The sequence below is a fragment of the Balaenoptera physalus genome (genome assembly GCF_965194825.1).
Source record: "Balaenoptera physalus genome assembly, chromosome: 4".
NCBI lineage: Eukaryota > Metazoa > Chordata > Mammalia > Artiodactyla > Balaenopteridae > Balaenoptera > Balaenoptera physalus.
Genome location: NC_138891.1, coordinates 69,169,491 through 69,241,579, shown reverse-complemented (window position 1 = coordinate 69,241,579; position 72,089 = coordinate 69,169,491). Strand labels below are relative to the sequence as shown.

General features: G+C 35.4%; 1 protein-coding gene across 1 annotated transcript; it reads left to right on the top strand.

Annotated features, from left to right (window-relative positions):
- The first annotated feature begins 49,875 nt into the window (after window positions 1-49,875).
- On the top strand, window positions 49,876-70,305 carry GMNC (geminin coiled-coil domain containing). Its single transcript, XM_082460937.1, has 5 exons — window positions 49,876-62,268; window positions 63,821-63,995; window positions 65,726-65,814; window positions 67,061-67,177; window positions 68,685-70,305. The coding sequence occupies exons 1-5, from the start codon at window positions 62,266-62,268 to the stop codon at window positions 69,300-69,302; spliced, it is 1,002 nt and encodes a 333-aa protein (XP_082317063.1). The 5' UTR covers window positions 49,876-62,265; the 3' UTR covers window positions 69,303-70,305.
- Window positions 70,306-72,089: the final 1,784 nt, after the last annotated feature.

Below are 72,089 nucleotides of genomic sequence, written 5' to 3'. Positions count from 1 at the left end.
CATGCACAGCAATGAAGACCCAATGCAGCCAAAAATAAAATAATTAATTAATTAATAAAATGAGTGACTTAAAAAAAAAATGTTCAAAATGTAAAATTTTCTGGAGGAGAGCTCCTTTTGCTTATATTACACTTCTTCACAACCACCTTATGTGTTAAGCTATTCTGATGAGGAAAATACCAGCAAGGACTCAGAATCAAATATTTTAAGTCAGGCTGACCCTTATGCTTTACCATCAGCCTGTCAAGAAGTTGAAGTCAATAGCACAAACTGTTTCTAGATAGTACAATTACCAATGAGAGAATGGCTTTAGATGCATCATGGTACTAAAAATCCCATGTCACAGATTTGAACCCTATAAAGGTGTCTGCTGGCTTCTCCCAAATGTTATAATACAAAACATAGGCTAGTTAAGAGAGTGGTGTTTTTGTGGCAAAGAACTATGACAATAATTGAAAATGCAAGCATTTCTGATAGTAGATTAGAAATATTGTCTTTATCAAAGGACAGTAAATTTAATTAATTTTATTATTCTAAATGATTTTTTTTTAATAACCTGGTGTGCTAAATGATAAATACATGTAGAAGATACCCTAGGTATCTATGAACAATACATTTAAAAGAAAATGGAAAATTTGAATAGGATTGAGATACTGTTTTATATGTTTCACTTTCTCTCACTTTAGAATTATGGGATGGGGGAAGAGAAGCAAATGCTGGCTACTGGATTAAAATGTATTGACAATTGAAGCTTGATATACTTATCTGTTATTGTTGCCATCAGTAATAATAACTACAATCTACTGAGTACAAATATAGAACAAGTGTTAAGCAAGCATTATATCATTTCATTCTTATGTTCTTGAGAAACAAGTAAGGAAAGTAAGAATGAAACATGCAGACCAGTAAATAAGACATGTGCACAAATACAGGGTAAAGTGCAAACACCAATAGAGAGGAACAGAGAATGTGCCACTGTGTCCTGAGGTGGAATCAGTCCTGTCTAGATAGGGTAAAGGAAAGTTTTTCAAGGTGCTAATATTTAAGTCAAATATGAATATTTGAAAATGAGAGAGAATCAGGAAAGTCTGTGCCAATTAAAGGAAAATACTGAAGGAAAGTTTCTATTTAATACATTTAGTGCTGTATTTTGTGTTGTGAGAGACATAAAGAAGTTTCAAATATAGACCTTGATCTCAGGATGGGGACTTGTTCTTTGAGGAAGTGACTTATATTCATGAAATAATTGGAGGACAGCACAGATGCTAGTTGGGTGCTTTGATGTTGACCTCTTATTTAGAAGAGGTCACCATCAAGTTCTAAAAAGAAATTTATTTTCTTCTGGAATCTAAGGGCAAAGTTTTTTGACCCCTCCACCAAAATTGAGTAGAATCAATTTACAAATCATTCCATATTCTGAGGTTAGACATTTTCTTTTGCATCAACTGGACCTTATTTTGAACTCTGTGTATAATTTCCTGTAACTGTTGTGTCAGGAGTGTAAACAGAATAGTTAAGCTCTACAGAGAAATATTTAACCTTGCCAAAAAAAAAAAAAACTTAAAAATATTCTAAACCAAGAAGAGTTCTGGAAGGAAACTTTCTTAGTGAGAATGGAAAGAAGTAAAAGTTATCTCCAACGTTATCTTCCAGAAGTTTTCCTTTCCATTGTGATTCTCAAACCTTGATTCTTGCTGCTTGTCTATACTCTATCTAAATATGCGCCTCACTATATGTTCTCATATGTCTCTTTAATTTTATTTCATAGTATAGTGTAACTATTCATTAATAATTTACTTTGTGTCAGACACAATGCTTGTTACTTTATAAAAAATTAACTCATTAAATGCTCACAAAACACTGTAAGATATTATGTACAGTTCTGTACTATTATAATTCCCAGCTACATCTGAGGAAAATTTAGATTTAAAGAGGTTAAGCAAACTGCTCTAAATTACACAGTATGTGGTCTTGCTAGGATTCAGGTCAAGACATCCTCTTGCCTGCTATTTCACACTCATTTCCTTATGGTTGTATGTGTTTAATATCCATCTCTCAGGCTGTCAGTTCCCCAAGGAAACATGTTTATTTCATTCACTGTTGTATTTCCAGGGTCTAGCTTGGTGTTATATACATATTATACATATAAAACTACAGAGTCTTGTTGCATCAAAATGAGGAACATTACATAATAGTATAAGTATTAGAGATAACTTTAATGAGAAAATAAGCTATATAAAGGTCATAAAAATGAACAGGACTTTAACACCACACTTACACCAATGGAAAATTAATAAGGAAACACAAGCTTTAAGTGACACAATAGACCAGATAGACTTAATTGATATTTATAAGACATTCCATCTGAAAGCAGCAGAATACACCTTCTTTGCAAATGCACAAGGAACATTCTCCAGGATGGATCACAACTTGGATCACAAAACAAACCTCAGTAAATTTAAGAAAATTAAAACTGTATCAAGCATCTTTTCCAACCACAATGCTATAAGATTAGAAATCAATTACAGAAAAAAAAAACTGTAAAAAACACAAACACATGGAGGTTAAACAATACACTACTAAATAACTAAGAGATCACTGAAGAAACCAAAGAGGAAATAAAAAACTGCATAGAAACAAATGACAATGAAACATGATGATCCAAAACCTATGGGATGCAGCAAAACCAGTTCTAAGAGGGAAGTTTATAGCAATACAATTCTACCTCAAGAAACAAGAAAAATCTCAAGTAAACAACCTAACCTTACTCCTAAAACAACTAGAGAAAGAAGAACAAACAAAACCCCCAAGTTAGGAAAAGGAAAGAAATCATACAGGTCAAAGCAGAAATAAATGAAATAGAAATGAAGAAAACAATAGCAAAAATCAATGAAACTAAAAGCTGGTTCTTTGAGAAGATAAACAAAATTGATAAAGCTTTAGCCATACTCATCAAGAAAAAAACGGACAGGATTCAAATCAATAAGATGAGAAATGAAAAAGGAGAAATTACAACTGACTCCCCAGAAATACAAAGGATCATAAGAGACTATTAGAAACAACTATATGCCAATAAAATGGACTACCTGGAAAAAGTAGACAAATTCTTAGAAAGGTACAACATTTCAAGACTGAACCAGGAAGAAATAGAAAATATAAACAGACCAATCACAAGTAATGAAATTGAAACTGTGATAAAAATCTTCCAGCAAACAAAAGAACAGGACCACGTGGCTTCAAAGGTGAATTCTATCAAATATTTAGAGAAGAGCTAACACCAATCCTTCTCAAACTCTTCCAAAAAATTACAGCGGAAGGAACACTCTCAAGCTCATTCTATGAGGCCACCATCACCCTGATACCAAAACCAGACAAAGGTATCACATAAAAGAAAATTACAGACCAATATCACTGATGAACATAGATGCAAAATATCCTCAACAAAATACTAACAAATAGAATCCAACAGAACATTAAAAGTATCAAACATCATAATCAAGTGGGATTTATCCCAGGGATGCAAGGATTCTTCAATATATGCAAATCAATCAATGTGATGCACCATATTAACAAATTGAAGAATAAAAACCATATGATCATCTCAATAGATGCAGAAAAATCTTTTGGCAAAATTCAACACCGATTCATGATAAAAAGCTCTCCAGAAAGTGGGCATAGAGGGAACCTACCTCGACATAATAAAAGCCATATATGACAAACCCACAGCAATCACTCTCAATGCTGAAAAACTGAAAGCATTTCCTCTAAGATCAGGAACAAAACAAGGATGTACACTCTCACCACTATTATTCAACATAGTATTGGAAGTCCTAGCCACAGCAATCAGAGAAGAAAAAGAAATAAAAGGAATACAAATTGGAAAAGAAGAAGTAAAGCTGTCACTGTTTGCAGATGACATGATACTGTACATAGAAAATCCTAAAGATACAACCAGAAAACTTCTAGAGCTAATCAATGAATTTGGTAAAGTTGCAGGATAAAAAATTAATGCACAGAAATCTCTTGCATTCTTATACATTAACAACAAAAGATCAGAAAGAGAAATAAAGTTAACAATCCCATTTACCATTGCAACAAAAAGAATAAAATACCTAGGAATACACTTACCTAAGGAAGACCTAAATAGACATTTCTCCAAAGAAGACATACAGATGGCCTACAAATACATGAAAAGATGCTCAACATCACTGATCATTAGAGAAATGCAAATCAAAACTACAATGAGGTATCACCTCACACCAGTCAGAATGACTATCATCAAAAAATCTACAAACAATAAATGCTGGAGGGGGTGTGGAGAAAAGAGGACGTTCTTGCACTCTTGGTGGGAATGTAAATTGATACAACCATTATGGAGAACAGTATGGAGGTTCCTTAAAAAACTAAAAATAGAACTACCATATGACCCAGCAAGCCCACTATATACCCTGAGGAAACCATAATTCAAAAAGACACATGCACCCCAACGTTCATTGCAGCACTATTAACAATAGCCAGGACATGGAACCAACCTAAATGTCCATTGAAAGATGAATAGATAAAAAGATGTGGTACATATATACAATGGAATATTACTCAGCCATAAAAAGGAACAAAACTGGGCCATTTGTAGAGACATGGATGGAGCTAGAGACTGTCATACAGAGTGAAGTAGGCCAGAAAGAGAAAAACAAATATCGTATATTAATGCATATATGCTAAATCTAGAAAAATGGTACAGATGACCATTCTGTTCTCTATTTCTGCAGAACAGAAATAGAGACATAGATGTAGAGAACAAACGTGTAATCAGCAGGGAGGGAAAGGGAGGGTGGGATGAATTGGGACATTGGGATTGACATATATACACCACTAGTTATAAAATAGATAACTAATGAGTACCTGCTGTATAGCATGGGGAACTCAGTGCTTTGTGGTGACCTAAATGGGAAGGAAATCCAAAAAGGAGGGGATATATGTATACATATGGCTGGTTCACTTTGCTGCACGGCAGGAGCCAGCACAACACTGTAAAGCAACTATACCTCAATTAAAAAAAAAAATTAACCTGGACATTGTGAAGGATTATTGCTGTGACCAAGAGGCAGTGAAAAAGACCAGATAGACCCGCATAACTGAAACAACTAAAATACTAGATAAAATTATGAAAATATTCTAAAGATATTTGCACATCAGTCAATGAAGGACAGCAATCCCTGATATGAGAAATAAGAGGTTAAGCCTTACAATTGCTCTAGTCTAATGTCTGAAGAGTTCCAGGCAATGAGGCAGAAAAGAGGGATTCAGGAGGAGCCAGGTAGTCTCCTTGCATTTAGAAAATAGATCTTAGGGTCCAGAGAGCTCAATGTGGTTAGAGTTCACAGGGCAGTGTCCAAGAGAAAAGAACTGCACAGAGTTAGCTCTGGAGATCAGGACATGTCCCCACTTGAGGATTCAGCTGAGTGCCAAGCACTGATTAAGCTGCAGTTATTTGAGAAAACTATCCAAAGCCATGGAAAGAACCACCTGAAAGAATTAGGAGAAATAATCTCTAAAACTCACACAGGGCACAGAATAGTTCTTGCTCCTGTTCCCACAGGTAAGAGTAGAAAACATAATTCATATGTCATTGAGGAGAGTACTTAGAGAGTTTTTCTTCAGTAGTTGTGAAAAATTAGCCATATGCTAAACTTACTCCTGTCATGTTTGTCAAAGTTTAAAGTTACGAACAAAAGGATCAAACAATTTCCAAGTAACTTAACTGCATCCTCAAAAAAGGTCATGGACATTTATAGAAATAAAATATATATTTTTTAAACATTCTTTTTGGTGTGCTTTTTATTTTTATTTATTTATTTCTTTTAACATCTTTATTGGAGTATAATTGCTTTACAATGTTGTGTTAGTTTCTGCTGTATAACAAGGTGAATCAGCTATATGCATACGTATATCCCTATATCCCCTCCCTCTTGTGTCTCCCTCCCACCCTCCTTATCCCACCCCTCTAGGTGGTCGTAAAGCACTGAGCTGATCTCCCTGTGCTATGCAGCTGTTTCCCACTAGTTATCTATTTTACATTTGGTAATGTATATATGTCAATGTTACTCTCTCACTTCATCCCAGCTTACCCTTCCCTCTCCCCATGTCCTCAAGTCCATTCTCTACATCTGTGTCTTTATTCCTGTCCTGCCCCTAGGTTCATCAGAACCTTTTTTTTTTTTTTTTTTAGATTCCATATATATGTGTTAGCACATGGTATTTGTTTTACTCTTTCTGACTTACTTCACTCTGTATGACAGATTCTAGGTCCATCCACCTCACTACAAATTACTCAATTTCATATAAATAAAATATTTTAAATGCAGTCCTCAACAAGGTAAAATTGATAATCTCTGACATCTAATCAAAGATTCCCAGGCATGCAGAGAAGCAGGAAACATAATCCATATGAAGGAGAAAAGTCACTCAAATGAAACAGACCTAGAAATGATACAGAATTATTAGATAAGGGTGTAAAAATAGTTATTATAAGTGTATTCCATATGCACAATAATCTAGAGAAAAATGAGCATGTTAAACAGAATATGGAAGATATAAAGAAACATAAATTGAATTTATAAAAATAGAAACTATGATGTCTGAGAAAAATATTCACTGGATTGAATGGATGATAGATAGACACTGTAGAAGTGTATATTAGTGAATTTGAAGATATAACAACTGAAATTATCTGAAGTGAAACAAAGAGAGAAAAAAATATATATTAAAAAAAACAGAATTGATGACCTGTGGGACAATTTCAAATGGTCTAATATACATAAAACTGGAGTCCCTGGGGCAGAAAAAAAATGGTAGATAATTTTCTAAATTTGAATTTGATGAAAGCTATGAACCTATAAATCCAAGATGCTTCATAAACCCTAATCACAAGAAGTATAAAAAAACAAACAAACAAACAAACAAAACTACACCAAGGCATTTCATAACCAACTTACTTAAAACCAGTGATAAAGACATTTTAAAATCAACCAGATGAGAGGAAATCACATTATGAATGGAGGAAGCAGGTGAGATGAGATGAGATGAGAAAGAATGATGAGATGACAGCAAACCTAATGTTGGAAACAATTCAAGCCAAAAGTTAGTGGAGCAATATCTTTAAGGAGCTTAAAGAAACATACTATAAATCTAGAATTTTCTACCAAAACAAAAATATGTTTTAAAAATGAAAGTGAGAGAAAGACTTACTTCAGACATAGAAAAGCTGTAGAAATGTATCACCAGCAGACATAAAGACAAAAATGTAAGGGGAGTGCTTCACACCAAAAAGAAAAGTGTCCCAGGTGGGACTCTAGATCTATAAGTAGAATGACACACAGCCCAGATGGCAACTACTTAGCTAAATATAATATTTTAATTAAAATCTGTTTTTAAAATAATTGGCAAAAATAATTGAAAAATAGCACTAAAAACCACAACAGGAGAAAAGGAAGTATACTGTTGTAAGGGTCTCGTACTATATGTGAAGTTGTATGCTACTACATGGAAGTCATACAAGTCATACAAAAAACAGCAATGACTCAAATTTCCAAAATCAGGAATCAGTGATGGACAGTATTACTGACTAAGAGAAGTTAAAAGAATATAAGAAAATAACATGAAAATTTTTAAAAAATTAGACAACTTTGACAAAATGCACAAATTCTGGGAAAGTCAAAGATTAGCAAAACTAACTCAAGAATAAACAGAAAGTTTGAATAGATCTATAAAAAATTAAAAAATTAAGATTTTAAATAAATTTTAATAAATTAAAATTTTAATAAATTAAATTTTAATAAATTAAAAATCTTATAAAGAAAAGCTGAGGCCTATGTGACTTCAAAGGTGAATTAAATCAAATATTAAAGAAAAATGGTAAGCCTTTACAAACTGTTTCAGAAAACAGAGAAAGAACATTTCCCACCTCATTCTAGGAGGCCAGTATTACTCTGGTATCAAAACTAAACATTGACATCATAAGAAAAAAACCAAACAAAACAAATGAATAACATTCATGAACACAGATACACAAATCTTTAACAAAATACTAACAAAACTAATTTAGCAGTATAAAAGTATATTATACACCATGAAATTGTGGGATTTATCCCACAAATGTAAGGTTGGTTTACTATTCAAAAATCAATTCATATAACAACATATTATCAGAATAAAGGACAAAAAGATACATTAACATTTCAAGAAACACTGAAAAAGCATTTGACAAAACTCAACACATAGTCTTGAATAAAATTCTAAACAAACTAGATGTAGAAGGGAAATTCTTCAACCTGATAAATGAAAGCTATGGCAAACTAACAGCTTATATCATAGTTTATGGTAAAAGACTTACTATTTTCTCCTAAGATCAGGAACAAGTCAAGGATGACTGCTCTTACCATTCATTTTCAAGATTGTACTAGAGGTTGTAGTCAGGACAATAAAGAGAAAAGAAAAAATAAACTAAAGGAAAGATGGGAAAGGAAGAAAGAAAACTGTCTTCATTTGCAGATGACATAATCCTGCACATGCAAAATCCTAAGGCATCACAGTAGAGATCAATAATGAAACAAGTTATAAGATCAATTTATTTCCAAATATTAGCAACAAATGTTTGAAATTTTACAAAATAATGAGAAAATAAAACAATTTAGAAGTGAACAAAATCCATGAAAGACACAAAATTGTAAAGTTCACTGAAGAAATAGATAGGCAATTAAAGCTATCCATTAATTGATTTAGCAATTACAAAAAGAAGCCCAAAAAAGAAAATTCCAGGCCCAGGTGGCTTCATTGGTGAATTCTACCTAACATTTCAGAAAAAAAGAAAAAATGATATGAATTCTATACAATTTCTTTTTGAATATTAAAGAGGAGAAAATACTTTCCAAATCATTCTACAGGGCCAGCATTACTCTAATATGAGAAGGTAACTACAGACATATAGTTCAAGAACATAGATGCAAAAATTCATAAAATATTAGCAAACAAATAACAGCAATATAGTAAAAAGAGTGGTATGGATGACCAAGTAGTATTTATCCCAGTAATGCAAAGGTCATTTAACATTTGAAACTCAATCAAGGTAATTTATCACCTTAACAGGCACCAAAACAAAAACAAAAACAAAAAAAAACCCCAAAACCCATTACAACAACAACAAAAACCTACATGATCATCTAAGCAGATGCAGAAAAGACATTTGATCAAATCCAATACCCATTCTTGTTAAGACACTCAGCAATCTAGGAATAGAGGGACCTCCCTCAATCCTGCTAAAGGGAATCTATGAAAAACCTGTAGCTAATATCTTACTTAATGGTAAAATGCAAAAATTATCACAAAATAGGTCATAAACTAAAAGTAAAAGTTAAAATTATAAAATTTTTAGAAGAAAAATTATGAGAAAATCTTTGTGACCCAGCATGTTTTCTTAGTTACAGTACCAAAGACATAATCCATAAAAGGAAAAAATATTGTAATAAGTTGGATTTCTTAAAGCTGAGAACTTACATTCTTCAAAAGATACTGTTAAGAAAATGAAAAGACAATCCACCTACAGTGAGAAAGTGTTCGGAAGTCACATATTTGATAAAGGATTTGTATGCTGAATAAATAAAGAATTCTCTAAACTCAAAAATGAGGAAACAAACACCCAATTAAAAAGTGGGCAATACATTTGAACAAGCAGGTCATCATAAGATATATGACTGGCAAATATGTACATGAAAAGATATTCATCATAATTAGTCATTAATGAAATACAAATTAAAACCACAATGAAATACATTGCACAATGATTAAAATATCTACCATACAGTCTGATAGCAAAGGTATATAGCAACTAGAACTCTAATACATTCTGGTGGGAAGATAAAATGATGTAATCATTTGGTAGAACAGTGTGGCAGTTTCTTGAAACATTAGACATACACTTAACATTTGACCTAGGCATTCCACTTGTACTATATTTCCAAACAAAATCTAGTGCGCAAGACAATTCAAATGTCCATCAACAGATGCGTTTATAAACAGATTGTAGTATATAAATTTGGAATATTACTTACTGGAATATTATTTATAATAAAAAATGACATACAATAACATGGAAGAAAGAAACCAGATGAAAAAAGAATATATGCTCTTCCATTAATACAAAATTTCTGAAAATGCAAATTAATCTATTGAGGCAGATGAGTAGTTGCTTGAGGAATGAATGGGCAGCAGTGACAGGAGTGAGAGATTACAATGGGGAGATTACAAATGAAGAAATTTCTGAGGGTGATGCATATGTCAACAAGGTTAGTTATATGATAATTTTATGCTTATTTGAAGACAAAAAGAAGGCAATTGCTGGAGAGAGATATCAAGGGCTGAAGAGTATGTAGAAAAGTTTCCTATTCTTTGATAAAAGGCTTCCTTGTAGACAGATGACTATTTTTTTATTGCTGCAAGACAAACCACCTGCAAAAATATATTGTATTATACTTATGGATTCTATGGATAAGAAATTAAGGCTCAGAAAACATGGCTTGTCTTTGGGTTCTGTAGTGTCTGGTGCCTCAGCTAGGAAGATTTGAATCGCTGAGATGTGGTATCATCTGGAGTCTTCTTCACTCACATGTCCAGTGCTGGGCAGAAATGATTCAAGTGGCTTTCTCCCTCCACAGTCTCAGAGTCTCTCCATGGGGCCTCTCTATAGGACCTCTCCCGCTTGGTGGCCTCAATGTAGTTGGATTTCTTACATTGCAGCTCCGGTCCAAGAGGGAGTGTTTCAGTGAACAAGGTGCAAGCTTCATGACTTTTAAAAATTCAGTCTCCATATAGCACCACTTCCACCTATTTGTCAAAGCAGTCACAAGCCATCCAGATTTAAGGGTAGGAAATACAGATCCCTGTCTATCTATAGGAGGAGAGTCAGAGCATTTAAGGCCATGTTTTAAAACCACAAAAATAGATTAATTTTAGAGAGAAGAAAATCTCAGGTTTATGGAAGTGATCGATAATTAAATCTCCCTAATTTTCTCAGCAAAACACATGACACATCCAACTGTTGAAATGTGTATGGTGTTGGGGGTAGAATGAAGCTGAGAGAAAGAAAAACTGGTGATTTAATATGAGGCAAAAAGGTCTAGAAAAGCCACCTAGGCTGAGAAATCACTTAGCAGAGTGGAGATTTTGTGATTCTTCTGGGAATGAGAAAAATAGTGAAATGACAAAAAAGTTAAAAATACAATTTATTAATCAAACTCATGGTAAAAATACTGTGAGTAAAGTAAAAATGTAAACAACAAATTGAGGAAAATATATAATGATAGACTAACATTTTTTAGTATTAAAAGATCACACAAATCAATAAGACCAATGGCCCAAGGTAGAAGAACACAGTGTTCTAATAATGAAATAATATCAGGTATGAGCCTGCAGCATTATGTGAAAACCTGGCGTATCCTTTTATGTGAATACTGGGATTAGGAATCAGAAGGATTTTTTTCAGTTTTAAGAATGTGTTCTTGTTACATAGTTTTTAAATATCTAATGACTATGAAATACATAGCACACATCTGACATCCTTCTGTAAAATTTGCTGTTGGCGTCAGGAACATATTTGAGTTTCAATACAAGCATTGAAAAGCATATGCTTTGTTATAGAAGATTTTGTGTGGAAAAGTAGGATATTTATATTTTGAACAGAATAAAAGAAAAACTTCATAAACTTTATACAAAAATGTGTTTTGAATAATTTCAATTTATTTTACTCACAATAAACATGAATATACACACTGGTCATTGCTGCACTTATAAGATCATAAACTCATGTTTCCCTTTGAATCGCAGAATAGAGAGAAACCATCCATTCCCAAATGCTGCTCTCTCTTTTTTTTTTTTTTTTTTTTTTTTTTGCTGCTCTCTCTTTATCCCAACAGGTGGGCTTCAAGCTTTTCTATACATGTAGTTATTGCTGGACAAATCTTTGTCACTTTCTCTAAGCCATTCGCCCCTCCATTGAGCTCCAGTTCTCTATGGTGAGATGACTCATTAAGCTTTCTTCCTGGCAGTGAGCTGACACCCAATTAATGGGCTGACACTGTTCTGTGTCTGCTCTCACTAGTGCAATAAGGCTCTGTTTACAAACACAGACTGTTGTGCCTGTTAGGGAGGGCAGGTTAAAATCTCCCTGCTGGGCCAGTTTGTTCAAAATCATAAGGGTTCTTTAAACAATGCCTTTGTGCCTTGAGCATCAGACATTCTGCTTTCAGCAGGATACAAGTCACCCTAATGGCAACATCCTGTTTGGAGGGAAAGGGACAAATGGGACAAGATTTTAGATTTATATATAAATAATATAAATGGCAATATTTTATTGTAAAGTTATTCTCAATACTATCTAAGGGTAGATAATTGTTTACTTTTAAGATAAAACTTCAAGTTTGCAGACTTTTTTTTCAACTAAATGTGTTGTTAAATCTAGACTCCATCTGTGTTTTTCTCCCTCCACCAGAATTCCATCTGCCCTTCCCCATTTAGCAAACTCCTTTCTAACCTCAGGCCCCCGATAAAATAGCAGCTCTTCTGTGAAATCTTTCTTGAATTTTTCAGGAAGAGGTAACTATGCAGTTTCCTTTAGGAATTTTTAAATGCTACTATAGTAGCATTCATCACATTAGTTTCCTTTTAATTCTCCTTCACTAAAGAAATGACCAAAATAGAGCATGGTGCATGACACATAATACATGATTGCTTAGGCTTCCAATTCTACAAATACGGGTTTCTACAGTTGTTCTCCAAACCTATAGGTACCACTGTTACTTCATCTTATACCTAAGGAACTCATTGGTTGCCAAAATCATATCTCTTTCTGTTTTGTTTGTACTCTGTGTTTTTTTCCTACCTGGCTAATTAGCTCTCCAGATCAGCCATATCAGTACTTATGTAAAACTAGCAGACAGGTATAGTGCCAGCCATGCGGCTCTCCTCCAACTAAGTTTGGCATAAATAATCAAACATGCTTCAATGAATTCTAGACTGTGAATGATATTTGGAAATTACCTCTAGCTAGCTGTGTCACTATGGTCATGTCTTAATCTCTGAGGTTAGTGTAACTGGAATTAGAATTAAGAGAGAGAGACAGAGAGAAAAAGGGACAAAGAGAGACCGAGAGAACAGGAGCAAGAGTCCAAAAGGGCTAGAGAGGAGTAAAGCACAGGACATGCTGAGCCTAATAAATTGTCTTCAGGGTTTCGATCTTTATCAGACAATGTGAAAACATTAGATGGCTTTAAATAAGAGTTGACAAAGAGATAAAATTTAGGCTCCTAAAATATTACTTAGCTTGCATTGTGGATTATGAGTTGGAGGAAGGTCTAAAAGGATACTGGGAAGACCAATTTTAAATCTACCAGGTGATAAGAGATCACAGTAATTTGAGAAAGCTTGGTGGTGGTGGTGAGTGTGATGCTTGTGATAGAGGTGGAAAGATGTGATAGATTTGAGAGAGATTTAGGAGATAAAGGTACAAGGAGTTGGCGGTCAATGTTATATGGGAAACAAGATTGGGATGAGAGAGGGGTCAAGATTTTTAGCTTTTATACCTTGCTGGATGATGGACTCATTGACTGAGTGAGAACACGCTGGTGCTGTGCGAGTTCTTGAGTTTACTTTTATAGATGTTGGGTTTGAAATGTCTTTAAAATAACTAAGTGAAGATGCAAGGAGGCAGTAGATTTTTGTGTCTATAAGTAAGGAAAATTTCTATACAGATATATACATATATTTATAGTCATCTGCATATAGTTAGTAGTTGAAGCCATGGACATTAATGAGAAGACTTAGGAAAAGAGTACAAAGTAAAGGTAAGAAGATCTAGGATTGAGTTTTGAGAAACCTCATCATATAATGCTCAAATACAGGAAAAAAAGAGATGGTAAGGGAGAGAAGGAGTGGCTGAGATGGAGAAGAATAACTCTAGCAGTATGAAGTCCAGAAACCAAGGGATGAGGACATTTCGACAAGAAGAAAAGAGCTAACAAATGCTGCTGAGAAGTTAATTAAGGTGAAGATTGAAAATAGTTCACTGAATGTATCAACATGGAACTTGTCCATTACATTAGCAGGAGCTGTTTCAGTAGAGTGATAGAAGCAAAAGCCAGATTGGAATGGGTTTAAGAGTTAGTGTAAGATGAAGATATAGAAACATTGAACATAAGTTACCTAATTTTTTTTTAAATTGTGGTAAATCTACATAACATAAAATTTAACATTCTAATAATTTTAAAGTGCACATTTCAGTGTCATTAAGTACATTTACATTTTTATACAACTATTAACATTATCCATCTCCAGAACTTTTTTTGTCTTCCCAAACTGAAACTCCATATACATTGAGCACTAACTCTCCATTCCCTTCTCTCCCCAACAATTTAAAACAATGGGAGGAAATAGAGAAGAGGTAGAGAAGAATGTGGATTTGAGAGCCCTCCCCAATTTTTTTTTTTTTTCCTGAATGAAAGAGACAGCATTTTTAAAAGTTCATATGAAGAATCCATCTGAGACAATTAATAATAAAAGCTTCCTAAGAAGAAATAATGCAATGAGATCTAACAGTGGGAGTAAGAGTCTTAAATAGGGAAAGACACAGTTTCTTTAAGGAAGCAAGAAAAAGGAAATAGGGAAGCTATAGATATAAGTAAATTAAGGTTTGGCATTAAGAAAACTGGGAATTTCCTCTGTGATTATTTATACTCTTTTTTTAGGAACTTCAAGCAGAGCTCATTAGCCAACTGTGTAGGGGTGGGGGCTGTTGGAGGTATGAAGAAAGTGGAGATGGTTTGATAAAGTTACTATAGAGAGTAGCAGAATGGTTTGATCAGACTAAGGAAAATGCTGAGTTGAAAATAGGTATTCCAGAACAGAGGCCCTCTTACGTGTTAGATACACATTCAAACACAAGTTTAGGCAAGTTCTTTTATACAACATGTATTAAATGAGAAACATAACACCAGGCACTGCACTAATCATAAGCGATCACAAGGTGAACAAGAAAGAACCCCTTCCCTCAAGGATCCCATAATCTCATATAAGAATACTTGTTTTTATTTTTTTAACCAACTCTGTACTGCCTCTGAATATTAGGACCTGGGTCCCTAAGATACTTTTTCAGAATGGAGACAAATCAGCTAGGAAGAGAAACAACTAGTCATGGTGTTTCTATTGGTTAAAAAAGAAAAACCTAAAGAGGATTTAGATGTTAAAACAATATTACTACAACCAAAGTAAAGACAAAGGAATTGCTTTCCTTTAAAAAAAAACTGATATTGATCCAAGTCCAGAGGTTCCCATGTATTCAACAGTTTCCCAGTGAATGCTGACTCAGTACCCAAATTCCCATTTAGAGGCTCATCCTGATTCAACAAAGCCTGAATATAAAGAAGGCATAGGAATAGTGAAAGAACTCAAAGCTAAAAAGTTAGAAACCTGCACTTACTTGTTAATCATTGGTTAGAGAAAAATGGATACCGAGCTCCCAATGCAGAAGACAACATATTCATTATTTTGGAAATGTATGTGGAAATACTGGAAATCAATATTTTGAAAAAAAATATGTATACCATTTTAAAATGGCATTTTTAGTCCACTTTCTTCTCTAGAAACTCAGAGAAAATAAGAATTAAAAAATTGATATAAAAATTCCTTATTCAACAAAATAACCATGAATTCAAACTAAAACCATAGTGTGTACTGAGTTTATACTGTAAACGAGGAGTTAACCTAAGCATCTTATGTGAATGAATTAATTAATTCTCAGAAAAAATCTATGATTCAGATGCTCTCCTTCTCATTTCACAAATGAGAGAATTGATACAAAAAAAGCTAAGAAATATATCCAGCAATTTGTAGCTAGTGAATGGTAGAGACAGATTTTCATATGGGGGGTCTGACTCTAGAGTTTGAGCACTTTACACTCTCTCTCAGCCATGACTCCATACGGGATAAATACTGAGACTCTGAGAGTCAACATACACTTCTTCAAACTGAGAACAGATACGTAAATGAAGTGTTCGAGCTCATTCATCCAATATAGATTCATCCAATGATCCTTTGCTCAAGGTGACAAGAAGCCTCGTTTACACTCAGAAGAAGTACTAGGATGGAAGACAAGTGAGAACAAGAGAGCTTTTTATTGTCTTAGACCTAATCTCTTTATTGAAGAAGTGTGTTGGAAGTAAATGGGGAGAAGTAGAAAGAGAAATCAGGAAGCCCTAGATCTTAATTAAAAGAATCTATAGCCATATGGGTTATTAGAGGCAGAGTCTTAACTCTTAGTTTGCCTGTGAAGCACAGCTATCACATTGCTGCCACACTTCACCTTCATTCTTACCTGAATATCTGACTAATTTCAAAAGCACTCTGTTTACAAAGCAATCAGGAAATCTGAATTTTGACACTAATTTGATATAGTCATCTGAGTCACTTGAATCTCTAATGTTCCTTCCACCACTGAATTTCTATAATTTATTAATTTTATTTTTCAGTTTCCAGAATGGCAGACAATTTGTTGCTAGACTTGTGCTTTTCAATTTGATTCTGCAAGAATCCATTCTGATCATATTGAATAGCTTATTTGTGGATAGTGGAAACAGGAATACATAGCATTTATTTTTTCATGTAGTATTTCTTCAAACATTTATTAAGCATGTCCTAGGATTCAGATACAATATTAATGATTGAAATACAAAGATATATCAATCATTATTGTCATCGTATTATAAAATTCAGCATGCTTATAAATGTATAGCGTTCTGTAAATCATTTTGCAAGAACCCTGTAAGGTTATTAATATCCTTATTTTATGCAGAAGGAGACTGAGACTTTAAAAAGTTAAGTAACTTGACCAAGGTCCCATAGCTATACGATGATAGAGACAGAATTTGAATCCAGTTATATCTAAGTTTAAGGCTCATGTTCTTAAAACTATAGAATTTTTAGACCCCTACCTGAGTGATGGAAGGCACATATGGAGGTACTTGCAGCTAGAACAAAGCATTGCTTTATATACACTGATAGAGATCAAAGAGGAAGAAATGATTGCTTTCTTGCCAAGAAGAGAGAAATGGATCTAGGTTTTAAGGAATGAGTGGAAGATTTCCAGGCAAGAAAGCAAAAAATAAAAACAAAAACAAAACCAAATAAAACACTTGTATTTGCAAAGGCAAAGAAAAGGAGAACATGGTTAGACTTAAGGGAGTGTGGATAGAGAATTGCTGAGGCCTCTGAATGATGGAAACGAAAGCTGAGCCTTGAAAAGGAAATTAAAGTTAGATCATAAAGAGTCATGAACACATTACAAAGGAATCAGAGTTTCACTCTTTCCTGAGCATAATTATCAAAGTTGTTTAGTGGAAACTTTAGTAAATATCAAAAGCAGTTTATTTGGTTCTTTTTGCTTACAATTTTCCACCACCATTGCAGCATACCAACTAACTTAGTTAAATTTGCCAAGCACTGGTATCTCCTCAAGACACAATTTCTACTTTTTAATTAGTCTATAATGTAGTTAGAAAGTGACATATTAAATATATATATAATATATATTATATATATAATACTTAAAATTATATATATATATGTCTATGTGTATATATATATATTTATAAAATGTTTAAAATAAACTATATATAATTTTATTTGGGAAAAAAGTAACACATGAGTGACAATAAATGAAATATAGTCCTGTGTGCTAGGGCCTACAAAAGTCACAGAAAATATATGAGCTACATTAATTCAGATGCAGGAGCAGACACTTTGAATGATATAGGTCATAGAAATATGCATAGTGGTTAAGAGCATGGACACAAGACCAAGATCTAGGTTCTAACCCCAATAAGTCCAAAATTTGTGTGACCTTGAAGAAATCACTTATCTTACTTTCTTTGTATGTAAATTGGCAATTAGAATGAATATAGTGCTTAAAATATAATACATGATCAATAAGTATTGGTTAGGAAAATTCTTGAAACATGGAAAATTGTTGATAGTCATTGCAAATGGTGGAAGGAAGAACAGGAGATCAGACATAGGAGACAGATATGTCCAAGGCTATGAGTACCTGGAGTAAGTAGAGAAGTTGAGAAACCCAGATAGAGTTGGATATGCCAGGATCATATTGGAGGTATCATGGCACAATGGAAAGAACAGTGGATTCCCCACTGGGCCACTTTGATGGGTTTTCTACCTTGAGCAATTAACCACACTTCTGAAACTTAGTTTGTTGATCTGTAAAATAGGTTTTATTATTCAGAAACATTTAGGAGAGTACGTAGTATAGAAAAAGATACTCATGTATTATTAAAACATCCATCTTACAATGAGCAGCTGTATGACAGCTCCATTTATGTCTATCACTTGCATATAAAACAATCCATTACTATATTGGAAGACTGATCTGGATCAAACATTTAACAACTGGTGATAATGTCTTGCCACTTAATTAGTGATAAAGAGCTCTTTCCTAGTAAACACATCTACAACTTTTAGACTTGAATAGAAAAGCATACTACCAAGATGTGGGGTCTAATGAAAACAGTCAAGTTCCTGTTAGCTCCTCTTAGATCTAGAATCACCCAGAGCCACGGTGTGTATGTTATATTAAAGACTTCTTGCAATTCTGCAGGAAACAAACCTTCCTAACTCTGTTTATTCTGACTTCCCCATAATTATTTGACCTCTGAGACATTTTTGTCATGAAGTACTCACTAATATTCAATAGAACTATGGTACCTAGGATCCTACTTTGGTTAAAACCATAGGGCAGGGCTGCAGTCATCTTAAGACTTGACTGGAGCTGGCAGATCTGCTTCCATATGGCTGATGACATTGACCTCAGTACTTCATCACAGGGGTGTCTCCACAAGGTTGCCTGAGTGCCCTCAGGACATGGCAGCTGGCTTCCTCCACCAGTGATCTCAAAGATAGCAAGGCAGAAGGCACATTGTTTTTCTTGATGATGTAATCTTAAAGTGACCCACGTGGCCTTTTGAGTGTTAGTGGAGAAGCTCAGAACCCTGCCACCTCAGTCACCTCCTTGTTCCTCACTACCTCTTTGAGGTTTCATTATAAAAACCCCAGCCTCCCTCAAAAAGGAGTTTAAAACCATTGCTAGCCTAGATAATTCTTAATGTGGAAAATGTTGCAATTTCAAGTAAATGTGATGTTCATTGTCAACTTTAACATAGATAATAATTGTTGTGAATGCTGGTAAAGTTTTACTGAGAAAGACTTTATTCATATAAATATCCTATGAAACATAAATTGAGAGTTCTAGTTCTGTTTAGCCTTCAGTGTAATAAAAAATTCTACTAACCATGGAGAAAGCCAGATGTCAGAGTAGAAGGACGTGCTCTCAATCCCTCTTGCGAGAACACCAGAATCACAACTAGCTGCTGGACAATCATCGACAGGAAGACACTGGACTCATCAAAAAAGATACCCCACATCCAAAGACAAAGGAGAAGCCACAATGAGACAGTAAGAGGGGCACAATCACAGTAAAATCAAATCCCATAACTGCTGGGTGGGTGACTCACAGACTGGAGACCACTTATACAGCAGAAGTCCACCCACTGGAGTGAAGGTTCTGAGCCCCACGTCAGGCTTCCCAACCTGGGGGTCCAGCAATGGGAGGGGGAATTCCTAGAGAATCAGACTTTGAAGCATAGTGGGAAATGATTACAGGACTTCGACAGGACTTGGGGAAACAGAGACTCAATTCTTGGAGGGCACACACAAACTAGTGTGCACATCGGGACCCAGGGGAAGGAGCAGTGACCCCAGGGGAGACTGAACCAGACCTACCTGCTAGTGTTGCAGGGTCTCCTGCAGAGGCAGGGGGTGGCTGTGGCTCACCGTGGGGACAAAGACACTGGTAGCAGAAGTTCTGGGAAGTATTCCTTGGCGTGAGCCCTCCCAGAGTTGGTTATTAGCCCCACCAAAGAGCCCAAGTAGGCTCCAGTGTTGGGTTTCCTCAGGCCAAACAACCAACAGGGAGGGAACCCAGTCGCACCCATCAACAGTCAAGTAGATTAAAGTTTTACTGAGCTCTGCCCACCAGAGCAACAGTCAGCTCTACTGACCACCAGTCTCTCCCATCAGGAAACTTACAGAAGCCTCTTAGATAGCCTCATCCACCAGAGGGCTGACAACAGAAGCAAGAAGAACTACAATCCTGCAGCCTGTGGAGTGAAAACCACATTCACAGAAAGATAGACAAGATGAAAAGGCAGAGGGCTATGTACCAGATGAAGGAACAAGATAAACCCCCAGAAAAACAACTAAATGAAGTGGAGATAGGCAACCTTCCAGAAAAAATATTCAGAATAATGATAGTGAAGATGATCCAGGACCTCGGAAAAAGAACAGAGGCAAAGATTGAGAAGATGCAAGAAATGTTTAGCAAAAACCTAGAAGAATTAAAGAACAAACAAACAGAGATGAACAATACAATAACTACACTAGAAATGAAAACTACACTAGAAGGAATCAATAGCACAATAACTGAGGAAGAAGAATGGATAAGTGACCTGGAAGACAGAATGGTGGAATTCACTGCTGTGCAACAGAATAAAGAAAAAAGAATGAAAAGAAATGAAGACAGCCTAAGAGAACTCTGGGACAAAATTACATGCAATAACATTCACATTATAGGGGTCCCAGAAGGAGAAGAGAGAGAGAAAGGACCAGAGAAAATATTTGAAGAGATTAAGGTTGAAAGCTTCCCTAACATGGGAAAGGAAATAGCCACCCAAGTCCAGGAAGTGCAGAGAGTCCCATACAGGATAAACCCAAGGAGAAACACGTCGAGACACATAGTAATCAAATTGGCAAAAATTAAAGACAAAGAAAAAGTATTGAATGCAGCAAGGGGAAACTGACAAATAACATATAAGGGAACTCCCATAAGGTTAACAGTTGATTTCTCAGCAGAAACCCTACAAGCCAGAAGGGAGTGACATGATATACTTAAAGTGATGAAAGGGAAGAACCTCTAACCAAGATTACTCTACCCAGCAAGGATCTCATTCAGATTCGATGGAGGAATCAAAAGCTTTACAGACAAGCAAAAGCTAAGAGAATTCAGCACTACCAAACCAGCTCTACAACAAATGCTAAAGGAACTTCTCTAAGTGGGAAAAACAAGAGAAGGAAAAGACCTACAAAAACAAACCCAAAACAATTAAGAAAATGGTCATAGGAACATACCTATTGATAATTACCTTAAACGTGAATGGATTAAACGCCCCAACCAAAAGACACAGGCTTGCTGAATGGATACAAAAACAAGACCCATATATATGCTGTCTACAAAAGACCCACTTCAGACCTAGGGACACATAAAGACTGAAAGTGAGGGGATAGAAAAAGATATTCCATTCAAAAGGAAATCAAAAGAAAGCTGGAGTCTATTTTAAAATAGACTTTAAAATAAAGAATGTTACAAGAGACAAGGAAGGACACTACATAATGATCAAGGGATCAATCCAAGAAGAAGATATAACAATTATAAATATATATGCACCCAACATAGGAGCACCTCAATACATAAGGCAACTGCTAACAGCTATAAAAGAGGAAATCGACAGTAACACAATAAAAGTGGAGGACTTTAACACCTCATTTACACCAATGGGCAGATCACCCAAAATGAAAATAAATAAAGAAACAGAAGCTTTAAATGACACAATAGACCAGATAGATTTAATTGATATTTATAAGACATTCCATCCAAAAACAGCAGATTACACTTTCTTCTCAAGTGCGCACAGAACATTCTCCAGGATAGATCACATCTTGGGTCACAAACCAAGCCTCAGTAAATTTAAGAAAATTAAAAGCATATCAAGCATCTTTTCTGACCACAACGCTATGAGATTAGAAATGAATTACAGGGAAAAAAAGTAAAAAGCACAAACACATGGAGGTAAACAATACGTTACTAAATAACCAAGAGATCACTGAAGAAATCAAAGAGGAAATCAAAAAATACCTAGAGACAAATGACAAAGAAAACACAATGATCCAAAACCTATGGGATGAGGAAAGCAGTTCTAAGAGGGAAGTTTATAGCTATACAAGCCTACATCAAGAAACAAGAAAAATCTCAAATAAACAATCTAAGCTTACACCTAAAGGAACTAGGAAAAGAAGAATAAACAAAACCCAAAGTTAGCAGAAGGAAAGAAATCTTAAAATCAGAGCAGAAATAAATGAAATAGACACAAAGAAAACAATAGCAAAGATCAATAAAACTAAAAGCTGGTTCTTTGAGAAGATAAACACAATTGATAAACCATTAGCCAGACTCATCAAGAAAAAGAGGGAGAGGACTCAAATCAATAAAATTAGAAATGAAAAAGGAGAAGTTACAACAGACACTGAAGAAATACAAAGCATCCTAAGAGACTACTACAAGCAACTCTATGCCAATAAAATGGACAACCTGGAAGAAATGGAAAAATTCTTAGAAAAGTATAACCTTCCAAGACTGAACCAGGAAGAAATAGAAAATATGAACAGATCAATCACAAGTAATGAATTTGTAACTGTGATTAAAAATATTCCAAGAAACAAAAGTCCAGGACCAAATGGCTTCACAGGTGAATTCTGTCACACTTTTAGAGAACAGCTAACACCCAACCTTCTCAAACTCTTCCAAAAAATTTCAGAGGAAGGAACACTCCCAAACTCATTCTATGAGTCCACCATCACCCTGATACCAAAACCAGACAAATATACTACAAAAAAATAAATTTAGGGACCAATATCATTGATGAATATAGATGCAAAAATCCTCAACAAAATACTAGCAAACAGAATCCAACAGCACATTAAAAGGATCATACACAATGATCAAGTGGGATTTATCCCAGCGATGCAAGGATTCCTCAATATACACAAATCAATCAATGTGATACACCATATTAACAAATTGAAGAATAAAAACCATATGATCATCTCAATAGATGCAGAAAAACCTTTTGACAAAATTCAACACCGGTTTATGATAAAAACTCTCCAGAAAGTGGGCATAGAGGGAACCTACCTCAACTTAATAAAGGCTATATATGACAAACCCACAGCAAACATCATTCTCAATGGTGAAAAACTGAAAGCATTTCCTCTAAGATCAGGAACAAGACAAGGATGTCCACTCTCACCACTATTATTGAACATAGTTTTGGAAGTCCTAGTCTCGGCAATCAGAGAAGAAAAAGAAATAAAAGGAATACAAATTGGAAAAGAAGAAGTAAAACTGTCACTGTTTGCAGATGACATGATACTATACATAGAGAATCCTAAAGATGCCACCAGAAAAGAGATAATCAATGAATTATCTAGAGATAATAGAGATAATAGATATCTAGAGATAATCAATGAATTTGGTAAAGTTGCAGCATTCAAAATTAATGCACAGAAATCTCTTGCATTCCTATACAGTAATGATGAAAAATCTGAAAGAGAAATTAAGGAAACACTCCCATTTACCTTTGCAACAAAAAGAATAAAATACCTAGGAATAAACCTACCTAAGAAGGCAAAAGACCTGTATGCAGAAAACTATAAGACACTGATGAAAGAAATTAAAGATGATACAAACAGATGGAGAGATATACCTTGTTCTTGGATTGGAAGAATCAATATTGTGAAAATGACTATACTACCCAAAGCAATCTACAGATTCAATGCAATCCCTATCAAATTACCAATGGCATTTTTTATGGAATTAGAACAAAAAATCTTAAAATTTGTGTGGAGACACAAAAGACCCTGAATAGCCAAAGTGGTCTTGAGGAAAAAGCAGAGCTGGAGGAATCAGACTCCCTGACTTCAGACTATACTACAAAGCTATAGCAATCAAGACAATATGGTACTGGCACAAAAACAGAAACATAGATCAATGGAACAAGATAGAAAGCCCAGAGATAAACCCACAGACCTATAGTCAACTAGTCTATGACAAAGGAGGCAAGGATATACAATGGAGAAAAGACAGTCTCTTCCATAAGTGGTGCTGCAAAAACTGGACAGCTACATGTAAAAGAATGAAATTAGAACAGTCCCTAACACCATATACAAAACTGAACTCAAAATGGATTTGAGACCTATATGTAAGACCGGACACTATAAAACTCTTAGAGGAAAACATAGGAAGAACAGTCTGACATAAATCACAGCAAGATCTTTTTTGATCCACCTCCTAGAGTAATGGAAATAAAAACAAAAATAAACAAATGGGACCTAATGAAACTTCAAAGCTTTTTCACAGCAAAGAAACCATAAACAAGACGAAAAGACAACCCTCAGAATGGGAGAAAATATTTGCAAACGAATCAATGGACAAAGGATTAATCTCCAAAATATATAAACAGCTCTTGCAGCTCAATATTAAAAAAGCAAACAACCCAATCCAAAAATGGGCAGAAGACCTAAATAGACATTTCTCCAAAGAAGACATACAGATGGCCAAGAAGCACATGAAAAGCTGCTCAACATCACTAATTATTAGAGAAATGCAAATCAGAATTACAATGAGGTATCACCTCACATCAGTTAGAATGGGCATCATCAGAAAATCTACAAACAACAAATGCTGGAGAGGGTGTGGAGAAAAGGGAACGCTCTTGCACTGTTGGTGGGAATGTAGATTGATACAGCCACTATGGAGAACAGTATGGAGGTTCCTTATAAAACTAAAAATAGAATTACCATATGATCCAGCAATCCCACCACTGGGCATATACCCAGAGAAAACCAGAATTCAAAAATACATATGCACCCCAATGTTCACTGCAGCACTATTTACAATAGCCAGGACATGGAAGCAACCTAAATGCCCATCGACAGATGAATGCATAAAGAAGATGTGGTACATATATACAATGGAATATTACTCAGCCATAAAAAGGAACGAAATTGAGTCATTTGTTGAGACCTGTATGGATGTAGAGACTGTCATATAGAGTGAAGTGATTCAGAAAGAGAAAAACAAATATCGTATATTAATGCATGTATGTGGAACCTAGAAAGATGGTACAGAGGAATTGGTTTGCAGGGCAGAAGGTGAGACACAGATGTAGAGAAAAACATATGGACACCAAGGGGGGAAAGCCACGGGGGGTGGGGATGGTGGTAGGATGAATTGGGCGATTGGGATTGACATGTATACACTGATGTGTATAAAACTGATGACTAATAAGAACCTGCTGTATAAAAAAAATAATAAAATTCAAAAATTAAAAAAAAAGAAAAATAATTCTACTAACCATGAATTCTTGTAATTCTGAAAGAATTGATAAAGGTAGGAAGTTTGATTTAAGAAAGCCTCCATGAGCTAAGCATTAAAACAACACCGTATTCCTTAAGCAAGGTTAGGTGCTTATATTTGTAGATAAAATTGCAAGTAATAACTTGATTGTTTTATTTTCATAACTGAATCACTTTGCTGTACACCTGAAACAAACACAATATTTCAATTAAAATTTTTTTTTTAAATTGTATATTTCTATGCAATTCTTCTAAAACACGAAAACGCAAATCGAACTTTTCATATAAGAATCATGAGACAGACATTTTGGGTTTTGGTCTCAATTGTATGAGCTTGAGCAAGTCACACCACTCTTATCAGCCTGATTCTTCATTGTAATCAGGAAATAATTAATATATGTTGCTGAATTACACAGTCTAAATGCCCTCTGGTGCAGTCTTTGGCCCTAAAATTCCCACTTCTAGTTTAAAGTAAATCTTGGTAACATCTTAAAGCTTACAAGCTGTTCCTATCTCTAAGGTGCCAAATAAAAGACAGATGTTTAAATGAATAAAAAATACATGAGACAATACTCAGGGAAGGGTATTTTTTAACTTGTATGTTAAATGCAAAATATACAATCCAAGTGTTACACATGATTCCATGGAAAACACACCGGTATTCTTAACACTGATAGAAAGTTTTATCTTTATACAAAGTTCAAGTTGATATTTTTCCCTTTGCAATAAATTATCTTAATGACTGAAATGCTTTAATCTAAAATATTAAAATATGAAACAAACTACCGGGATGTAGATGAGTGATGGATGCTTATGTAAATAAGAGAAAGTGAACCAAATTATGTATCCAGAGCTTAAAATACTACATTGCAGGCATTCTTGGCTCACAATTCATAACAAAATAAACAAACAAAAATATGTCGATTTAGTGGTAGTTCAATACTAAGGAATTAGGACTCTTCTAGGTCTGATCTTATTCTTGATCTGCTCAAAAAACTTCCATCAGCTGAAATGAATGCCCTAGAAAATAGGATTATTTTCATGAGCAAATACATAACATCCACTGTGCAGGGCACCATGAGTGAGTGTCATCAGTCAGCTAATCAGACCTGGAACACAGGTAGCCTCTGATGAAAAGCCATCCTCTTTTGGCCACATTGCAGAAGTTTTCAAAAACTAGAAGCTCTAAAGAGAGAAAGCATTGATATGTGAACTCCCGAGGTCACCTCTCAGTGTGCGGCAGGCAGGTTTTGTGGTTGAAGCAACCCTCTCTTCACTGAAGAGACCCTATGGAACTCTTTTGCTCTGTGTGGTTTCTTTAACTAATGACTTAAATAATTTCTATTTTTAGACTTGATAGAGCCTCACCATCTTGGTTTGGATTCACTGTTTCTATGAAATTTACCCTGAAGTGCCAGGCCACCCAATGACAATTAGAACTATATAAGAATAACATAGGTCTCTCTCTGTCTCATTTTTAGCGAACCTATATCTAGCACATAAATTTTGCCAGGCCTGATGCTAAAAACCTTATGTACGTTACCTCGATTTATCTTTACACTAACTCCCTGTGGTAGATCTGGTAGGTCAGGTGCTATTTATGGATAAAGAAACTGTAAATTAAAGAAGTTAGCAATTTTCCCAAAGTCACATTGCTGCTAAGTGTCAGAGCCTTGCCCAAAACTAACTACAGATTCCATGTTCTACACGGTCCCACTTCTTGTCTTTCTTATTCCAAGATTCCTCTGGGTGTAATTTTCAGCAATTTGTAGTTTGGGGTGTTTAAGAATATGTTGTAGCTAACTTAAAAAAGAAAATCTGTACAGACTATTCTCAGAAAAATGAACAAAAAAATAACTATATTCACACATGCACGTATTCATTCACACACAGCATTGTTCATGTGTATTCTTTGTAATAGCAGCACACAGAGGTGAGTCTACTTTGTCATATCTATAACATTTCTTCCACCTGAGTTCATTAATAAACAGTGTGAAGTTGTTGGTGGTCATCTAGTAAGAGAGACTATGTAATCACTTTTATATAATTAGTAATGCCAATTTAAATGATATATAAAATATCTATAATGTCTATACCATCCTGAGTAATTAACACAAGAAAATCAGTAAATGAAGGACAGGATTTGAAACTATTTAGCACATTTTTCAAGAGGAAATATTTGCTGGTTGGTAAACTCATCCTCCATAGACATCACAGAGGTTTTTTTTTCTTTTTGGTATTCAGAAAATTGGAGTTTTAGATTAAGTTGATATAACTTAGACATAGATCTTAGAGTCAATGAACAAATCTCTATTGATTGTGTCTGATTTTGAGTGGAAGATTTTATGGTACAGGGACTACAGCATCCTAAACATTTGGGTACAAGTAATGGGTACCAAGTACAAGCTCGTATACAAACTTACAGATGATGGAAAAATATTTATTTGGTATAGCTATGCAGTTGAATACCAGGAGTGTGTGTGATTTTCCAATTTATCTGACAGAAATAACATTCAAAGAATATTTCAAACTATCCACTATTAATTTCCCAAGAAACCTTCCTTTCTATAAAATAGAATATCACTTTATTCTTTGTCAGACCCTGTGACGGCCCAGTCTAATATTTCTCCTCCTTTTTATACATCTGCCTTTTTCTCAAGGTAATTCAAGTACAAATAATTTACTTGTATGGCTCTCACTAAAGGCTTTCCTGCAGTCTTTTCTCAAGGCTTCTCTTATTCCTCTGATGGCAATCACACCAATAAAAGATGACATCTGTGCCTCAGATCACTGTGAACCACTTCAGGTAGGCCATGTGTTGTACCTTGACCTAACATCTCATTTCTGTTCCCATCATTGTGGCCAATTAAATAGGGACCTTGTAAGGAGCCAGTTGACTGGTCGTGTGTCGGCTATCACCACAAGAGCTTAAGGGCCACAAATCTCTGTTATTACCAAGCTGTTGCTGCCAGAAGCATGCTGATTCCTGACAAAAAGAATAGATTAGGATCAATCAAATCTCCCCCAGGCTTGTCAGTGGGACTTTTAACCACACCTTCTACCTCAAACTTTCCCCTTCACCTCCTTCCAAACACCTACGCAGCAGCAAGCTAACAAGGTGTCTGCCAAACCATATGTTCATAATTAGTTGACTTCTTGCCTGTCGCTAGAGGCACCACTGATTCAGCAACAGCCTCAAGGGTGTTGGGCATCCAATAAGACACCACCAACCAGCATCTGCCCCTCCCCTCAGCAGTAGGAGAAGAGGCATACTTAATTCCAGCTGTGGCATTGTTGAGTGAATTAACTTTATCCTCAATTTAAAAAGCCAGCATGAAATCAAAGGAGATCCCAGAAAAGAAAAATAGAGAAAATGAAAAAAAAAAAATGCTTGTAGGTTAACTCAACAAGTCTGATGAATGAAACTCAAGTGGTTGGCCTCATTTAGCCAATCACTGCAAAGCAGGTTTCTGGCACCGTTGTTACTTCTGGCATAATTCTTCCTTTTATTTCCCAGTTCTGTGGTTAAGGTCTCTTGTTACACACAGAGGGGATTGATGATATAATTGTTTATGAGCCAGTGGAACACATTTTAGGTAGTAGTGAGGTTACTGAGCAATGAGAAATTAATGTCAGAAACAGCAGTGTACAATGCTGGCTAAGAAATCTCATCTCAAGGTAAGAGTGCTACATATAAAATTAAATTTGCAATCTCCTCTTTGAACCTATGTCTGAGTGTGTGGTTTTCTTTATGGGAAAGGGTTGGCAAACATTTTTTAAAAAGTTCTAGGGCAAAGAGAATTCTGAAATCTTTTTGTTTTCATTGACTAAGGAAAAAATGTCTAATATTCTGAAAAAAATGTACATTTTCATTAAATTTATTTACATGAGTATCACTGATGGATTACACTATTTTCAATGAAATAATTTATACAGTGTTCCAATAAATTTATCAATATTACTTTACTTAAAGGATTACAAATTAATACTAAAGGCATATATGATCCTGAATTTTAGTAGGCAAAACCGGGCAATGTCATTTCTTGGTTTGAAACTTTCAAGACTATGATGAATACATTTCTAAACTTGAAAAACCTTAAGGATGCATTTTCTATAAAATAAATATTATAAACTTAATTTAAATTTTATATAAATTAATGAAATTATTTAAATTAGAATGGAAAATATTAGTTAAGCAAAAATATGTATTCTTAATATATAGTCTTAAAATAAAAATTGCTATAAAAATTGAGTGCCTAAAAGCAATTGTGTAAAAAAACAATATTTATATTTTTATAAATGATGCTATGAGACCAAAAATGTGGATATAAACATGCAAAAAGATAGAAAATTTAAATTTAAAATAATAAAATTAAATAAGCTGTGTTAAAATAATTATAAATGAGAAACCAGTTTATTGTTTTAAACAGCACTAGTCTTAGAATATTGTGATTTTGATGTTGTAGTTGATGTTATTGTAAAATCCTCTTATGATGCAATCTAAGAACTTTGGGCAATGTAAAGAACAGGAGCAGAACAAACCCAAGATCTAGATATCTACCAAGGATGGGTCACTGTTTTAAGCATCAGCTTGAGATCTAATTTCATTGTCAATCACGTAATCTCTGCTATTATATTAAAAATCCATTGAGATTGGCAAGGGACTCAGGGGTTTTGAGTAACAGACATTGTCATGATGATACTTGGTTTAAAATGAATTAAGAAATAACTGATGTGGTTTGGGACCAGGGAATTAGAAAACATAAGCCAAAGGGAAACTGCAGAAACCACAGATTGGTACAAGTTACAGGCAGTTTTCTTAATAAGCCCCTTTACGATAATGTCAGACAAGACACGTTAAGCATCTCTTCCCTTACCCTCTATGGAACAAACCAATTTACAATCAGAGCCAAATGTTTGCTTTCAAAGAAAAGTTGCCATCCTAAAAAAATTTCTTAAAAATATTTTTTTACAACTTAATTGTCATTAAGCAACACCTTTTTCTTTTTCTTTTTTTTTAAAAACAAGAACAATAAAATAACCAGCTTAAAAATGCCCACAGATTAATAAACACTCTTTTCAGTTTAGTCTCTCCAAATTTTCAACTTTGTTATATTTTAAATAAAATAAAGCATGTATCAACTAAAAGTATAATATTTTTTCCCTAGCCAAGGATATTTACAATTCCATAGTAGGGGGTCTTTATTTTAGCTTTTGGTGTGATTAACTTATAATGAGTATTATATTATGAAACATGAAGATATGCATACTAGAAATATGAAATAATTTTGATCAGATTTTAAGAATTGATTTTGAGGAATCTTAAAAATCTTGCAATAAGAAATAGTGAACCATTGCAGAACAGTAAATAGTGATCTAATATGATGAACAGGATGCTTTAACAAAAAACTGTTGGTAGTGAGCAGAGTAGACTGGAGGAAAACAAGAGGCTTATTGAAGATGCTGTGTTCCATATTAGTGATAAGCACTTGGCCAAGGACAGTGACAATGGGACTGGATAGAAAGAGACAAATATGAGACATAGTAAAGACTGAATCAGATGGCTATAGCTAATGAACAAAGGAGAGATTCAAGATGATAAGGTCAAATTGGCAAGCTTGGGTAGCAAAAAATATGACAGTGGCAAACATGATGTGAAGGAAGACAAGGAGATAGGAAGTCAGTTTTTTGACAGAAAAAATACTGAGTTTAGTCAAATTAAACTTGAGGCGTGATATGCATAATAGGAATAAGTATCTGACAGACCTAGGGTTCTGATGAGCAGATTGGGAACATTTCAGTTTGGGAGTTACCAAGATGGTAAGGATTACTAGACACACATGAATGGTGTGCTCTTCAAGGGAGGCGATATAAATCAAGAGGAGAAATAGGTCAGGTCCTAAATGTTAACTCCCAGAGTAAAGGGACAGAAAGGAGTTAGGAATGAGAACATAGGAAGAGTGTCAAGAAAAGAGTCAGTAACAGAATCTACTAGACTTAATGAAATTCTGAAAAGCAAGGAAAAGTAAAAACATCTTGGGGAACATATAGGTCAAATATAAAGAAAATGGCTAAAAATTCAGTTAAGCCCAATTAAACATCACTGGCATTTTTCAAATTCCATTTGTAAAATATGGGAGCCAAAGTGGCCAAACAATATGAAGGCAGTAATAAGTAAACAGAGGCAATATATATATATATTTTTAAATTTATTTATTTATTTATTTATTTTTGGCTGTGTTGGATCTTCATTTCTGTGCGAGGGCTCTCTCTAGTTGCGGCGAGCGGGGGCCACTTCTCATCGCGGTGCGCGGGCCTCTCACCATCCCGGCCTCTCCTGTTGCGGAGCACAGGCTCCAGGCGCGCAGGCTCAGCAGTTGTGGCTCACGGGCCCAGTCGCTCCGCGGCATGTGGGATCCTCCCAGACCAGGGCTCGAACCCGCGTCCCCTGCATTGGCAGGCGGACTCTCAACCACTGCGCCACCAGGGAAGCCAGAGGCAATATTTTATGATGTATTATTTAGTAGTTTACAACTATGCTTATAAGGGAAACTGGTCAATAATTCTCCTTTCTTATGCCATTTTTGTTCAGATTTTGATATGGAGGTTATACTAGCTTCATAAAATGATTTGGGGTATGTTTTCTCTTTTTCTCATCTCTGCAACTATTTGCAATAAATTGAGATTATCAGTCCTTTAAAAGTTTGATTAAAAACTCACTTACAAAACCATCTGAGCCCAGTGTATAAGCTGGAGGGAGATTTTTGACTATGCGTTTAGTTTCTTTAAAAGTCATCACGATATTTTGAGTTATTCTCTTGAGTCATTTTGTTTTATTGATATATTTCTGAGGGGTCATTTCTTCTGTTTCCAAAAATATTTGGATTAACAAATTCACTTTTTTATTATTAAAAAAACACTCAACCAAAGCTAAAGTTATAGCTTCCTTTTTATTTCTAATGTTTAATTTTTTTCATAATCAAGGATGTATGTATGTCTATTGGACTAGTGTATTTCAAATAATTACTATTGGGTTTGTTGATTAACTCAACATTTTTTCAGTTCTTTGTTGCAATTCCTCCTATTTTTTAAAATCATTTCCTCTCTTCTACTTTTAAAAATTGTTTTATCTTAGTTTAGATTAATCTTAGATTAAAAAGTTAGTTAATATTTGATTTTTCTTGTTTCCCAGTATTTTAATTTGAGCTTGTGAATCATCTTCTACATCTTTATTTCTAAAAAAATTTCTTACAAAATTATTTTATGTAGTTCTAAAAATTTTATAATATGCATTGTGATTTTTTCCTTAGCTGAGTTATTATTTAGTCATGTAGACATGGGGTTTTAATTTTTTCAGCTGTATTGGCTTTGGTTTATAGTATTGATTTGTAATTTTATTTAAAGGGCTGGTAACTTACTAGAAATTACTCACTAATCTCTGAGTTCAGCAAGGCTAAAGAGTGATTTTACTGTCATTATAGTGCAAAACAAAAAATGACAGAAGCTTGGACCATGATGGTGGGCTGGGAATAGAAATAACTGGAGTATTAGAAAAGGCATTTAGGATTGAGAGTCCATGACTGATGGGTTTTAGAAGGTGAGGGTGAGGGAGGAGTCAATTATGACTTCCATGATCATGGCCTGAGTGACAGGATGGATGGTGCCACCATTCCTGAGATGGAGAAGGTTGAGAATGATAGCAAAGATTGTGTTCAGTTTTGGACAAGTTGTGCCTGTGTTGCCTGTGAGATAGCAAGCAGGACATAACAAGAATGTAATAAATATACAAACCCTGAAATCACAAGAAAATTTCAGGCTAAATATATAAATTTTGAAGTCATCTAGGTGTAGAAAGTCATTGAACAAATGGCAGTACAATAGTTTGCTCAGGAAAAATTCATAGAATAATTTTTGGAAAAGGGCAAGTCTGAAAGCTTGAGCAATTCCAGTGTTCTGACAGAGGAGGATGAGTTGGCAATGGAGACTCTGAAGTCACAGAGAGTGAAGAGGAAGAGGACTGGTATCACAGTGGACAAGAGAATGGAGTGTTTTGAGAAAAAGGGAATAATGAGCAAAGAGATGCCATTAACAATAAAGTTAAGAAGAATGAACACTATATTGATACTTAATATATATTACAGAAACTGGATTATAAACTGATGATTTCCAAACTGAAGTCTTCATTAGTATTATGATTAATAGGGATTTCAATAGTTCAGGAAGTCCTATGAATTGTGCATATTTTATTGATAGGATTGAATGGAGCTGTCAGATCATTAAATCTAGTAAAAATTCTCCTAACAAACTACCATGTAGTAAGAGCCTGCCACTTTCCAACAAGAGTGATAAGCACCTTATCCGAAGCAACTTTGAAAAAAATGTATAGTTTCCATCTGGAGCACAAAATGGTTTAAATAAATAAATGCCTTCCTTAGTAAAGATAGTAAAACTTTCAATTTTGTTTTGTGATTTATAGTTTGCCAAGTACCTTTCACGTGGTTTCATTTAATTATCACTGTCGTGGAAGGAAAAGAAAAATCTCTACTCTTCTCTTCATATATCTGCCTTAACCCATAGAAAAGGACGCTGTCTACAGCTCTAACTTCTTTCTTACTCCCTTTCTGGTTTCCATGCATAGGAAGAGGGGTTGGTCATGGACTCCTCTGAACATCAGTAATTGGCTTGTATTTTGCTGATAGGCAAGGCTTCATTTCTGTAAGAAGCAGGCAGATATCCTGCTTTCTCTTTTACTTGAACTCCCATGCTTTCTACTCCCATGTGTAAAGCACACCTAGTCACATAGCTGTTAGGTCTACTCTTGCAATGCAGACCCTACATTCACTCTCTCTGTTCTGTCCGTGCTGTAAGGTGACACAGAATGGCTACAAATGTTTATGTAACCAGCTGAGTGAATGAAGCTTGTACCACAAAACTGGCCATTCTAGATTCAAAGGAAGCTGACAGATAGTCAAGCCTAAATGCATTCCTCCATCATATTTTACCAGAGCAACCCTGTATTGGGGATTATCAGGTGAACACCCAAATTAGAGCACACACCACACACACACACACACACACACACACACACACACACACACATGCACTTTTCCCTCATTGGCATATTCTTTTTGTTTGTGTGTACAATGTTTTAACAAGAAAACTCAGAAGAGAAGAAATGAATTATTACTCACATATTATACACTTAAAAACTGAAGTTCTAAGGTCTTGGAACTTAACCAATTTCAAACTATTAATAAAAAGCAGATTGAGGATTTAAATCCATATCTTTTCAGTTTAGTTTTAGTATTCTTATACCTAATTTGTATTTTTTCACACAGATATTATGTAATAAGTCAACTTTGATTAAGCAAACTGTTCATAGCACTTTTCCTTTTATAAAATATTTGTCATATTTGTATTCATCAATAATTCCATTAAATATATATTATCTATTTTATTAACACCCAGTAATATATGGGCTTTAGGGACTTCAGAATAGAAAAATAGTGCTCCAAGCTAGAGGAACAACATTTTGAGAGTGGGAGAGAGAATGAGAGGGAGGGAGAGAGAAAACATTAAATGATAACATAATTTCCATACCTGAATAAGAAATGAAATACTATCAAATAAATCAGTTGACTTGTCATCATTATACAATCATTATTAAAATGTGGGGCTCTGTCTTATGTTCCCTCATCAAAACTTTTATAGATCAGAGAAAGAAGAGAACAAATGCAGAGTCACACTTAATGGATGGAAAACAATCATAGCTATCCCAACCTTGAATTATTATAGTCACAAAAGGCAGCTGAGAGTCTCATGTGAATAATAATGAGTTCACAATAAAAATCCTTGCACCTTCTGAGGAGTGTAAATATTCTGGGGGATAATAAATGAAATACCTGATACTAGAGACCATAGAGCAGATGGAACAGAGAAAACAATTATTTAAAACATGGATATAAATATTCTTAGAAATATAAGGGAGGATGTTGGAAAACAAGAAGCAAGAATCAGTTGGAGATATTGGTTGTCAAAAATACATTAGATGAAATTTAAAAAAAAAAACTAAAAGGATTAGTAAGAGAATGGATACAGCCTAATAAAGAAATGGAAATTAGAGACTTGTTAATATTCCCATAGTAGGAATACCTACTTTGAAGGAAAAGAATGTAGAGGAATACCAGAAATGAAGCCATAAGATCTCAGATTGTAAAGATTCAAATCTTAAGAAGAAAAAAAATCCCAACACCTAAAAACATACTGAAGTATAAGAATATCAAAGATAAAACCTAACAGATTCCAAGAGAATAAGAAAATATTCTACAAGAGAAGCAAAGAATCAGATTAATGTCAGCTCTCCTTTATCTAAAGATATGTTAGACAGTTTCTTTTTTTTTTTTTTTTTTTCCACACACACACACTGTATTTTATTTTTACAAGAGATAAATAGACTGTCACCAAGCATTGTACATGGATGACCACAACAAAAGCAACAATGATTGCAATTACCAAACATGAAACACACTCATACTATGTCATAATATTGACATTCAGTCCAGTAATCCTCCACTGTAACAGCTCCTTTACTTTGCAGTGAAAATTGATTTGTATATTCTTTGCCTCTGAGTCCTTGTGGGATTTTTTTTTTTTTAATTCAGACAGAAAGTCACAAAAATTATACTCGTCCTCATCAGTTCACTCAGTCCCATGTAATTAATTGTTGTTTTTCATCTTGATCTTTTGTTAGCACTTTTATGAGTTCATCAGTTTTTCATCAGAGTTCTGAAAATGCTTATTCATTCAGTTCAGCAGTATAGTCAGTTACCAGAAACCTGTACTTGTCAGAGTCTTTTCCATGAATTTTTTGTAGATGAAACCCTTTTATAGGAACATATTTGCAAAATCATCAGAGTACACCCAGAACTGTCTGTAAATGACAAAAGACTTAAAAAATGACCACGGTAAAAGATTTGATGAAAGTTCATAATAATGCAGTTGACAAGAAAATTAGTTATTTCTGAGATATACATTTTAAAGTAATAACTAGGATTGTTACTTATAACATTATACCAGAACATGTAAGATTTTTAGAAATTTCATGTAATGTCTGAAACATTTATATTAACATATTTCCATACATATTTCCATACAAATACAAGATTTTTAGAAATTTCATGTAACGTCTGAAACATTTATATTAACATATTTCCATACAAATAACCCAATGAAAGTTTAGTATTAGTTGTTTTGTTTGCTTTTTTATACTGCAGGTTCTTATTAGGCATCGATTTTATACACATCAGTGTATACATGCCAATCCCAATCGCCCAATTCAGCTCACCACCATCCCCACCTCACCGCAGTTTTCCCCCCTTGGTGTCCATATGTCCATTCTCTACATCTGTGTCTCAACTTCTGCCCTGAAAACTGGCTCATCTGTACCATTTTTCTAGGTTCCACATACATGCATTAATATACGATATTTGTTTTTCTCTTTCTGACTTACTTCACTCTGTATGACAGTCTCTAGATCCATCCACGTCTCAACAAATGACTCAATTTCGTTCCTTTTTATGGCTGAGTAATATTCCATTGTATATATGTACCACATCTTCTTTATCCATTCATCTGTTGATGGGCATTTAGGTTGCTTCCATGACCTGGCTATTGTAAATAGTGCTGCAATGAACATTCGGGTGCATGTGTCTTTTTGAATTACGGTTTTCTCTGGGTATATGCCCAGTAGTGGGATTGCTGGGTCATATGGTAATTCTATTTTTAGTTTTTTAAGGAACCTCCATATTGTTCTCCATAGTGGCTGTATCAATTTACATTCCCACCAACAGTGCAAGAGGGTTCCCTTTTCTCCACACCCTCTCCAGCATTTGTTGTTTGTAGATTTTCTGATGATGCCCATTCTAACAGGAGTGAGGTGATACCTCATTGTAGTTTTGATTTGCATTTCTCTAATAATTAGTGATGTTGAGCATCTTTTCATGTGCTTCGTGGCTGTCTGTATGTCTTCTTTGGAGAAATGTCTATTTAGGTCTTCTGCCCATTTTTGGATTGGGGTGTTTGTTTCTTTGATGTTGAGCTGAATGAGCTGTTTATATATTTTGGAGATTAATCCTTTGTCCGTTGATTCATTTGCAAATACTTTCTCCCATTCTGAGGGTTGTCTTTTCGTCTTGTTTATGGTTTCCTTTGCTGTGCAAAAGCTTTGAAGTTTCATTAGGTCCCACTTGTTTATTTTTGTTTTTATTTCCATTACTCTAGGAGGTGGATCAAAAAAGATCTTGCTGTGATTTATGTCAAAGAGTGTTCTTCCTATGTTTTCCTCTAAGAGTTTTATAGTGTCCAGTCTTATATTTAGGTGTCTAATCCATTTTGAGTTTATTTTTGTGTATGGTGTTAGGGAGTATTCTAATTTCATTCTTTTACATGTAGCTGTCCAGTTTTCCCAGCACCACTTATTGAAGAGACTGTCTTTTCTCCATTGTATATCTTTGCCTCCTTTGTCATAGATTAGTTGACCATAGGTGCGTGGGTTAATCTCAGGGCTTTCTATCTTGTTCCATTGATCTATGTTTCTGTTTTTGTGCCAGTACCATATTGTCTTGATTACTGTAGCTTTGTAGTATAGTCTGAAGTCAGGGAGTCTGATTCCTCCAGCTCCATTTTTTTGCCTCAAGACTGCTTTGGCTATTCGGGGTCTTTTGTGTCTCCATACAAATTTTAAGATGATTTGTTCTAGCTCTGTAAAAAATGCCATTGGTAATTTGATAGGGATTGCATTGAATCTGTAGATTGCTTTGGGTAGTATACTCATTTTCACAATGTTGATTCTTCCAATCTAAGAACATGGTATATCTCTCCATCTGTTGGTATCATCTTTAATTTCTTTCATCAGTGTCTTATAGTTTTCTGCATACAGGTCTTTTGTCTCCCTAGGTAGGTTTATTCCTAGGTATTTTATTCTTTTTGTTGCAATGGTAAATGGGAGTGTTTCCATAATTTCTCTTTCAGATTTTTCATCATTAGTGTATAGGAATGCAAGAGATTTCTGTGCATTAATTTTGTATCCTGCAACTTTACCATATTCATTAATTAGCTCTAGCAGTTTCCTGGTGGCAGTTTTAGGATTCTCTATGTATAGTATCATGTCATCCGCAAACAGTGACAGTTTTACTTCCTCTTTTCCAATTTGTATTCCTTTTATTTCTTTTTCTTCTCTGATTGCCGTGGCTAGGACTTCCAGAACTATGTTGAATAATAGTGGTGAGAGTGGACATCCTTGTCTCGTTCCTGATCTTAGAGGAAATGCTTTCAGTTTTTCACCATTGAGAATGATGTCTGCTGTGGGTTTGTCATATATGGCCTTTATTATGTTGAGGTAGGTTCCCTCTATGCCCACTTTCTGGAGAGTTTTTATCAGAAATGGGTGTTGAATTTTGTCAAAAGCTTTTTCTGCATCTATTGAGATGATCATATGGTTTTTATTCTTCAATTTGTTAATATGGTGTATCACATTGATTGATTTGCGTATATTGAAGAATCCTTGCATCCCTGGGATAAATCCCACTTGATCGTGGTGTATGATCCTTTTAATGTGTTGTTGGATTCTGTTTGCTAGTATTTTGTTGAGGATTTTTGCATCTATATTCATCAGTGATATTGGTCTGTAATTTTCTTTTTTTGTAGTGTCTTTGTCTGGTTTTGGTATCAGGGTGATGGTGGCCTCATAGAATGAGTTTGGGAGTGTTCCTTCCTCTGCAATTTTTTGGAAGAGTTTGAGAAGGATGGGTGTTAGCTCTTCTCTAAATGTTTGATAGAATTCACCTGTGAAGCCATCTGGTCCTGGACTTTTGTTTGTTGGAAGATTTTTAATCACAGTTTCAATTTCATTACTTGTGATTGGTCTGTTCATATTTTCTGTTTCTTCCTGATTCAGTCTTGGAAGGTTATACCTTTCTAAGAATTTGTCCATTTCTTCCAGGTTGTCCATTTTATTGGCATAAAGTTGCTTATAGTAGTCTCTTAGGATGTTTTGTATTTCTGCGGTGTCTGTTGTAACTTCTCCTTTTTCATTTCTGATTTTATTGATTTGAGTCCTCTCCCTCTTTTTCTTGATGAGTCTGGCTAATGGCTTATCAATTTTGTTTATCTTCTCAAAGAACCAACTTTTAGTTTTATTGATCTTTGCTATTGTTTTCTTTGTTTCTATTTCATTTATTTCTGCTCTGATCTTTATGATTTCTTTCCTTCTGCTAACTTTGGGTTTTGTTTGTTCTTCTTTCTCTAGTTTCTTTAGGTGTAAGGTTAGATTGTTTACTTGAGATTTTTCTTGTTTCTTTAGGTAGGCTTGTATAGCTATAAACTTCCCTCTTAGAACCGCTTTTGCTGCTTCCCATAGGTTTTGGGTCGTTGTGTTTTCATTGTCATTTGTCTCTAGGTATTTTTTTATTTCCTCTTTGATTTCTTCAGTGATCTCCTGGTTATTTAGTAACGTATTGTTTAGCCTCCATGTGTTTGTCTTTTTTACGTTTTTTTCCCTGTAATTCATTTCTAATCTCATAGCGTTGTGGTCAGAAAAGATACTTTGTATGATTTCAATTTTCTTAAATTTACTGAGGCTTGATTTGTGACCCAAGATGTGATCTATCCTGGAGAATGTCCCATGCGCACTTGAGAAGAACGTGTAGTCTGCTGTTTTTGGATGGAATGTCCTATAAATATCAATTAAATCTATCCGGTCTATTGTGTCATTTAAAGCTTCTGTTTCCTTATTTATTTTCATTTTGGATGATCTGTCCATTGGTGTAAGTGAAGTGTTAAAGTCCCCCACTATTATTGTGTTACTGTCGATTTCCTCTTTTATAGCTGTTAGCAGTTGCCTTATGTATTGAGGTGCTCCTATGTTGGGTGCATATATATTTATAATTGTTATATCTTCTTCTTGGATTGATCCCTGGATCATTATGTAGTGTCCTTCCTTGTCTCTTGTAACATTCTTTATTTTAAAGTCTATTTTATCTGATATGAGTATAGCTACTCCAGCTTTCTTTTGATTTCCATTTGCATGGAATATCTTTTTCCATCCCCTCACTTTCAGTCTGTATGTGTCCCTAGGTCTAAAGTGGGTCTCTTGTAGACAGCATATATATGGGTCTTGTTTTTGTATCCATTCAGCCAGTCTATGTCTTTTGGTTGGGGCGTTTAATCCATTCACGTTTAAGGTAATTATCGATATGTATGTTCCTATGACCATTTTCTTAATTGTTTTGGGTTTGTTTTTGTAGGTCCTTTTCTTCTCTTGTGTTTCCCACTTAGAGAAGTTCCTTTAGCATTTGTTGTAGAGCTGGTTTGGTGGTGCTGAATTCTCTTAGCTTTTGCTTGTCTGTAAAGCTTTTGATTTCTCCATCAAATCTAAATGTGATCCTTGCCGGGTAGAGTAATCTTGGTTGTAGGTTCTTCCCTTTCATCACTTTAAGTATATCATGCCACTCCCTTCTGGCTTGCAGAGTTTCTGCTGAGAAATCAGCTGTTAACCTTATGGGAGTTCCCTTGTATGTTATTTGTCGTTTTTCCCTTGCTGCTTTCAATAATTTTTCTTTGTCTTTAATTTTTGCCACTTTGATTACTATGTGTCTCGGCGTGTTTCTCCTTGGGTTTATTCTGTATGGGACTCTCTGTGCTTCCTGGACTTGGGTGGCTATTTCCTTTCCCATGTTAGGGAAGTTTTCGACTATAATCTCTTCAAATATTTTCTCTGGTCCTTTCTCTCTCTCTTCTCCTTCTGGGACCCCTATAATGCGAATGTTGTTGCGTTTAATGTTGTCCCAGAGGTCTCTTAGGCTGTCTTCATTTCTTTTCATTCTTTTTTCTTTAGTCTGTTCCGCAGCAGTGAATTCCACCATTCTGTCTTCCAGGTCACTTATCCGTTCTTCTGCCTCAGTTATTCTGCTATTGATTCCTTCTAGTGTAGTTTTCATTTCAGTTATTGTATTGGTCATCTCTGTTTGTTTGTTCTTTAATTCTTCTAGGTCTTTGTTAATCATTTCTTGCATCTTCTCAATCTTTGCCTCCATTCTTATTCCGAGGTCCTGGATCATCTTCACTATCATTATTCTGAATTCTTTTTCTGGAAGGTTGCCTATCTCCACTTCATTTAGTTGTTTTTCTGGGGTTTTTTCTTGTTCCTTCATCTGGTACATAGCCCTCTGCCTTTTCATCTTCTCTATCTTTCTGTAACTGTGGTTTTTGGTCCACCGGCTGCAGGATTGTAGTTTTTCTTGCTTCTGTTGTCTGCCCTCTGGTGGTTGAGGCTATCTAAGAGGCTTGATGGGAGGCTCTGGTGGTGGGTAGAGCTGACTGTTGCTGTGGCGGTCAGAGCTCGGTAAAACCTTAATCCACTTGACTGTTGATGGGTGGGGCTGGGTTCCCTCCCTGTTGCTGTGGCGATCAGATCTCAGTAAAACCTTAATCCACTTGACTGTTGATGGGTGGGGCTGGGTTCCCTCCCTTTTGGTTGTTTTGCCTGAGGCAACCCAACACTGGAGCCTACCCGTGCTCTTTGGTGGGGTTAATGGCAGACTCTGGGAGGGCTCACGCCAAGGAGAACTTCCCAGAACCTCGGCTGCCAGTGTCCTTATCCCCACGGTGAAACAGAGCCACCACTCGCCTCTGCAGGAGACCCCCCGACACCAGCAGGTAGGTCTGGTTCAGTCTCCCCCAGGGTCACTGCTCCTTCCCCTGGGTCCCGATGCACACATTACTTTGTGTGTGCCCTCCAAGAGTGGGGTCTCTGTTTTCCCCAGTCCTGTCAAAGTCCTGCAATCAATTCCCACTAGGCTTCAAAGTCTGATTCTCTAGGAATTCCTCCTCCCGTAGCCGGACCCCCAGGTTGGGAAGCCTGACGTGGGGCTCAGAACCTTCACTCCAGTGGGTGGACTTCTGTGGTATAAGTGTTCGCCAGTCTGTGAGTCACCCACCCAGCAGTTATGGGATTTGATTTTACTCTGATTGCGCCCCTCCTACCGTCTCACTGTGGCTTCTCCTCTGTCCTTGGACGTGGGGTATCCTCCTTGGTGAAGTCCAGGGTCTTCCTGTCAATGATTGTCCAGCAGCCAGTTTTGATTCTGGTGCTCTCGCAAGAGGGAGTGAGAGCACGTCCTTCTACTCCGCCATCTTGGTTAATCCCCCTGTCCTAGACAGTTTCTTAATTTAAAAAAAAATAAAACAAATGCAAATTAACATCTCATCTCAATCTATATTATCCTTAAGATGATGGATAGATCTTTATTTGTTTATCATAAATTTCACAAGCCTACTTTCTTTGGAATTTAAGAAAAGAGTTCATAATATTTTTATTTTTAAATGAATCTTTATCAAATTGCATTTCTTTATTTTCTACAACATGCTCTTAAAAATACACAGGACAATCATAACTCTTTTTACAATATCTTCAAACAAAAATTTATCTTAGTTATGAACAGTGGCTTTCAGAATCCTACACATGATTGCACTCTCTTTCATTGGTTTAAATATTTTCATAAATTTAAAGATAGAGGATAGAAAAGTCTAGACCTGGTTGGTATTTAAAATAAATTTAGTCTCATGCTAGAAAGCCATATTAATACAAAATGTTATAATTGCTGCCACATGTATTTCTTTCACATTTACTTTATTTAAAAAGTGAAATCACATTTCTCTTTTGTATTGCCATTTAGAGGCAGTCATCCCTTCCTTGAATCTGGATATATTGGAAAAGTCTTCAGGAAGCCCCCTCTAGTGTCTGAAGGATGCAACAGCTCACTGGCAAAGGATTTGGGAGAGACAAAGATGTGGAAATTTTAGTGTATCCTCTAAAGTGGCTCAAAGGGACCATGGAGATAGTCAACTCCAATATCCATTCTATTTACAAATAGGAAAACTAAAGGTCCATAGAGAAAATGTTTTGTTTAAGGTCACACTGAAAGTCACTGGCATATCAAGTGTATCAGCTCAAATTTCCTGATTCCCAGTTCACAGAGCAATCTACTCTACACTATGGACTTGGATTTGAGCCAAGCAGGCCAGAGTAGAATAAAAGCAAGGAATTTGGGGGATGTGGGATTTTTTAAATGAAAGAGGTATAGAGATGAGAGACGGGTCATTGGGATAAAGGAGAAAATAAGAAGGTTAGCATTAAGGGTTAGGGAACTGTAGTAAAGAAATATCACTTAGCAATTATTCTTATTCTTGTCACCTGCCTCAATAGAGTTTACTGACAATGCAGAACATGAAAATGTCATAACAAGACAATAAACATTTATTTCCTGCCCCACTCCAGTCATGATAATGGACTGGCAATGGGATTGTTAGTTAAAGCAGTCATGATGTATTATTCTTAAATAGGATGTGCAACTTTTGGCCTCCTCATCCTTCCTTCAGAATGTATAAAGTGCTGTAACCAGCTGATCTCTAAGACACGTTATTAAAGCTCTAATTACACCAAGTACAGTTGATAGTTTTCACCTCTCCCACAACTTCCCTTTCTTTCCACCACTCACCTTCCTACCCAGGAGATTTCAGTTACTCACAAGAGGGACCCAAGCCCAGCAAATTATTCTACAAATGAGTACTCCAAAAGGATGGCTAAAGTAAGTTCTATACTGTTTTCAAGAGGAAGAGATCAAAATACATTTAAGTAGTTTTGGGACATCCTTCAAAAATCCATGTTTTCCCATTTTCTGGCAATAATCCCCTATCTTTCCAGTACTTTGTTTACTTTTTCTTACTATGCTTGCTCTCTGACTTCAGTAAGGTACCTAGTTTCTTAATTGTTCTGTTCCAAGTCTTTCAATCCTCTTGAGACATTTTTCTTTATGATCCAACACTTCTACCATTTCTTTACTAAAGCCTTCAAATCTGTCACTACACTGAAGTTCCTATAAAACTTTTTAACAAACCCTCAAATAGAGATCAATTCAAACATCCTTATTTTTCTTTACTCATATGTTACTGGTCACATAATTTAGTTACTACCCCTCCAAAGTCATTCTCTTTATTTGAAGCCTTATCTGATGATCAGCTCCCTCTTCTCTCTCTTTTGTGGCAATTTTGAACCTTCATAGATTTCCACAAGCTTGTATCTTTGTCTCTTAATAGATTGATTGTTTCCTTTACAAAGAAATTAGAAATTAGCAGGTAGGTACTTTCTCAGTTTTCTATCAAAAAGTATGTCACATCAATATTCTTCCATATCTTTTTATTGCCAGTTAGGCCCTTTTCCTATTGAAGCTCTAATCTCTATCCTTTCTCTGGATGTTGAATCCTATATTCTTTCTGTCTCCAGGGGTATTATTTTATTAATAATTTTGCATTTGGATATACAATGTTTGTGTTTATAAGACTCAGTGTTGTTAAGATAATAATTCTCCCCAAAATGATACACAGATTCAATGTAACCCCAACCAAAACCCCAATAGGCTTTTAAAGGCCAACACTGAAGATGTAAATGGACAAGAATATAGTCAGATAGTTTTTTGAAAAGAAAAAAACTGTAAGATTTCAAGAACTTAATATAAAATTATAGTGATTAAAACAGTGTGGTACTGGAGGGAAAAAAAAGATGACATGAATAGATTAATAGGAAATACAAAGTAGGCTTAACTATATGATCACTTGATTTATGATTTATAGCAATAGTGACAGTGCAGTGCAGTGGAGGAAAAGAACAATTGTTTTAATAAATATACTGGATCAATTGACTATGTGGAGAAAGATGAATCTTAAACTCCACCTCACACAATAAACATTACATCAGAGAGACTGCAGATATAAATGTACAACGTAAAGCAGTAAATCCTTAAAAAGAAAAGACAGGAGACTATCTTTATGACCTTGGGGTAGCCAAAGATTTAAAAAATAAGACACAAAGGAATTACCATAAAGGAAATATTGATCAATTGAATTATTTTAAAATTCAGAATTTCTGGACATCAAAAGATACCAATAGGAGTGCAAAGGCAATGTACAGAATAGGTGAAGATATTTCGTTTATCTTGATAGGATTAATGTATGATGAATTTTGGATTCTCATTAAGTATTTGATTATTTTGGAAACTATGTATTAAGTGCCTACTAAATGCCCAGGACTCACTGGATATTTAAAATCATTATTTCATGTATTCTTCACCACAATTGTGCAAAGCACATGGTAATCTATTTATAGAGAAACTGAGGCTCAGAGGGATTTAGTAATTTGCTCACAATCTTACATCTACTAGGAGACAGAGGTGCAACTTAAAGAATCCAAAGTCCAAATTCTCTGTCTTGGTTGATTTAATTCAATATCTAGATACATGCATATTTTATGTGATCTACTCCACAGATATTGTATATATTAAATTTTGAATAGGAAGAGATGTGAGTATCATTTTTATGCCATAGAACACCTCAGTGGATTCTTGAATTTGGATAATCTAATAGCTAAGCAAGCTTGAGGCAACGATGAAGGGAAAACAGAAGAGGAAAGGAAATCTTCAAGTCTTCAGTGTAAAGGAAGAAAAGAGAGTCCAGAGAAAGTCTGGTGTAAGGAGACATAGAAACAAACAGGCAGACATTATACAGCCCAGAAACAGAAAAGAGTATTTCTGTGTAGTGGAAAGACTGTACTGGCCTAGAAATATGAAGTGTGTCCAAGAAAGAGCTCTGCTAGGGTCTCCAGTGAGAGCCTGGAAAAGTCCCATGATCTCTTTGCTGCTGAGTGTCTCTGTCTGTAAAATTAAAGAAATGGACCAAAGTGTCTCAGATGTTCCCTCCATCTCTGATACTGAATGAATCTCTCTGTGTATTGACCAAGTGCTACACATAGGGCAAAGAACCCACACAGCCTTTACAAAGTGAATACCAAATTGTCTACAACTAATGCATTTCTTTTCCCTTTATTTTTCAATGTTATTGATCAGTCACATTTAAATCAATGCTTTAAAGAATTGAATTTGTTTAAATCACAATGCTTTTTTTTCTGTAAACTTCAGGTTTTACTTCTTCTACTAGGGATGTACTCTATATTAAATTGTAGTGAGTTCAATCTTATCATGTCAAAGACACTGATTTAGTTTTCCACATGACTCTCTTGGTCATTTTAATGTATATTCCTTTCACATATAGCTTTCCATATAGGTTTCTTTTATGTAAATAAATACCACTGTGCAAATCTCTGGGCCACAGTAAATATATAAATAAATAAATGAAAACAGTTGTTGTGGAGCAGCCAAAATCCCATAGAGGGCAGTATGGTTTTAGCTGACTCAGTACTAAACACTATTTCATTGTAAAGAATGTAATAACTCTTTAAAAGAATAAAAGAGTAAGGGGCAGAGACCTGATTTTAAAGTAATATATAACCAATGTAAAATCTTTGGCATACGCCAAAGTAAAAATAATTTTTAGATAACCTATTATCCCTAAGTTCAGACAGAACTGTTTTGAATTTATATATAATTACTCTCTGATTATGTGGTTTTGTATACATTTTTTTTACTTTTTTATTTTGAGATAATCATAGCTTGATAAACAGTTTCAAGAAATAATACAGAAGGATTCTACTTACTATTTACACAGTTTACGTCAATGGTAACACGTTTTATACATTTTTTTGATGTCATATTTAAATTTTTTCTAGTGTGATTGAATTCTTTATATGTTATTTTGAATGGATGGGTAAAATCCCTTTATAAGGATATATGTTAATTTAAACCATTCAGCTCTTGATTGAATTTTAGGTAAATTTCATATTTTCACAATGTTGTGAGAAACATATTTTCATTTAAATTTATGTCAATTTCTGGATATTTATTTATAATATGTTCTCAAAGTGGAATTAATGAGTGAATAAGTATTACCATGTAAATATTCTTTATAGCTAACACCAAACTGCTTTACAGAAATGTTATACCAACTAACACTTTTGTGACTATAGCTTTGACAACACTTAATTTTATTTTTACTAGGAAAAATAATATTTCAGTTTATTTGTGATGGGAAAAAAGCATTGGTATGAATAATAGTTGAGAACTAAACATTGTAAATTATCTTAGCAAAATCTAAGAATAGGTGGTAGGCAAATAGAGTGTAAAAGCATTTTAAAGGTCTCTTGAGAAGGGCAGAGGAGAATAAAGTTGAGGGAAATGAAAATATTTTTTAAATATTATCTTATTGGAATGGAAAGAAGGAATGAAGAAGTATAATGCTTTCCTAAGGTAAACCATTAAGTCAGTGAGAATCGGTATATCATTTAGAGTTTCACAGCTTTGGCTAGACTCAGTCTACCTGGTTTGAAAAACCTCTGTTCCATCTCTTACCTGTGTGACATTGGGTAAGTGGCTCAGTTCCTCAGTAGTTAGAAATGATAAGTATGTCTACCCTAGAGGATTGTCATGCTGACAGAACTAGATAATATAGATGATTATAGATTAACTACAATTGTAGCAAACATATCACACTAATGGAAGATGTTAATAATAGGGGTAATTTGGGGGAGGGGGGAGGGAGGAGGGAGTATATAGGAACTCTGTACTTGCTACTCAACTTTTTTGTAAAGTTAAAACTGAGCAAAAAGTAAAGCCTATTAACTTAAAATATAGTGTCGAAACCTCTGCTGGATTATATACATTATTTAAAACATTTTTTAAATGTTTAAAATAAATGTGTAAAAACATTTTTAAATGTGTAAAAACATTTTTTTGTCAGCTGTACAACAGAATAAATTTACATAAGGTTTTAATATGTTAATTGCTTTTATATTAATATTTCCTTAAGGTATTGCTGACACCTTAAAAATTTATATTTTTCAAATATAGATAGATAGATATATAGATTATTTCATCATGCCAGTAATCCCAAGAGCTAAGCAAAGGCAGCTACTATTTATGCCTTATAGATTAAAAAAAAATGGTTACCGTCACAGAACAAGAAAGTTGTTTAGTAAAAATAAAGACTAATTCTTCTGATTTCTTGGATCTTGGAAAGATCCATGTTCATCGATATGAAAATAAAATAGACATTGTACAAAAAATGCTAAAAATAGTAAATCAAATAAATAACATAAAACAAAATGAAAGATATAAAATGTCTTATCAATCATTATTTAAGTTGGGAATGGACTATAATCTCCCTTAAAAATGCATGTTTTTAAACTAGATTTTAAAAAATCCAGCTCTATGCTATTTACAAGAATCAGAGTGAAAAAAAAGTAATGAAAATCTGAAAGTAAATGCAATTGAGAGAGAGAGAAGACAGCAATATTAATGTCAGAAAGTGGACTTTACAATTGAAAGCACTAAACAATATATAAAGGGGACTCATGTATTAATAAAAGACATTTGGTGAAGAAGATATACAGTTATAGACCTTTGTAGCACAAACAATATAGTAGCTAAATATATAAAGAACTATATATTAGAATATTGGCAACTTGATGAAAATATAATTACAATAAAAACCTTTAATATGTTTCTTTTGAAATTTAAGTAAATTTAAGCACTTCCTGAACTTAACTGATTTAATCCTCACCATAAAAACCCTGTGATGTGGACATGATTTTAATCTCTATTGCAATTGAGGAAAAGTACAAAAGATAAATAAATCAAAAGTTTCTTTTTTTTAGATGTCTAATAAAAATGATAAATCCCCCATAAACCTGATTAAGAACAAAAGAATGGAAGTAAAATATACACGATTAGAGAAGATAAGACCTAACTGAGAGGATATTAAAAGAATAATAAAATATTATGATATGCAATTCTATGGCAACACGTTTGAAAACCTAAAAAATGGATTTTGGGGGACAAAATATATAAGTACCACAAATGAATGAAAAATAAGTGGAAATTTTTAAATGGTTATTTATAATTGAAAAATATTGAAGGACTGGATAGGTTCACAGATGATTTCTATCAAATATTTAAATTATAGATACTCTAGGCATATTAAAGTAATATGGAAACTATCAGAAAATCTATAGATAGAGATATTGAAAAGAAATGTGATAAAATTTAGTGGTCATTTTAGTAATTACACCAAATAAAATCAGAAAGAAAAGAAACTACTAAATTTAATTCTTGACTATGCAAATAAAACAATATATTGTTATAAACAGCAAAGCTTTAAAGTAATTTTATTTAAGGTCAGAGGAAGCCTGCTTTTGTCATTAGTTTTCAGTGTTGGCTGGATGTGTAAAAAAAGCAAGAAGGTAAGGAAAAAAAATTAGTATTGATATTGGAAAAGAAAGAGTTTCATTTCTTTCTGTTGTTGATATGACTGTATCCAACCCAGGAAGTTCTAAATTATAATGAGACTTTGTAAGGAGTCTGGGTATAAGATATATGTAAAGAAATAGTTTTCTCTTTAGCTCTGAAGTATATAGAAGTGGAAAGAGAGAAAAAAAAAAAAACCCATTGATAATAGCACACACACACAACTGGAAATACTTAGAAATGAACAGAGTAGAGTAGGACCTATATAATATATATATATTTGAAGTATATATGAAATTATATATGTATATATATATAATCTTATGAGGGACATAAAATATTCTCAACTAATAAAAGTAGTTGTATGCTGATAGTTGAAATGTGAAGTATTGCAGCCAGTTTAAAAAGAAGCGTCTAGCAGCATCTATTAAAATTATAAGACCTTTGACTCAACAAATACACTACCTCTAAGAAATCTACCTCTAAGAAATAAATTGCCACTACATCAGGATATATGCATGGAAAAGGTTAGCTATGTAATGTTTATAGAAACAAAAAATATGAAAGTAATCTAAATTTTCATTAAGAGAAATTATTGAATATATTGTGTAATATTATATATCCAATGTATTATTTTATAGCCAATAAATCTGTTAAAACTGTTTCAGTTTACTTAGCTTCTACAAGGTATCACTGAATGAGAAAAGAAATATTATATAGACAAATCTATGTATCTTTCCATTCTTTTGTAAAAGTATGTTAAAATGTAAAATAATGTTGAAAATAGCCCTATGTGGTATGTGTGCATGTACTATCTATAGATGTTTATGTACATTTAGTTACATGGGCATGGATAAATTACCTAAGTGGGAGATGTTGGCGGAGGTCAATGTCCAGGACGGGGAGAGACAAGTGATCACTATGGCTGCATAACAACCCCAAAACTTAGTGGCTTAAAGCAGCAATTCTCAACTGGGAGTGATTTTGCCTCCCAAGGGACATTTTTTGATTGTCATGACTTGAGAAAGGATTGCTACTGGCAAGAGGCCAGGGATATTGTTAAGCATCCTTTTGATGCACAGGACAGCTCTCCAAGGCAAAGAATTGTCCCGTCCAACATATCAGTAGGGCAAAGCCGAGAAATCCTGGCTTAAAGAAATGATAATATTTATTTGGCTTATGGATCTGCAATTTGGGTCAGGAAGAGCCGAGTGAGAATAGCTCATTTGTGCTCTACCCAGTGTCTGGCTAGAAGGCCACGCTGAAATCACATGAAGGCTCTCTCGCTTACATGGTTTGGTTTTGATACTGACTGTAGGCTGAGACCCGAGACTGTCAACAGGAACGTGGATCTCATGGACCCTCTCCGTGTGGCCCCGCCTTTCTCATAACAGTGTGGTTAGTTTCCAAGGAGAGAGAGAGAGAGAAACCATATCATCTTGTGATGTTAATTTGGTTGAGGCAGTCACGACGTCCCCTGTAGTTTCAAGACGAAGCAAAATAGACTCCAGACCCCACCTCTTGACAGGAGTGGCAAGGTTCTAAAAGCACATATAGGAAGGGAAAAACGACTCTGTCCATTTTTGAAAGATATAATTTGCCACACAGCAACAATGAAAGATACACATTTTAAAAATTACTTCTGTAAAATTATCTATAAGTGTGTGTGGACATTTTAGCATTCCTGGTAAGGTTAACTATTTTACACTTTGGTAACCATTTGCTGTTTTCTTCTGTGAACAATGTCCATTGCACATTTTTTCTATTGTTAAGTTTAGAGTTTCCTTATTTATTTGTGTATGTTCTTTATTATTAACTATTCTCCACCTCTTTCCAGAAAACACTTAAACTCCTTAAAGGAAGAGAAAAAGTACATGAAGTTGGCATAGAAAAAATAGGAGAGACAGAAGAAGTTAAGTAAATGCAAGGACATCAACCAAGACCAGAATGAGGGTAAAAATTAGTGCCATAAAAACCTTTACCTTCCTATAGGCTCTACACTTACACAGCCAAAGGAAAGAGGGAAACCTGGACCAAATTCTCAATGTTCATGTTTATTTTGACATAAAGAACAGCTTTGGTCAGGGGACTGTTGGGGAAACATGAGAAAATTATACAATATTTAATTAAATACAACAATTTCATTGACATGACAAACTTCACAGTACTCCATACAGACAGTCCCCGACGTACAATGGTTCAACTCCCGTACAGTGGTGCAAAAGTCATATTAACTAGTGGAAACCATACTTCGAATTTTGAATTTCAGTCTTTTCCCAAGCTAGCAATATATGGTACAATACTCTCTTGTGATGTTGGGCAGCAACAGTGAGGGTAAACACAAGGGTAAACAACCATTCTGTACCCATGCAACCATTTTGTTTTTTACTTTCAATACAGTATTCAATAAATTAATTGAGATATTTAATACTTTATTATAAACTAGGCTTTGCGTTAGATGACTTTGCCTAACTGTAGGCTAATGTAAGTGTGCTGAGCCCATTTAAGGTAGGCTAGGCTAAGCTATGATGTTTGGTAGGTTAGAGGTATTAAATGCATTTTCAACTTAATATTTTCAACTTAGGATGGGTTTATCAGGATGTAACACCACTGTAAGTTGAGGAGCATCTTTATACAATAGGAAAATAAACCTTTGAAATAGTGCATGTTTTCCCCCCGTAGGTAATCTTATGTACATATATGTATGTAATGGGATATTATTCAGCCATTAAAAAAAAAGAAGGAAATCTTGCTATTTGCGGCAATGTGAATGGAACTTGAGGGCATTATACTAAATGAAATGTCAGACAGAGAAAGTCAGATACTGTATGATCTCACTTATATGTGGAATCTAAAAACAAACAAAACTAAACTAATAAATACAGAGAAGAGATTGGTAGTTGCCAGAGGTGGAGGCTGAGGAAGTGGGCAAAATGGGTGAAGGTACTCAAAAGATACAAACTTCCAGTTATAAAACAAATAAATCATGGGGATGTAATGTATAGCACGGTGACTGTAATTCATAATACTATATTGCATCTTTGCAAGTTGATAAGAGAGTAGGTCTTGAAAAAATATGCATTTATGCTTAGAAAGTTACAGCTGGAGTCCAGATTACTATTAAGAATATGGTAACTTTTTATGTTACAAATATGTTAGACTGAATAAAGATGCTTAAACAAGTGGCATGATATGGCTAATATAACTGTAATTTAATTTCAAGGTATTATATAAGTTTTTCTCACGATATTTAGAATACCCAAAGAAGGCCATTAGAATAACTTTTTAACAGTTCTAAGCTGTAAAATAAAATCACAATAGCCTAAGACCTCAAATTTAAAATGTGACTGCCTAATAAACATTACAGAATTATTATCATCGCTAATCATTAATAAAAAAAAAACATTGATTAATAACAAGATTGGATGGAAATTTGGAGATTCAGTTTCTGGTTCTAGCTTTGCACTTAACAACAGGTGGTCTTGGGCAACTCCAGAAACCTCCTGGATGTGTCTCTGGAGATGAAAGATTAGATGGGATGATGTCTAAAGCCTCTTTCTATTCTAAATATTATGAATACACAGATTTAAAGCCTTAGGCGTAACACAAGATCAATGGAAAAGGATATTTTGTCTTTGTTTTTAAATGAAAGCTAGTTCTGCCCAAGGGTATAGGGGCCTGAATTGCCCAAGGTGTAACTGGTTGGATAAAGTGCATCCATTTTGCAGAAGCTTGAATTTGGAAGACCATTATTTTATCCAGTAATTGGTTCTTTGGAAACAAACGTCAGTTGACTCATCTAGTTAAAACCCTTCAATAACTTCCCACTGCTTTTAGGATAGAACTTGATGCCTGCATCAAGCTTTGTCTCATCTACCTCTCCCACCCCATTACTCATCAATTTGTTTCTGAATATGTGTCTCAGGGGCTTTGCGCATGCTTTTTACCTTCCTTGTTGTATATTTCCCTCTCCTCTACCTGTTCAACTCCTACTCTTCCTTCGAGTCTTTACTAAAATGTCATTTCCTCAGGAAAATAAACCTTGGTGCCTCAGTCTACTACCAGCTTTCTTGCTCCTGGTAAATGGGTTAGGAAAACAGGTTCAACACTCCTACACCCTATAATTAATCTTTTATTGCATTTATCACAGTTTCAATTTAGGTAAATATGTGGACAATATTTCCCTCCTAGAGTAGAAACATCATTAAGGTAGAGACTATGTCTGTTTTGTTCATGATTTATCCCCATTACATATATAATACAGTATAAAATGGAAGAGGAGCTCACTTACTTTTTGAATGAGTGCCTGTTTGCATTAACTAAATAACCTCTCTGTGTTCTGGTCTTTGATGGAATACCCCCAGGAATGAAGAACCTACTACTGCTTAAAGAAAAAAGAAAATTATTTCCTTTTTGACAACTCTGTTAAAAAATATCTTCAATTATTGAACGTAGATCTGTGTCCCTGTAAGTTTTACCTTGTTTCTGTTTTAGCCTCTGACTATATGTAGAATAAGTCATTCTTGAGGGTCATAAAATATGTAAGACTTTGTCCCTTCCATACATACATTTTTGGCTAGGATATAGTCACATTTCCAAAGCAAAATGAAGAGTAAAACCTGATGTCTGCAGCAAAATGACTACATAAGGAGAGCAAAAGATGAAAGGTCAACATTTGTTTCACAAAGAGCAAAAAGTAAAATACTTATTTAACTTGTGGTTTTTTTAGCCTCAAGAAAGCACAAGATTCAGTAAGCCAGTTTTCACATTCTCCTTCTCTTCTGATTGCCCACTTTTTTGGCCCATTTTCTCCTTATAGGCTTTTTATTTATTTATTAAATTTTACAACTTATGCAATATATCGTCATCTACTTTGTGTATTTTTCAATTTTTCTGGACACCCTAGTGTCTCAAAATCTGAAGTTCCCACAGGCATAATCAAAGCATCAATGTGGGAGGAAAGCTCAACCTGGTAACCTTTAATTTTCCCTTGAACCCTGGTAAGTTCTGACTTAGTGTAACCTGACCCATGAAGGTCCTACACTCCAAATTCTCATTTTTCCCTAAAACTTAAGCCCTTAAGACCTGGGATGGACTCAATATATCCTCTCACTTAATGTGCTCCTTCTATTTATTATGACTAGTTCTCAGAACATAGTGATCCTGAGGTTGAAGGAAAAGATCCTAAAGGAATGGGGATTAGCAGTGATCCTTCCCTACCACCAACATTTTCACACACAGCTGCCTCTTCCCATCTTCCAAAATCCCGTGGTCCCTATGGAAGTTCTACTAAATCACAGCAGAACTCTAAATCTCTATTCCCATACAAGAAAGGACAAGGAGTTCTCAGTCCCTTTAAAGATATGCATGGAAATTAATTACAAAGACAGACTTCTAATCTCAAAATCCTGTTGAATTGTAAATTCTCATTATTGGAAATAATCTTAAGGAGCATATTTTCTTGGTATTACCAGTGTATGGATGAAATATAAAACATCTGAGATTACTGGTTATCTGGCCTTTTTGTGAACTTTTCTAGTGACCAAGAGCTCACTACTCACAGAGTATCAAGTTCTATCTTTATATACTACCGAGTGTTAGAATGTCTTCTTTTTTAAGCTGAAATCTGGCAACTTGTTAATTCTACCTATTGGCACTAGTTCTATTTAATCTCTACAATACTTTGTTTTAATTTAAAGATTATAATAATTTATTTTATTTTCTTCTTTGATATATTTAAAAAAGACCCTAACCTTCTTGTATTTTGTGATATTTTTATCTTAGTGTCAAAGCCTCACTAAGTCTTTGTAATTTTTGGCATTTTGGAGCAATGCAGTAATTAAGTAAAGTGGCTATTTTGTGGTAAAGTATTTTTCTCCTCTCTGTAGATTTGTACAATTTTTAAAACAGTTTCAAGGTTGTGGAAAGAAATAAAGTATTTTTCTGCCCCCACTTCACCCTTCATACTGCAAATTTGCATAAAAGTAGAAACATGTGGAATACTTATTTTAATCAACATACACATAGACATTGTCTATCACTACTGTTCAAGTTGCTTTAATTTTAAATATGATGTTATTCCACAAAAATCTGTCACTAATGATTTTTCCCTTATTTTTTTCAGTTGTATGAATATACTTGTATGTATCTTAATGTAGTTAACATAATGTTGTTTGTCCATGTCTTTAACTCTTTTACAAAATATTTTACAAAAATATTTTCTATGAATACACAGTCTATGCTATGAACATACTGCCATTTATTGAAAGAGTCTCTTATTGGACATTTAGAAAGTTTTTACAGATATCTTTTATACTGATATGATAATCAAAGTTGTACATTATTTTTGTTCAAATTTATTATTTTCATAAATCGATTATTTTGTGCTTGCTCCCTTAAAGGATATGGATATTTTAAAGTTCTTGAAATATATTCACCTGTGGTTGATTTCATATATTTTTTTCTTCTGATTACTTATGTTTTATTACAAAGCCTACAATTTGTGTGTCCGTGTGTGTATAGCAATAACACTTTTTTCTTTCTCTCCTGAGCTAAGAAACCAGCAATAAACATAAAAGGCAGGTACATGGATATAAAAGTTACCTTTATCACTTGAAAAAATAGGCTTGATTATCAAACATGATTTATATTTGTAGTTTTAATAGGCTTCCTAATAGTATTTCTAAATAATATAGATTTACTTGCCCTATCACAGGTGACACTGGCTAGCCACACACAATTCCAATTGGGACAGAGCTCTCCCTACTTCATTTCCTCAGGGGAAGCAGAGATAGTTTGTGTCGTGTAGATGTTGACATGAATGTGGGTAACTCATTTCCTTTCCTTCTTTCAATCTCACCAATCAAATAAATCCTTTCTCATGGGAACAGTTGCCCCTTTATAGAAAAGTGAGGAGTGAAGAATAAGTCTTTGTTTCCCAACACCTTTTCTCTTCACTCTGTAAGTATTTCAAGGCAATGGGCTCATTGATTCCTCCAGATACATGCATATGTATATAAGCAAATATATAAACATGTACATTTATACACATCTAAATAGATACTAAAGAGTGCACAAAGAATAATTGTTAATAATTTTTTTAAAGATAAAAGCTCTTCAATATGCAACTTGTGTTCTTACCAGTTGTGTTCTGGGACAACAAACCATTTTTTAAAGAGCTTAGTCAATTTGCTTGCTTGTCTTTTGGTGCCTTCTCACCTATAAATGAAGCCATGGAAATTTATTGTGTTTAAAATTATTGGCTATGATTTGGTCATGCAGGGCTAATACTGCTGTTCCAGAGGTGGCAGGCAGCAGGAAAGCTTCTGGTTGGATGAAGCAAAAACAGATTATTTACACTGTCTTCATAGTGACTCTCTTTTTATACATTAACAGAGGATTTTGGAGTTTTACTTTATTGCTGGCATGGTACTTTATTCATAGTCTAATGCTTCTGCTCATTCATTCAAGTGTTATTTAGCATTATTAATTTCATAACAATTATAATTCTCTGTATTTTTCTCAGATTGTTTTTGAATGTATAAATGCTTCCCTTAGCTAGAGGTTTTTATTATGCTTTCATTTTGTAAAAAAAAATGTGGAAAACAGTTTGACTAGAGACACCCAAATTTGATTATTACAAATTTCAAGTAAGTTTCTTTGATTTGATTGTAAATAAGGTGATTTTGCCACAAATTATTGGATCAATAAGAATTCCGCTAACATTTTATGGATTTTTATGGATTACAAAGATATGGAATTATAACTTCACTTTAACATTTTGTATCTAAATATATTTCTTTATCTTCTTTTAATGAAAGATGTCACATTGTTTCAGATTCTCTAATTCCAGGGTTAGAAAGAATGAGGTCCTGGTGGTCCTGTTTTGCTAACACCATGAACTAAACTTTTTGAATAAACCAGCCACTGATGTACCTATTTGTATTATCTTCGGGATAAAATTAGATGTCATGGTCTGTGCCAATGCACCTTTTAGGTCTTTAGTGCCAGTCAGCAATCCATCTACTAACCCCGAGATCAAAAATCCTTAAGAGAGATTACAGGAGCAATGAAGGTACTGAAACCTAGTTTATGAAAGTATTATTGCTCCTGAAGCAGAAATTCATTTTATTTCAAATTAGAGTTGGACTAGCATAACTCTGATGTATAGTAATCATAATAACTCACGATTTCCATTATTTTCTAATGTGGTTAAAGTAATGAGGAGTAGAGTTGTGTTTGTTTTATGTTGTTTGGGATTCCACATCTCTAGTCTTTCTGTTAATTCAAATAACTTTCACTACTTATGTATTTACAGTGCTATTGAGATTATTTTATTCCAATTTGGCCAGAGAGGAGAGTGGGGCTTCCCAACCAGTGCACCAAAGTGCAATGAGTTAAAGCTCTGGGAGATAGTGTTGTCCCCTGTCCTCATGGTGGCCTGATAGGGCCTGGGAGAAATGGGATATTTGCCCAAAAATGTAATTTTCTTAAGTGCCATATTATGAGAAAAGCCAGAAAAAGCAATTTCACAGAGTACAAAAGAGGTTTCCTGCACTTTACACAATGAATACAGATTTGCATCCACTTGCTAGGTATCCTTCAATATGAAGTACACAGTTGATATTTGAAAGATTTGTGAATATCATTATAGTATATGATGGTTCTTAATATAATACAATCCAGTACAACTGAAAAATTAAGCAATCACTCAATGAGTCAATAAGTACAGGTCTAAAGCTGGTTATAAAGCTATTGAAATAAATTCTGGTTAAAACATCCAATAAAATAGTATCATAAATCTCCACCCGCTGCCCCCTCATTCTCCATAGCACTTATCTGAGTCAGGCCTGAATCGAACATTTCACTCTATAATTTGTCCCTGGCTCTTCTTTTCTCTGGCTAATAAGCTGATATTAACAGTAGACTTTCTTTTGTATACCTTTTGTTCATGTAGAAATAGTTTTTACTAGGGCATAAGTTATTGCATATGTGTTATTAGAAGCTATGGGTAGGTGGTGAAGAGTAGGCAAGACTCTGTCCATACCAGCGTGATTGATTTCTGCACATCACTCTGGAGGAGTGATATTCAAAACTAAACATGTCATGGTTCTCCAGATATGCTGAAATAAAACATGCAAATGTGAAATCTCCCACTGTAAATCATTTACTGAATTGAATTTTCTCTAAGGGTTTCACTTTTCTTTACCTATATGTGAAAGCAGGCCTAGTATCTTTTTATTCCCTGGAGACTTAGCTGTAGAAGTTATAGGGAAAGGTTATGTTTGTAAAGAGAATTTCTTAATTGTTCTTTTATTATATATGCTACTGAATTCACTAATGAGGTAATCAAATAAAGTGTCCTCCAGGGGCGAAATAAAAGAACATTCCATATGCCAATCTATTTATCTCCTTGGCCCACCTCTGACCACACTCTCCCCTTTTCTGTCTGCAGACTTGGTTTGTGTACAGGTCAAATTACCTCCTATTTTGTTATATCTTTGGCCTGGCAGGAGGCAGTGCCCTGAGTCAACAATTGGGCTGTTATTAGCCACCTTCCTTTAAACACCATCCCTTCAGCCACAATACAAAAAAGTAGTTTTGAACCAATCTCATTTTTCATAGAAGAAAAAACATCTACATGGATTACAATCACTAAGGAAGGTGCACCTTATGCTTTGATACTTATGAATAAAAAATGGCCAAAGGAATTCACATTATTGCTTAATTGATTCATTTCTCAAAAAATAATCATCAAATAAACCATAAGGCTTATACCTAAGCATTGGACCTTAAATAAAAATATGAGCTTAAATCACACCTTAAGAGTTTAGAAATTTTTTCCATTAGTTTATGATTGCAGGAAAGCTTTATCTTCTGACTTATGTTAAATTGTCAATAGCTCTTTACTGCTTAAAGATTCTCTGCCACCATATACACTTCCAGTCTTACTAAGCTAAAGTAGTTAATGATTTATGAAACATTTATGTGCTGAAAATCCATCAAAAAGTTTTAAAATATATTTCTACCCCTCAAAAAAACCCCTGGAATTTTGCAAATGTAGTTTGTATTTTTAGTTATTTTTAATAGGCAAGGCACTGCAGCATATATGTTCAAAGAAAGAGTCTTCTACACCTAACAGTAATAATAGCTACTAGTCATGATTTAGGCAGTGAATTAAGAATGTTCAAGCATTAGTGGTCAGTTTTTTAACAAACCTCTCAAGTGGGTACTTCTTTCTTAATTTACCAGAGGAGCTAACTGAGGATTTGGAGACCATAATATAGCCTCAGGTGACTTAGTCTCAGAGGGTAGAGCAGGAATTTGAACCCAGGTATATTTGTATCTAAAGCCTATGCCCTTTATGTCATATCATGCTTGCTCAATTGCCTGTTTTGTGTCATTTTTGGAGTCAAGAAATTGTATCTCCCAGAGGCTTACATGTCTCAGTTATGACAGTTTTCAAAAACAAAACAACCTCCCTCCTCCTTTTTCTTGTCCCAGGTGCTCATTGCAAAACTAATCAGGATTTTCTTTGCCCTGAACAAGATCATTGATTCTTACCACCTAAATCAGTTTTGAACTGTTGCCAGGGCATCTTTGCCCTTTGTGCAGCGAGAGCAGAGAGGGGACCACTGTTTCATGTCACTGAATGAAATGAGTCCTGTTAAGTGACTCAGGCAATAACTTCCAGGGAGTGATCTTCAAATCTGGTACTAGTCACTTAAAAATGTGTGAATAAGCAGTATTAGAACAGGATAAAAGGACTCTACTGAGTCTGTCACCTTCCTCCTCTTCCTCTTCCATCTCTTTCTTAATTTTGGACACAAAGCTTAATGAGCATCTGCTATATGTTAGTCACTGATAAATGTTATGGATGGTAAATACAAGGATGAATGAATAAAGGTTAAAACTGGTTTAGAGAAAGGACTATGCAGACCAGAATCAGAACTTTTCTCAATTCCTTCATTTTGTCGGTATTAGTTTGCTAGGGCTTCCATAACAAGAACCACAGACTGGATGTCTTAAACCACAGAAATTTATTTTCTCACAATTCTAAAGGCTGGAAGTCCAAGGTCAGGGTGTCAGCAGGGTGACTGGTTTCTCCTGGGACCTCTCTCCTTGACTTGCAGATGCCTGCCTTCTCCCTGTGTCCTCACATGGCCATTTCTCTGTGCATGCCATCCTTGGTGTCTGTTCCTCTTCTTGTAAGGACACTCATTTTATTAGCTTAGAGCACCACCCTTATGACCTCTTAAACTTCACGACCTCTTTAGAGGCCCTATCTTCAAATACAGTCACACTGAGGGTTAGAGATTCAACATATATAAAATTGGGGGAAACACAGTTCAATCCATGAAAATGCCCATTACATAAGTATAATGTGCAGTGAAAAGACGTCAAAGAGAGTCAGAAACTATAATTATGGTAGTTAGCATGGATGCTGGAGCCAGAGGTTCAGATTCCCAGTCTGCCACATCCTAATTGTGTGAACATTGGTCAAATTTAACTTCGGTGCTTCATTCACTATCTTTTGAAGCAGAGACAGTAAAAGTACCAACCTCCTGGGTTACTGCAGCTGAAAATAAGAGTTGGCTGTTAGTGGTAGATGAATAGTTTTAAGGATGATATTACTCGTTTTCCTCCTCTGGATATAACATCATAGGAATGGTGAGAATAAAATGCAAGAGGAAAAATGGCAGAAATAAAACACTTTGAGAAGTATTAACACACTGAATTTCCTTAATTATATTAATTCATTCTATATAATAGTAGTTGTGAAGAAAAGACCAACACAGAGACAGACGCTTGAGATTCCTACATTTGTAGCTTAATTCATTCTTCATTGAGAACCCATTACATGTTAGAAATTGTTCCGGGCACTTTGGAGACAGCAGTGAACCAAACGGACAGAAACCGCTATTCTCCTGAAGCTTACATTGTAGAATGGATATAGATCGCCTCCACATTTCACACCCACTTCAGAAGCTGGGGAAAATGAGACATTATATAGAAGGAAAATGCCTATCAATCGGCAACGCCATACAGCAAGCTGATATTTATCAAGTGGCCAGAGAATACCCATGAGCAGTATTAACCTTGGGGTTGGAAGGGTTCCCCAAGCGCCGCTCTGACCCCCGAGATGCTGGTTTGGGTTTTTCCTGACCCTGCGCCCTGGCTCCCGGGCCAACCGGTGTGCCCCGCCCTGCCCGGCGGCTGCGTGCCTCGCGCGGGCAGGAGCCGGGATCGCCCTACCGGTCAGGGCGGCGCGGTTACGGCGGGTCCTGACGCCGGGGCCCGGGGGACGCGCGGCGAGCCGGCACCGGCGCGGGTTTTGAAGCCGCGCTGCGCACCCGGAGGCGGGGCGCCGTGGGCCTGCCCGGGACCCCGGCCCGCTGGTCCCAGGTCTTGGGAGGCGGTCGCCGATAGTGGCAGGGACTTTGGCTTTGGCCAGATGTCTCCTAACCCACGTCACCAGCTTGTAAGCTTCGCACCAAATCAGAGGGCGGCGCTTGCCGGGAGCCCCGGGCGTCACCCGGAGCTCCCTTAGATTAGAACTCGCCTCTCCTAGCTCCTCCCCTCAGTCCCATTTAAAGCTCCCACCGGCTTTCCCGAAAAAATTAAGAGTGGGCTCAGTTTCTGCAGCGCCTTCTTCCAGGGCAAGATGGTAAGTGAGGAGCCGGCGTTAGCTAGTCCGCTGGCGAAACCGGGGGTCTCTGAGGTCTAGTAAGCTTTGCCTTTAAAATTTCTTCCACCTTGGAAACAAGATTTCTCTACCTGCCAATTAAAACAGGTCTTCCTTCCTGCTCCATGTCTCTTTTCTTCTCCCTTGTCTCCTCCTGGCTTTCTCTCTGTCTCTCTTTCTCTGTCTCTCATCCTTTTGTCCTCTCTGTTATTTCTACTCTCTGTACTTTCTCCCAACTTTCCCTTTACACCTGTACTCACTTTTCATTCCCCCTCTTTCTCTAGATTATGCACATATTTGCAAACACTTGAACTTGAGGCTAGGGGTATTTGAGGTTTGTTTTCTTCTCAGATGTCAATTGCATAATAGCTCAGCTTTGATTCCAATAATAACCTCAGGGAAAGAACCTACAAACATGCTTTTAGAATAAAAGAAAATAGCACTTGATAAACTTTTGGCTGAATTTCTTTGGTCTGCACTGCCCACGCTGGACTTGCTTCAAGACTGGACTTTTTCAAAACTTAACTTATTGGGAACGTTAACAAAGTGTGACTTAATTGACTTAACTTTCTTTTTTCCTCTTTTTATTTGTTTTCCCTCTGTTTATGTTATGCCTGAGAAAGTTCACAAGTCAACAGAAGACTTGTCGTGGTCAAAAAGAGTTTGTCCAAAGCTGGGCTCTGCTGAAATGAATGGCTTTTACCTGATTAAACATTGACAAATAATTAGGAATGGGCTGTTGTACAAATTAACCCAGGGAGTCTGCATACCTGCCCCTAACTGGACATTTGGAAAGACTGTGTGTTTGAGGTTTGAGGAGGCTGGAGCAGGAGGGGTTCACTGGCTCAGAACACAGTAGAGGATACATGCCAGGCAGTTAGTCGTGGCAAGATAACTTTGGAAAGGCATTGAGATGTAGTGATGGAGAGACCTAGATAGAGCTTGCTGTCTCTGCTAACTAACCTGTTTCAGTAGTATCCAGTAGCATTTAAAACCAGAGGAAGAGAGGTAGGAGGAAGGGAGGAATGGAGCAAATTTATAATTCAGAAACTAAAAACGAAAATAAGGAGGTTAGATTATATGATGTGTTCTGTCAATTTCAGCCTTAGGATTCTAAGTTCTTTGTCATTTAAGGTTGTTAGAAATATAATTAAGATATTTGATAGAAAGAGTCAAGTAGTTCTTACTGTTTCACTCATTAAGTAGAATTCCTTTTACTTAGATCTTGGGTAGCCTGTTAGATGCCTCAGACCTGGCAACAGAGACTACTCCTAGATATTTACAAGTTTGGTCCATCTAATACTAGCCTGTTCTTCGCTGAGAGGACCTAAGGAAAGTACTGGGTAAACCAAGAAGCTGATTCCTTTTTAGTAATTATATTTGGACCACTCAAAATCAATCTGGGATCTATATTTAACACCTTTACTGTTTTTTATTCACTGCGTATATTTTCTGTTTCTTTTTCCCACTCTTTTCTCCCTCCAAATTCTCATCACCCCATCTCTTGGGACCTCCCACATACTGAATTTTACAGAACACCGTTCTGCCTTGCCAAGACCAGTACTTTGTAGGAGGCCAGAGCTATAATTGCCCGTATTCCGGTACAACGTCAGAATCTAGTGTTGATGTTTCCACGGAGACTTGGGTCTCTTTCTGGGCTGCTGGTCTCCTGGACAACAGAGAGCCCCAACAAGAACCACAGGCACAGGGTAAGTTCTGCTCTTCTGCTTTCCTGGTAGATCTGAAGCCCTTTTCCTGTACTCATAGTTGCAAGGCATTATGGGCTGGAACTCTGTAAAAGAAGGGATGATATGTAAAGTTTAAGAAAGCCCAAAGACTCCAGTATTTTGCAACCTAATAACTTGCTTTTTGTGTGCTTGCCAAATAGTGAAAATGGGCTTCTTCCCGTTGCTCACTGGACAATATGTATTTCTCCCTATACTTTACAGTTCTTGGAGATTTCCAAGTCACTGAGAAAGTTTGGGTCTGGGTCAATGTTATATAAACAATACTATTGGGATGCTTTTGGAATTAAAATACCAGTTAGAGCTTTTTTTTTTTTTTTTTTTTTTTTTTTGGTATTCAGGAAAATTTCCCTGGGTATGAGAGAGAAGCAAGGAGAAGTACTAACTTAATCTTTTATTTCATAAAGGAAATTCTATGAATAGTGTCTTATAAGTGGAAAGAAAATGATTCCTTTTTGCCTAAAGAAGACTTCAACTTTGGAGGGAAGTATAACTTTGATGGAAAATTACACATTAATTTTGCCCTGGGGCTTAGTAAACAGTGTTTATAACTATTAAAGGAATTTCTGATTAACACTCAAGTTTCTGGAAGAACTCTAAGGCATTTCAGTATTCAATATCTGGACTGTTGGTTCTACCACAGGAATTTGTTGAATTTGAGAAAAGACACAAACAAAAAGCCCCCAAATATTGAAACACACTTATATGTAAGGAAGGAAGGAAGTTATTCAATTTTAGCTTTCTACCACAAGAAACAGAGAAAACAGAATGCCCAAGAATGTGAAACCAAAGAGTGTATAAAATTTTATTCCTGTCTCCTTGCCCATCATTCCACTTTAATCAGAAATATTTCAGTAATATTTTAGTTGAAGTAGAGGAGAGCAAGAGTCAGAACTGTACTAGATGAGGAGAAGAAACTAAAAGTAAATGAAATTAGCATGCCCAAGCATAGTTCTTATTGGTAGGCATAGTTCTTATTGGTAGGCATAGTTTGCTGTCAAATATGAAAAAACCAACAAAAAACTCTTTGAAAAAGCATAAAACACTTTATAGATGATGACATTTGAAATACATGAGTTTGGGTACAGTTTTGAGATTTTCATTGAGTTCTTCAGAGAAGCAAGTTCAAATTATTTTGAAGTAGAAAGCACTATTCCATAGAATTCTGAATAAATACTCTCCCTCAGGCTTAACTGACAGGCAGATAGGCAGAGATTTTCATCTGGGGAAAAATGGTAGCATCAAAAATAGGATTTGATTCTGGAGCCAAACACTATATTATTAAGCACTACAGCTTAGAAAATAAGATAAAAACTTGGAAAACATAGTGGAATTGCAATGTAGGCCTAGTTGAGGGTGGGACCAATAAACATTTGCATGAATTAACAATGCAGATAGGACAGTCTTTATAAATTTAGCCAGCAGGAATATATATATCAGGAAGGAACTTGACCTCTTGACTCCTAAAAATTCACCTCTGTAGCCACCTTGGCATATTGTCTATAAATATTTGTCTTTCATAGCATGCTTGCCCCTTCTGAAAACTTTAAATGTTATTTTCCCATGTGGAGGCAATGGCTAATTTTAGAAAGGTAGTTGAACCTATTTTCTTTCCGAAATCCTCCAGTGAGTTCTTTATTACACAAAAACTGCATGTGTGTTTTCTCAGTTACCCATTTGATGTTTTCACATAGAATCATCCAGTGACTCGAATTTCCCTGTTCTTAATTCGTGTTCATGGGAAGAGGCTCAGCTTTCCTCTCAGCTCTACAGAAACAAGCAGGTATGTGTAGATGATCAGAACATGAGACCGGCCATGTTCCATGCAGTTCATTCTCAACATCGTACCTTAATGTCACATGGCTTCTTTTCCCTTGTTCAATTCATTGACTTTCAGTTTAGAACCAAAATGCATATTTGTCCACAGAAAAGTCAAAATTAGGTGATCACTGTGACAGAAAATAACAACAACAAAACCAACAACAACCAAAACCCTCTAGGAAGACCTTCAATCAAGCCCTGACCTTACACATTTTAGCTGTATGACCTCTCAAATCCTCCTTTCTCTTATCTATGAAATGGAGATATTTGTGCTGCCTACCTCAGAGGGCTGGTGGAAAGATCAAATGATAGAATGAGTGTGATAGTATTTTTTTTAAAGGAATTCCTTTATTTTTATTATTTATTTATTTATTCATTTATTTTTGACTGTGTTGGGTCTTCGTTTCTATGCGAGGGCTTTTTCTAGTTGTGGTAAGCGGGGGCCACTCTTCATCGCGGTGCGTGGGCCTCTCATTATCGCGGCCTCTCTTGTTGCGGAGCACAGGTTCCAGACGCGCAGGCTCAGTAGTTGTGGCTCACGGGCCCAGTTGCTCTGCGGCATGTGGGATCTTCCCAGACCAGGGCTCGAACCCGTGTCCCCTGCATTCGCAGGCAGACTCTCAACCACTGCACCACCAGGGAAGCCCCGTGATAATATTTTTAAACCATAAACAGCTCATCACTTGGACAAGGGATGATGATTAAAAAAGTTCTTGCAAAGATTGCTTCATTTTTCCTATTTTGTTTGTTGTTATTTATGAGAGAGTAATTTAATCTAGTGGACGTACAAACTGACCTGAGGCTGAGGGAAGCCAACCCACGTCTTTTTTTCTTTCTTCTTTTTGTAACATGCAGGGAAGAAGTTCAGCAAAACCTTTCTAAACACCGTTTTCTATATTTAAACAGTTGCACGCAGCTCATTTTCCTACATACCTTCCCGATCCCCTTGTGGTTACAATTTTTAAAGTCATATAATCTCTTCAAACAGTTTGCAATGAATAAAAAATTCAGAGCACAAACTGAACAATCAAGTGGTAAGTGGGTGTAGATTGAACTTAGGCCTTTGAGGACGAGGGCTCCCTGAGATTGAGTTCATAAAACAAACAGAATTATAATCAAGTTTAAGTAGGTTAAGGATCAGTGGCATTATTATAAGGTTACAAAGTCAATATAGTGGAGCAGCCTTCACCATTGTCTGCTTTTTGCAGCTCCAAGATACTCTGGTGCAGAAGGAAGAAGAACTTGCTAGGTTACATGAAGAGAATAATCATCTCAGACAATACCTGAATTCTGCTTTAGTTAAATGTCTTGAGGAAAAAGCCAAGGTATGTGATGACCCCCTTTATAAGGACAGAGCAGTGATTTGAGAAAGAAGACCATTTGGGTAAAACTCCTTGATTCAGTGTAAGAGGTGTATTAAGCAATGTGCCTTGAAATGCGTCAATAGGATGGGCAAATTTTTCTGAAGGAAATATAGCACTTTCACAACAATGTTTATGTATCATTTCCCTGAAGTATCTAGATTGCAGATTTTAGCATATATTACAAAAGGAGCTGCCTGAGAATCAAAAACCAGTCAAGGGGATTGCTGAGACAACAGAGGCTAATCGAAAGATAGAGTTGAATGGGACATTGGAGCGGGAATTAGATCCGAGAGACATGGGTTTCTTTTAATTATCTGTTTAACTTTAGGTCAGTCACTCTCCCACTTGGGGCCTCATTTACTTCATTTGTAAGTGTATGGGCTAAAAGATCTTTTAAGAATCTTTCCAGCTCTAAAATGTTATAAATATGGCTGGAGCCCAGATCTCTTGACTGGCAATTAGACATAGCCAACTACATTATCTTTTCATGAACATTTCATTCTTACCCTTTTAAAATGAACTGTTTCTAACTCAAGGATAGTTTACCCATAGTCCCTTTTTGCTGTTCTTCCTTTTTTGGGGTTTTGTATTTTTTGTTACCTATCTGCCATTCTGTTACCATTATTGTTTTATCATCAATCTTTACCTTACTTCTAGACAAGCTACGTTATTTATCTAAATCGATCATATTTCTTACAACTCTTACCCAGATATAGCAGCTCAGAGAAGAAAAACCACTATATTTAGTTCCTTTAGAATTCAGTTAGCTTTGTTAAAAAAGGGAGCACAGCTCACAGTTATTAGCCTGGGGTCCTATCTCCAGCCACCATTCTGTGAAAAAGGACAGTTATTAAATTAGTAAGTGATATTAATTAAGCAATTTTTCTCTCTTGTTCTCAATTTTGCAAGATTTAGAATTATATGATACATACCACATGGGAGTGCTGTGAAAGTTAGGAAAATTAGAGGAAGAGTGTTATGTAGAATTGTAATCAGTGGTTCTGTCTAGATTCATGTGGCTTAGGCTTAAATCTAGGCTGCATGATCCTTAGCAAGCCACTAATGTCCCTGTGCCTCAGTTTTCTCATTAAAGGAGGGTTTAATAGTATCTACATAAAATGAGATCATGCATATAACCAGTCCTCAATACCGGATAGTTGCTATTATTGCCATAATAATAATAATAATCATTACTTCCCGGAACTGAAGTTGTAAAGACATCATTTACATCATTTCAACTTTTAAATGACTAGTAAAATTATATGAATTGGAATTTCTAGGTGGTAACGTGTCATCATAGATTTTGATTTAAAAGCAGAAGGTAATACAATCAGTTTTGCTTTTGCATGTGAAAATGTAAATTTAATCAAGTTTTCTAAGGAATTAAGGTGACCAGTAAACATTTGACAGCTGTAAAAAAAATGATGTTGATTATCTGACTGTGTATTTTCAAATATTACTTCCCCAGAAATTGCTGTCATCAGATGGATTCTCCAAAGCATGTGGAAAATTCAGAAAGGGGAAGAGGAAACCCAAAGAGCAAAGATATTTTCCTCCTGAGATTCCCCATCATAAAAATGCCAAAAGAAACCTCTCTAGTGAATTTGCTAACTGTGAACAACCTGGGCCCCCTGTGGATCCCTGGGTTCTTCGAACACTGGGGTTGAAAGACCTCAACACCATTGATGACACCTCATCAGCTAACTACAGTGCCCTCTCGTCTCATCCCAGACGGACCACAAGCACATTGCCCCAGTTTCTGGATGATGCAGTTGATTATCTCAGTGCCTCCGGGGAAGATCTGCCAATTGACTATGGCGGTGACAGAACAACCCCCTCACACAGCACTGCCAGCCACAGGGAAGATTTTCACTTCCTTTCTCAACTTTCAAATCCCCCAGGAGGACTACAAACTCTTCCTTACTATGCTTCTGATGTGTCACCCAATAAGACAGAGATGGCCTTTTCCACATCCCTGAGCCCTCACTGTAATGTGAAAACTCACTCCTTCCACCAGGGACAAGCCTTTGTTCGTCGAGATGAAGAGGGTGGCTGGAAGTTTACCTGGGTCCCTAAGCAGTCTTAGTGATCCCCTCCTCTATCACAAAAGACTGCCATGAACTTTGTTTACAAGACCTGTCTTGCACTTGAACCTGACTATGTGGAAAATGCAAGCTATTGCCCAGACTGTCTCCTGCCACTTTAAATGTCACTCTCAATTACCCACTTAAATCTGCAGGGAATGGCTTCCAGGAATCTATAATGAAACATGCCTGCTCTTCTTTCACCTAAATTTGACTTGTTTACACACCCACACCTGCTGTTGACTTCCTTCCTTGGCCCTATACTTGAAAAGGTATTTTCCAATTGCCTGAATATTCCTTTGAGACCTACATGTGCCGTTCCAATTATAACAAGTCTAAAAGCTTTTCTTCGCTCATCAGACAGTTTAAATGTTCACAGCCTTCACCTTTCTACTTTTATTTCTCTCCTGTTCCTCTTCATTTCTAAAAACTGCCTTTGAAATGAGCATTATAATTGCTCCACATACCTGTTATTGGGTGTTCAAATAACTGGGGGTGGGGTAGAAACAAGAATCTTTGCCCATTGCCATTCCTAAAGACATAATGTAGGTGTGAGTAATGTTATGTGTAGTGCAGTTCATTAACTTGAGTGTCCCATGATGGAGCTGACAAAAAAAATCTCTTCAATACCTGGAAATCTACTGATAAGCAACAACACTGATAAATTAAAAGATAAAAGAGAATGAAAATTACTTCAAAATGCCTGCATGGTGTATCAGCTTCTATGGGCACCTGGCATTGTGTTTGCAACCAACATCACTCAAACAAGAAGATTTTTGAGGAACTCGTGGTAACAGAATAAGTCACTATCCTAAACTAATTAGATGCTGATACACTTCTATTCCTGAAAGTATGGTCTAGCCTAGCTCTGACACTGTCTTACTTATCCATTCAGTCATTCATGTGTTCATTTGTTCATTCATCAACACACCCAGAATATTTGTAGAACACCAACTGTGTACCAGGCATTGTGCTATGGGGTGATGATAAAATGTGAACAAGTTAGATGCTGTAGCCACCCTCATGAGACTTAGACCCACTCATCTGCTGTGACCTTGAGAAAGCTACTTCCTTGGTATGAAAATTCAGTTTTACCAGCTGTAGAATACAGAAGTCAAAGTAGATAATCACTGACATTTTATAAATTGAGCCTGGGTCCCATCGGCTTTACTCCAACACTGCCATCCCAGGGCACTGTTCTCTGCTTTTGATTGGCATTGCAGATATGTTGGGTGAACTTTTTTGTATACAATTTTTTAAAAATGTGAGCCATTTGTAGTTAACACTAGAAATCATTGCTCTGATCACAGTATTCTTTTTCTGGTATTAGCCCATTTTTGGGTTAATTCAGTCTGTGTGAGAACATGCATCTAAAAAATAGAGACATTATTTTCTAAATAAGTGTGCATAGATTTAATGGAAATATTGACATCAAAGATCTCTCTTTCTAGATTAAAAAACATACATTCTTCATGTTCATGCTAGTTCTCCTTCTTTCCAATTCCCCAAGCTCCCTGTCCTTCCCAGAATAAGTTAGGTATCAAAGATGTGCACCTATGATTTTGGGGGGACCAAACTTCAGTTGATGATAAGACCCACCATGTTGTAAATCTTTCCCATTTTTCTTTATTCCACCCTTCAGTAAGTCATCTGTACAATCAATGCCTGAGAGCATGAGTATTCTATTTGGAATTCTTTGTGACTAAGACATGTCTTTTGTTTTGTTGCTGTTTGGTTTTTGCTTTATTTTGATGATGTGGACAAATGATCTATTTTATAAAGTTTTGCTACCACCCAGTTTTCTTTATAATCCATGAAGGGGAATCAAATATATTAATTATTTTCATGACTTGGGAAGAAATAGAACACATTCTATTTTCTAAAAACAGAAACCAAAACAAAAGTGCCTTTTACATTCTAATATCTGTTCCCCTGTATGGTGAAATTTATCTCTTTTTAATTACAAATATAAGAATTAGAATTGACTGTGCTTTAATAGTAGGAATCAAGAAAGCAACATAAATATTTTGAAAGTCTAAATGATCAAGCTGTAAAACAAAATTGATTAGTCAACAAATTATTTTGCATTTTTTACGTGCTTCATCATGTGTTAGGTACTGTGAGGAAGCACCCAGGCTTAGCACATTTGGTACATACAACAAAGCCACATAAAATGTAATAGCTTTTAAGTGAAACTTGGTCTCAGCCCAATTTAAAGAAATTACAGCACATTTGTGGTAAATGATAACTCGCTCTGGCTTATGCAGGAGAAAATTACCACATAGTCTTACAATCATATCTATAGGCATTTGATATTCACTGGAATTATGTATAGAAACTTATTTTAATGATGTTTGAAAAATTAGAAATTTCTCTCACCTGAGTCTATGTTCTAACTTTATGGTTTTACCATGCCCATCCAGTAAACCAGAGTTAATATTTTACTAATATAAAGTGAGAAATAAAAATTAAATAGCACTTTTGTGATTGCAATGAATATTTTTATATTGTGCATAACATTTTCGAATAATGGATTTTCTTCTCCTAGGTTTTAACCATAATCTTTTGATGTACACCTCTTTTGTATGGTATACGTGGCCAGACTAATATTTTCAGCATTTAGGGTTCAATGGTTCTTTCCTTTATCCAGGATACATTAATGAAGCTTTCAGATGTTAACTGGCCTAAAAGGTCAAGTGCTTTGTGTGTACAGCATTCTCTTACCTAACCTCCCATAAAAATTAGAATCCAGTATCAGTTTTTAAAATTTGATCACATTTCCAGTGTCC

Excerpts from the sequence above, each read along its gene's own strand:
- GMNC (XM_082460937.1), top strand. Across the intron at positions 63,996-65,725 it reads ACAAGAACCACAGGCACAGG|AATCATCCAGTGACTCGAAT; the intron begins GTAAGTTCTGCT and ends GTTTTCACATAG. Across the intron at positions 67,178-68,684 it reads GTCTTGAGGAAAAAGCCAAG|AAATTGCTGTCATCAGATGG; the intron begins GTATGTGATGAC and ends TTACTTCCCCAG.